The 66796-nt window shown below is 51.7% G+C and overlaps 6 protein-coding genes and 2 non-coding genes across 9 annotated transcripts in view; 3 read left to right on the top strand and 5 right to left on the bottom strand.

Moving 5' to 3' along the window:
* Positions 1 to 4714: 4714 nt before the first annotated feature.
* Positions 4715 to 6508, bottom strand: LOC113978214 (C-C motif chemokine 4 homolog). Of its 2 annotated transcripts, none has more exons than XM_027704976.1 (3): positions 6315 to 6508; positions 5661 to 5775; positions 4715 to 5106 (listed from the first exon to the last, which is right to left on the bottom strand). In XM_027704976.1, the coding sequence occupies exons 1-3, from the start codon at positions 6382 to 6384 to the stop codon at positions 5019 to 5021; spliced, it is 273 nt and encodes a 90-aa protein (XP_027560777.1). In that variant the 5' UTR covers positions 6385 to 6508; the 3' UTR covers positions 4715 to 5018. The 2 variants fall into 2 exon arrangements, with proteins under 2 accessions (XP_027560777.1, XP_027560778.1); XM_027704977.1 differs by having other exon boundaries at positions 4715 to 5093; positions 5663 to 5775.
* Positions 6509 to 15950: 9442 nt separating this feature from the next.
* LOC113978221 (C-C motif chemokine 4-like) lies at positions 15951 to 18385 on the top strand. The gene is made up of 3 exons (XM_027704985.1): positions 15951 to 16140; positions 16975 to 17086; positions 17997 to 18385. The coding sequence occupies exons 1-3, from the start codon at positions 16068 to 16070 to the stop codon at positions 18082 to 18084; spliced, it is 273 nt and encodes a 90-aa protein (XP_027560786.1). The 5' UTR covers positions 15951 to 16067; the 3' UTR covers positions 18085 to 18385.
* A 5169-nt stretch (positions 18386 to 23554) lies between these two features.
* On the bottom strand, positions 23555 to 27185 carry LOC113978211 (C-C motif chemokine 5-like). Its single transcript, XM_027704971.1, has 4 exons — positions 27171 to 27185; positions 25234 to 25490; positions 24648 to 24759; positions 23555 to 24179 (listed from the first exon to the last, which is right to left on the bottom strand). The coding sequence occupies exons 2-4, from the start codon at positions 25304 to 25306 to the stop codon at positions 24092 to 24094; spliced, it is 273 nt and encodes a 90-aa protein (XP_027560772.1). The 5' UTR covers positions 25307 to 25490; positions 27171 to 27185; the 3' UTR covers positions 23555 to 24091.
* Positions 27186 to 29149: 1964 nt separating this feature from the next.
* Positions 29150 to 29221, top strand: TRNAE-CUC. The gene has a single exon. It is a non-coding gene; the product is annotated as a tRNA-Glu (tRNA).
* A 1929-nt stretch (positions 29222 to 31150) lies between these two features.
* On the bottom strand, positions 31151 to 31232 carry TRNAS-UGA. Its single transcript has one exon. It is a non-coding gene; the product is annotated as a tRNA-Ser (tRNA).
* A 6863-nt stretch (positions 31233 to 38095) lies between these two features.
* Positions 38096 to 50038, top strand: LOC113978209 (myeloperoxidase-like). The gene is made up of 13 exons (XM_027704967.1): positions 38096 to 38183; positions 39139 to 39232; positions 40073 to 40248; positions 40859 to 40982; positions 41404 to 41533; positions 42442 to 42642; positions 43975 to 44290; positions 44877 to 45037; positions 45426 to 45678; positions 46915 to 47085; positions 47864 to 48101; positions 48527 to 48744; positions 49966 to 50038. The coding sequence occupies exons 1-13, from the start codon at positions 38120 to 38122 to the stop codon at positions 50004 to 50006; spliced, it is 2187 nt and encodes a 728-aa protein (XP_027560768.1). The 5' UTR covers positions 38096 to 38119; the 3' UTR covers positions 50007 to 50038.
* Positions 50039 to 52819: 2781 nt separating this feature from the next.
* Positions 52820 to 59080, bottom strand: LOC113978223 (1-acyl-sn-glycerol-3-phosphate acyltransferase alpha-like). The gene is made up of 6 exons (XM_027704986.1): positions 58896 to 59080; positions 57467 to 57600; positions 56483 to 56658; positions 56139 to 56234; positions 55502 to 55574; positions 52820 to 52977 (listed from the first exon to the last, which is right to left on the bottom strand). Exons 1-6 carry the CDS (start codon positions 59078 to 59080, stop codon positions 52829 to 52831), a joined length of 813 nt encoding a protein of 270 aa, XP_027560787.1. The 3' UTR covers positions 52820 to 52828.
* A 3533-nt stretch (positions 59081 to 62613) lies between these two features.
* The window catches only part of LOC113978217 (eosinophil peroxidase-like), a 20133-nt gene continuing 15950 nt past the window's right edge, over positions 62614 to 66796 (bottom strand). The window contains exons 12-14 of the mRNA XM_027704980.1: positions 66357 to 66594; positions 64604 to 64818; positions 62614 to 63427 (exon numbers count right to left, since the gene is read on the bottom strand). Coding sequence (XP_027560781.1) covers positions 63399 to 63427; positions 64604 to 64818; positions 66357 to 66594 — 482 coding nt within the window. The 3' untranslated portion in view covers positions 62614 to 63398. The remainder of the gene's footprint in view (positions 63428 to 64603; positions 64819 to 66356; positions 66595 to 66796) is intronic.

Raw genomic sequence — 66796 nt, 5'->3', positions numbered from 1 at the left:
ATTTCTCTGGGATGTCCTGGATGGTGCTTTAGGAGTCTCCTGGTGACAAATGGTGCTGGACTGGGATAGCAGTTTGAGTTCTGTTGTGTTTCGGGGAGTTCCACCCTCCTGCCTTCAGCTACAGGGTCTGTCTTTTGGAAACCACAGGGCAGAGAGATGAGCCCAGTCCCAACTTTGCCACATCCCAGGAAGGAGGAGGGTGATGGGTCTCAGCGGGATCTGCAGTGCCTTGACACCACGGCCATCTGACATGGAGATAATGATTTTGTGTCAGCTCCATGGAGAGGGAGTTTATGGAATCTGAGGAGGTAAGAAAGGACATGAACTTTGAGGTCTTACAGAGGGCTGGAAGCAGAGGCAGTTGGAAGGGGGGAGTAGTGAGGACAGCCAGGAAAACCTGTTGTGCAGGGAAGAAACCAGGCCAAATGTCACTGGGCCAGGGGTGGGATGAGGTGGCGGGATGGAAAGTGTCCAGAGAGCAGATGAGTGGCACTTGCTGCAGCACTGGGGGGGGTGAAGTGTTTCTAAAAGAGCAGGAGGAAGTGCAACAGTTCGGAGATCTTGCAGAGAGAGGGAAAAAATGAATGAGAAGGAAGAATGTGAACTCACCCTGATGCAGCATCCAAAGTGTTTCTAGAAATCATGAATCTGCCTTGCCAGGAAAGACAGTGGAGGTCAAAGGCATCAGAGAGCTCTGAGCAGGCTCCCAAGTTTTCCAGCTGGTGGACTCTCTGCATCACCTGCAACTAAGGAACTGCTCAGGGCAGATACCAGTGTGATGCCCAGACTGGTTGGCAATGGGCAGCTGGAGAGAAGCCAGGAGCACTGGGATCTGGTTTTGGGAGCTCCCTGCTGTCTAAAAGTGATCTGCAAGCAGGATTTCTGGTTAAGTCATGGCAAGTGGAGCTTGTCCCTGTTCTCCTCAGTGGAACTGCATTGATTGCCTGGCTCTGGCCTCCACACAGACCCTGCAAGGCCCAAGTCCTGCTCAGCCTCAGCCAAGGGGGGGATGGCTGCACAGCACAGGATAGAGCCACAGGATCATGGAATCATTTAGCTTGGAAAGGACCTCTAGGGCCATAGAGTCCATTATCCCAGCACTGCCAAGGGCTGCTCTGCTCAAGGTGTCTGCCTTGGCTGAAGGAAGAAACCCCTCAGGATACCACATCTGGCAGAGTGACCATGGGTTGGGTGTTGCTATTTTTTGAGCAATCAGTATCTTAATGTCACATTTTTAGGCTCAGTTTTGTCACCCAGACGGACTGACAGCGTCCCCTGTTATGACTCAGCACAATTTACAGCTCTGCAGCTTTAGAAATGTGCTTTCTCAACAAGTTACATTTTCCTTTCTCTTCCAGTAGAAAATGTTTTGTCGCCTCAGGGGGATGTGAGTCATTGTCTGCTTCTTTCTAAGCACTCAGCAGAAAAGGCCTTTTTGGTCTTCGTGGCCACTTCAGCCTTCTCCTGGCTGTCACAGGGAAGGTGACAGCCAGGCACCATTTCTGCCATGATACTTCCATGTCTTCCTCGGCCCTGGAAGTCTGGGATATCTCCCTGCTTTAGGAAAACACTGCTTTTGTATGCAGCCTGCCAACTCATCCCTTTTTACATCACATTTTTGGATTCTGGCCCCTCAGAAATGACACACTCCCTGACTGTGGTGTCTCTGGGAAGAGCTGCTCTGGGTGTGGGATGAGCCTCCCCTCCCTGTGGCAAACCAGGACCTGGTCCCTGGGATAAGGCACAGAGCTGACACTCCTGAGTGCACAGGGATTTTGCCTTCAGGGTGTCTCATTCCTCTCTAAAAAAGTGGAGAGGGAAAAGCCATCAGACCACGAACCTTGGCTGCCATCAATCCACATCTCCATCAGCACAGCCCAGCTCCTCCTCCTGTGGGATGCCAGACTCCAACCTCCAACTCCTCCGGCTTTTGTTGTGCCTCAAAATGCCTGTGGACACACCAGATGTAAACAACTCATATAGAGATGTGCACGGATGTTACAATAATGATGTGATTCTTACCGCAGTAAGGACTTGATTTCAGTAAATTAATGACTTAAATTCAGTAAATACCACACTCTGGTTTCAGGATGAGTCCCTCTCTTAGTAGTTTACAAATTCTGAAACCCTTGACAGCATTGTTCTTGTTTTGATCTGAATCCAGAGGAAACCCCCTCGAAAGCCACCCTCCTCTGGGGTCCCAGCCCCTCTTTCTCTTCATCTGCTGCCTCAGCCTTAGTGCCCTCTGCTTTCCTGTGTTCCCCTGCCTGAGCTCCTCACAGGGCTGTTTCTGGGGGGGATGAGCACCACAAATAGCCATGAGCTTCCCAGGGAAAAATTTCCTCCCTGTGAGGGTGGGGAGGCCCAGGCCCAGGTTGCCCAGAGAAGCTGTGGCTGCCCCATCCATGAAGTGTCCAAGGCCAGGTTGGACGGGGCTTGGAGCAGCGTGGGACAGTGGGAGGTGTCCCTGCCCAAGGGGTGTAATGACATGATCTTCAAGCTTCTTTACGATTCTTTCTCTATGATTCTACAACCCAAGGGCTGCACAGTGTGAGGGTTTCCTTGCATTCCTCAGCTTTAGCAGCAAAATCAGCCCCAAAAAGCTGCATCGACAGCAAATACAGCCCCTGCTCCGGGCAGGGGGATCCCTGGGTGTGGATTTGAGCTGATGGTGACATGGGTAGTGCAGCTCCTGCCTGCTCTGGGCCACCATCCTCACTGCTCCTCCTCTGCAGAGCGTGGGGGCTCTGGAGATGCCCAGGGATGCTCTCCCCACACACACACTCCTCCTGCCTTCGCCTCTCTCGTGCAGGCTCCATTCACACCTCAGTGCCCGGGGGGGGTGAATTTACAGCACTTCGGGTCCCTCCCCGGCACTCTGCAGCTCCTCTGAGCTGTCACACGTGGGTGGGTGTGAGATCAAGGCAGACATGAGCAATTCAGGGCTCCCTCAGGCTCCCAGAATAGTGGTGAGGAGTGAGCTGAGGTACCCGCAGCGTGGCTGCTGTGGGAGGCTGGAGTGTGACCCGGGTGGTTGAGGACATTGCACAGGGGGTTGTTCTCCGCCCAGGCTGGATGATGCTCCCTGGGTGACCCCACACCCTATGTCCTTCAACAAGAAACCCCAAGCCTGTGGGACTGCCCCCACAGGGGCAGATGGGGCTTGTATTCAAGAGGGACAGTGGAGGCTCAAGTGATTTTGGGATGATCCCACTGCAGGTCTTCCCCCTCCTGTCCCCTGCTCCTGCTGTCCCCTGGAGTGAGGCAGCTCTGGGCACTTGGCTTTGTGCCAGTCTCAGCCCTCAGGGTGACGTCTCTGGGCTCCAGCACTCTGCTGGCTGGTACCCAACGGCCCAGGTGTTTTCACCTCCAGCATGGCCAGGATGATCCCTGCTCCTGGAGCTGGTCCTGGGGTGTGCAGGGCCTGGGGAGTCCAGGTTTGGACCAAAGCCACCACCCCCACATGCAGCTCTTTGTCCCCAGGGTGATGTCCACCCCCCCAGCCAGGGGCTCCCTCCCCTCAGGAGGAAGGGGGCTCTGCTCCTGCTCTCCACCTCCCTCCCCTCCTCCCTGGGTGCTATTTTGAGTGGATGCAGTGCGTGCTGTGGTGGGATGACTGATGGCATTCACGCTGCCCCGTGGGCTGGGGAGCCAGGGGCTGCAATTCCTGAAGTGACAAGATGTGCTCCTTCCTCCCCCAGACACACCCACGTCCACCTGATCCCTCCCAGCCCCACCCGAGGCTCCTCTGACTGCTCATCTCCCACCCAGCCTCTGTGTCTGCTCCTCTTCACCCCTGCCCGGGAGCCCCCCTCCAGCTCTGCCCCCCTGTGTCACCCTGGTGGTCAGTTTGTCCTCCCAGGTTCAGTCTGGAAACGCTGTGGGGTGAGCTGAACCTTTTCTCCCTTGGGAGAAACCCAAATCCTCCTTGTTCATCCAACAGAGCCTGTCCAGAGCTGACCAGAGCAACCCAAATACCAGCAGTGGGGTGGGAAATGCCATCAGGGATGTGGGAAATGCCATCAGGGATGTGGGAAATGCCAGCAGGGATGTGGGCTCCATCTCCTTCAGCTCTGGGGGGACCAGTGGAGATGTCTCCTTGCAGGGGCAGGTCCTGCCCTGGGCTGGGGTCCAGCAGGGTGATCTCTGGAGAGGAATCCCCAGGGATGGGCAGGTTTTGGGGACACAGAGAAAAAACACCTTTTCTCCTGAGAGGGAATATCTGCCAAGCCCCATGTCCCAGGTAAATGAGAGCTAAATGAAATAGTTCTAAAAATCTCGCAGGGAAAGGTATTTTTTCCACCCTTAGCTCTGGGAGTAGCTGATCCATTTTAGCTGCAGCTCTCAGAAAGCTTTCCCTAAACCAGCCAATGTGTTAAATTTCAGGCCCTAAAGGTAATATTTAATTGATTATAATGGGGCCAGGGATGGAATTTAACGAGCTGCCAGTTGTCATAACGAGTGGTGATTAAATGCTTTTTAAAAGTGTGAGCCGAGCTACCTGACTGTAATCTGAGCCTTTCTCACACCTCCTCCTTCATGGTTTTTCTTGTCTTATTTTGCAAAACAGGACGTTCAGACAGGGAAAGCTTGTGGGAGTTTTGACAGTGTGGAAAAGGAAATAAAGAACATGTTGCCACTATGATAATGTCAGCTATTGTCATCCCAAAGGGTTGTAATAGAGGCAAAGACAGAGAGTTCTTACAAAAATATTTATTTATTGAAATCTGGATTGAATATTATGCCAAAAGTACAATTAATTAAATACAGAACATACAACCTAAGTCTGCATTAAAAAAATATATCTATTAAATAAAATTCTTGTTTAGCTTGGAGTTATTGCACCTGATCCCTCCCCTATAAAAAAATTAAATAGGAAAACATTAGGTTGGATTCTGGAACGTTTTCAGTTTCTCAGGTAGCTCTAAAGGGCATTGAAGCATTTCTGATGCATCCACAGCTGGGTCGTGCTCCCCCATCCCGGGAGCTGGGACACGGAGCAGGATCTGTGCAGGATCTCAGTTCAGCTCCAGGTCATTCATGTACTGCTGGACCCACTCCTGCTCAGGGTTGGCACAGACTTCCCGGCCTTTCTTGGTGATAAACCTGTGGGATGCAGAGAGGTCAGTTTTTGGTGGGAGAATGAATGGGGAATCACAGGATCATGGAATGGGTTGGGTTGGAAGGGACCTTAAAGCTCATCTCATTCCACTCCCTGCCATGGGCAGGGACACCTTCCACTAGCCCAGGTTGCTCCAACCTGTCCTCGGACACTTGCAGGAATGGGGCAGCCACAGCTTCTCTGGGCAACCTGTGCCAGGGCCTCCCACCCTCACAGGGAAGAGTTTCTTCCTAATGTCTTATCTAATTTACTCCCTTTTGGTTTCCATCCCAGCAGGGGATTCCAGGGATGGAACAAGAGCCCTGCCCAATTCCAGCCTCTCCCAAGGATGGGATGAGAATACTGTGCCCATCCACACCAGTTAAGTCTTCAAAGTGGTAGAGCAGGACCAGGGTGAGACTTCTGTGCTCTAAACCCACAGAGCATCACCTTGTACTTCTTGTCTCCCCCAGCCTCCATTCCCTGTCTTTGGAAAAGGGGTGTTTCCCTCCCTGGATCCTCATCCCAAATTCCCCACTGCCCTGAGGAGGGGACTTACACAACGCCTGGCTGGGGGCACTGGCTGTTGGTCTCATAATAATCCACCACAAAGCTCCGGGGCAGCTGCCGGGAGAAGTAGGAGAAGCAGCAGGAGGTCGGGGGGTCGGAGCCAACTGTGGAGGGCAAAGACAATCATCAGCAGGGGCAAGGGATGGGGAGCAGGGCCAGGGAGCTGGGATCCCACATCCCTGGCTCTGGGGAGTGGGGAGGACGTGGAAGAATAAGGGAAAAGAAGAGGTCTTTTTAATTCTTCCTTCAGTTTTTTCCCTGTTGGCTTCACCCCGAGCTGGCACTGACAGAACCCGTGTCACCAGGCAACATCTCCCAGCCCAGACCTGGCCACCCCCAGCCCTCCTCAGGGTGCCCTGCACAGCATCACTGACCTCTGCAGCACTGTGTGGGGGTGTGGTTGTGATTTTAACCCTTTTTTACCCAAAAAGGGTAAAACAGGGTTTAGGTTTTACCCTAATGGTCTTTGAACTGTGCCTTTCCCGTGGCAGGAGAGCCCCCACGACCCTGGAGCACCTGCCTGAGGATGGTCTGACAACATGGGGAGGGACCCGGGGTGGAAGTGCTGGCAGAAGGGACTCTGTCCCAGCAGGGATATCTCTCCTGTCCCCATTGAGGGAGGATGGGGAGCCCCCGGACTTACATGGTGCAGCAGAGCTCTGGTAGCAGAAGGCGGCGACGAGGATGGCGAGGGCAACCACGGAGACCTTCATGTCAGCAGAGAAGTGGTGGCTGGAGCTCAGCAGGCAAGGGGAGCTTGAAAGCCTCTTTTCTGGCTGATGCTGAGACGGTCACCAGCCCCTCAATTTATGGGATGAGAGGTCCATGTGGAGCCTTACGTAGGCATGATGGAATTTCCCCCAGAGGAGAGTCCACTCGTGGTGCAGTCCCGTGATGGAACAGAGCAGCCCCAGCCCCGGAAGAGTGAAGCTCCCCCCTTGATTCAGTGCCTCCCCAGTGACACAGGATATGAAACAGTGACTGTGGCTATTTCTGCTTCTTTCATGCCTGTCCCTTAGCAAGAAGTTCCTCTGTGGAGGTTCCTGCATTTGTCAAGTCCCCTGTTGCCCAACCTGCCTGAGTAGCCCAAAGGACAGAGCTGTGCAGAAGGGCATCAATGGGATGAGGCTGGTTAGGGAAAAAGGGGCTGTGGGACTGGGAAAGGTCCTTTGCCATGGACTGCTTCCCTCACACACTGCCCTAGGAGCAGGAGATGGGAGCTGTCACCAGTGCCCTGTACATGTTCCACAGAGCTGGAGGTGACTCTGGGCATGTCCTGCAGCCGTGACAGCACTGCAGGCACCAGCACAGGTAGTGGTGGGCATGAGACAGGAGTCCTAGAGTTGAAGCACTCAAATTTCCTCCTCAATTTAAGGGAAGGGAGAGAGAGCTGAGATGGGGTGTTATCTCCTGGAAGTGCCTGTTTGCACTCCAGGTCCTATAAAGAGACCCTGAATGACCAATTTGTATTAGCCAGTTAAATTTCAAGGGCTACTGGTAGGTGAGGCCTTTCATTATTAGCCTTGGGGTTGCAGAGAGCCAAAAGGTGTTTGGAGACTTTGTGGCCCTGAGGATGAGGCAGAAAGAGCTCCAGGAGCAGGGTGAGGAAGGAGACACTGCTTATGAACATCAGGAGATCAGGAGCAGAGTAACTGGGATGAGGCCATGAGCAGAAACTGGGATTTTGGGAAGAAAAGAGTATCCTGTCTCAGCAGAAAATTGTCATGACCACAGACAAGGGGAAGTAGCACATTGTATGGGAGAGGGTAAGAGCTCACAGCTCTCCCAGGGCTGGGCAAGGCCTGAGACAGGGATGGTTCATGGGGAAGAAGCCACCAGCCTGCACAGAGTGCCATGGAGGTCTAACAAATTCCCCTCTGTCCCTGAGGAGGAGAGGGAAGGCCTGGTAGGGAGGTGATGAACGCTTTGGGAAGAGCTGGGGGCTCTCCAGCTGTGACGAGACATTCCTAGAAGGATATATGTTCTCCAGAGGGAAGCAGGTGTTCCTGAGATGTGCCTCCTTTTTGTTTTCAAGACATCATGGAGTGGTGATGTCTTGGGGGATGCTTCCAGTGGAAGGATTATAACGTCAAGTGGAGCAACCCAACCTCACCAGCAGCACCTCTGCACCCTCCCCACAGTGCTGGGCACTGAGTCATCCTCTTTCTATTAAAGGCTCCAGCCCCTGCCCCAGGAACCTTCTGGAAATAACCCAGTGTTTTCCAAATATCCTCCAACTCTGTGTGGTGGGCACAGCCCTCCAACAGCCATGGCTGGTTGGCTCCGTGAGGGATAACTGCTGTGCTCCAGGCAGGATAATTCTCTGCTCCAGGCAGGATAACTGCTGTGCTCCAGGCAGGATAATTCTCTACTCCATGAGGGATAACTGCTGTGCTCCATGAGGAATAGCTGCTCTGCTCCAGGCAGGATAACTGCTCTGCTCCATGAGGAATAACTGCTCTGCTCCAGGCAGGATAACTGCTGTGCTCCATGCAGCCAGAGAGGGGTCTGGAGTTCAAGGCCACCTTGGACTTTCACAGGAGAAGTCCCAGGGATGTCCCACCCTCAGGGAGGTTCCTGGTGGGAGCCATGGTGATGCCCCTCACCCAGGCAGATTAATCCCATGGAGCAAATGGGGCTCTTGCCAAGTTGGGCATCACCTTCCTGGACACACCACGGCCCCCTCTCCATCCTTCCCTCTGCACAGGCACCTCACAGGTTCACTCATCCGTCCAGATCCCATTCCCTCACTCCACTTGTCATGTTGCCTGTTCCCAGCTATCCCAGGAGGATGAGGAGGGCTCCTGGCCAGGCAGGAGGTGGGAACTCGGCGTTCCAACTGTTCCAGCTGGACTAGGAGCCGTCTGTGAATGAGCTCCAGCTCCCTTGGATCCCGGCTGGCTGCCCAGGGAATGCAGTTGTGGAAGTACGTAAGAGCTCTGAGCTGTTCCCCGTGACTGTGCCTTCAAGCATTCGTGGGTCATGTCTCCAGATCCACCACCTCCAGCCATCTGCTCCTGCCCAAAACTCCATTTATGGGGAGGAAATAAAGACGAGACTCATCCGATAAAAGATGAGTCTCGTGAAAACAGAGGAATTAGCTGGAAATCTGCAGCGATTATTCAAATGTTTTCAGTGACAGATTTCCCCTCTCAGGCAGCTGGACACCTCCCTGCCTTCATCCCTTTGCTATCAAGAAGATGCCAAACAATTTTAGACTCTCGGGGATCATTTTTTAGTTAATAAAACCAAAAAACTCCTTAATTCAGCTGAGTCAGTTTAGTTTAGACAATTTGTTTTACAGGGGACTGGGAAGGGCTGAAACTTTTCTACTGCTGAAAGCAAAAAATAACCCCAAGAGCCAAGTTGTTTGGTTTTCTAGGAATCTAATTTTTCCTTAGAAATCTGAGTAAAGCCCTCACTCTATCAGCTGGATAGAGGTGGGAGGTTACAGTCATGTCAGTGATGCCCTGGGATGTCGCAACACAATCCTAAAAAAATGTTTCCTTACCCATTCCCCACATTCCAGTCATGATGAAATGACAGAGTCACTTCTTCCAGCTCTTCCCCTCTTTTAGGAAGAGAGGTTGGGTGTGTTTCGGATGAAGAACCATCCTACCCTTGAGACATGAAGATGGCCATGGAGGAGTGGGCAAAGTGGGCTGGAGCATCTCCAGGGGGATTAAGTTCATTGCAGGGCAAAACTGTGGTGTGAGAGGGAAGTTTTCCCATCTTGGTTCCAGTGGTTTCAGGATTCCTGACTCAGCAGGCACTGCTTGGAGTCAGTGGGATTTGAAGGAGTCTGGCTGATGCTGCTCTGATTTACACAAAGAGGTTTTCTCCAAGTCCCTTCAAAAAAATCCCAGGAGAAAGTGCTAAGGAAAGCAAATGCCCAAAATAGACTCAGTGACAGCAGAAATGGGGAAATTCTCCATCTTGAATGAAAGGGGAACCTGGAAAAAACTGGTGAGACTGGCTGATGTAAGGTGCTATTTCTAGCAGGGTTTAATGAGGAGGAATTGGGATTAGCTCATAAAAGGAAGTAATTAAAAAGGTCCTGAGTTCAGAAACTGCCTCTAGGACAAGATCCATCATTTCCTGCAGCTGCCTCCCTGCAGCACCAGTGACTTTCTACCAGCATCCAGGAGTTTCACCCCCACCATTCTTGACATAGGTGGAGAAATGTTGGGATTTTTCAGATGATGTCACATCCCAGAAAGGGCTCCAGTGGGACCCTGTGCCTGTGGGAGTGACTGGGGACTGTCTGTCTCCAGTGTGGAGGGGCAGGGGGAGAGCAGAGCCACCTTGGTCAGTGGTATGAGCAGTGCTGGTCACCTCTGGCTGCATTCCAGAGGAAACCCTGAAGTCATATCAGGGCAGGAAGTTGCTCACAGCTGATAAGAAATCTGTATCTTGTCAGAGGTTCCATCCTCCCCCAGAAAGACTTTTCTCAGTCTGGAAAAAACACACCCCAGGGAACACAGTTCTTTCTGGTGGCTGATGCCTCAGACTTCTCCTGGCCCTTTCTTGGAAGCAAAGCACATTGAAGAGGATGAAGTGTACAGTATTTCAAAGCAAATTAAAGTGAAATTAAAAAAGCCTCCTTGCTCCAAATCCTTGGCATGAAAGGACAAAACAAAGAAAACTTGAATTTTAGGAATTTTTGAGCTTTAGGGACTGGCTGTGGGGTTGTGCTTCTGGCTCACCCTGACTGCTGCTTCCAGGGGCTGGGATATGCCTGACCCTCACCCCTCAGCATCCCTCAAACGCCAAATGTCTGGGAGCACCAGGCAAAGTCTCTCTCCAGGGGCTGCATCCTCTGCCCACCTCGTTGGTGAGTCCCCCAGCAGGAGCAAGGAGGACCAGGCTGAAAATTCAGAGCTCTGCTGAGATGGCAACTAAAAAAGAGTAAATTTAGATAAGACTTTAAGAAGAAATCCTTCCCTGTGAGGGTGGGGAAGCCCTGGCACAGGTTGCCCAGAGAAGCTGTGGCTGCCCCATCCCTGGAAGTGTCCAAGGCCAGGTTGGACGGGGCTTGGAGCAACCTGGGCTAGTGGAAGGTGTCCCTGCCCATGGCAGGGGTGGAACTGGGTGGGCTTTAAGGTCCTTTCCAACCCAACCCATTCTGTGATTCTTTGAAAACCAAACCCAGTTTTTAAATGACCCCACTGGGACTTGTCTGCTCATCATAGCAGAGGAAAAAGGAAAATAAACAAGACACAAGTTGATTGTTTTCGTTTTCCTTGGTGCTCCTGGAGTGCAGCTCTCCGGGGGTTTGGTGTGATGGGTGCAGGCAGCCTGGGGAGCACAGGGTGGTCACTGCACCCCAGGGGTGCTTCAGGGGTGGCTGAGAACAACCTTCCCCTCCTCACTGAGGGGGCTCAGAGCAGAGACAGCCTTTAAGCTTGTGCCAGGGCCATTGCCAGGCTGGAGGACTTCCCTAATTATTGGATCACGGAATCATTAAGGCTGGAAAAGCCCTCTGAGATCATCGAGTCCAACCATTCCCCCGGCACTGCCAAGCCCACCACTGACCCATGTCCCCAAGTGCCACATCCACACAACTGTTAAACCCCTCCAGGGATGGGGTCGATGGCCCTCAGCCCCTCTTCAGCCCCTCAAGTGCCCAGGGCTGGTTTGGCCCCTCTCTGCAGGCAGGGCTGTGTCACTGGGGGGGGGGGTTGGAGCCCCACAGGAGGTGTGAGGTCCCAAGGCAGGGGTGACTTTCCAGCTGCCAGTAAACCCCGTGGGCACACACAGATGTTTACTGGCCTCTCGATTTGTGCAGAGCTGTAAAACCACTTCCCATGAGTGGGGCTGGTTGGAGGTTGGGGCTGGTTGGAGGTTGGGGAGCTCTGCAGCATCTCTCTGAAGTACAGGGCCTGGCCCTGTGCTGTGGAGGGTTTGGCCACCCCAGATGGGTTTGTGGCCTTCAAAGGGGCCATTGTCTGGCTGCCCTGGTCAGCACGGGCTGTGCCTGGCACCCACATCCCCTGGGGGAGAGGGGAGGGCTCAGGGAGCTCTGGCAGCACTTGCCAGTGGGCCACAGCCCCTCAGCCCCTCCTGCGCCCCTCCACAGCCCCTGAGCCCCTCCTGCACCCCTCCAGAGCCCCACAGCCCTTCCTGCACCCCTCCAGAGCCCCACAGCTTCTCCTGCATCCCCCCACAGCTTCCCTATCCCTCCACAACCCCAGAGCCTCTCCTGCATCCCTCTATGGCCCCACAGCTTCCTCATGTGGGCTCCTAAATCCCTCCACAGCCCCACAGCCCCTCCTGCCTCCCTCCACAGCCCCTCAGCCTCCCCATGTGGGCTCCTGCATCCCCTGGGGACCGTGCAGGGAGGTGGTGTTGGGGTTGGTTTATGAGTGGCAGTGGAGGGACTTGGCTTGGTCAGGGATCACTTCTCCCCAGGCTGTGAGCAGAGGGACAGTGCTGTGACCCTCAGAGCACCTCATCTCTGCCCTGGGTGAAACCACCAGCATGTCCCAAATGGAGCACCCCACAACCCAGAGTGTCCACCTGTGGCCTTATGGGCACCTCCACCCCCCAGAGCTCCCATCTGCTCGTGGACTTATGGGCAAGAGGAGCAAATGGCTGTGGGAAGTGTCAGGGGTGAATTCATATTCTTTCTGTGCTCCAAGACCCTTCAGTGCCAGGGCTGGGAGGGTGAACTGTATCCCAGGGGAAGGCAGACAAAGGCCCCCTCAACCTGGGGATAGCCCTCACCATCACCCACCCAAGTGCCCTGCATCCCCCTGCCCTGGGGGTATGGGCTTTGTGGCTCTTGGCGAGGGCAGGATTTCAGGGGGACCTGAAGGAGTCCCAAAAGCCTCTGGGTTAATCCTTGTCACCATTTATACCCCAGAGGGTGACAGCACAGCACCCCCACAACGTCCTTCCCTACAGTCTCCCTCTCTGAATAATTTCAGCTTTTCACTTCTCCCCTGCCTGCACCAAAACAAACCTCGCAGCCCAGCCTGGGTGGGGCTGAAGTGGTAAAAGAATGGCTTGTTTCCAGGAATAATAAAGGAAGCTTGAGAGGGGTCAGCTCAGAAAGCTTGAGCTGCAATAGCAGAGAGCTCTGGGATTTGCCAGAGAAGTGAAAACCAGCGCACGGAAGCAGCAAACTGAAACCAAAAAGTGGCTTTGGAGGTCAGCGAGGGCAAAGTGCTCAGGGCCATCCCGGGCTGGATCAAAGCTGGAGCCCTGGGGCTGGGGGAGGAGGAGCCCCCCCCTTCCAGGAGGCTTCTCAGCGCTCAGGGGGAAACAACATCGCAGTGACAAAGGGCAGCTCTGTGGGCACAAACTGCTCCGTGCCACCACACAGCCAAGGGGTGCAGCTGCAGCAGCTCTTTGCAGCCTCCTCCTCCTCCTCCTGCTCCAGCTCCACCACATTCAGCAGCCAGGGATGGTTTTTTCCCTCTCACTGACCATCCCAGTGCTTCCAGGTGGAGGACAGAGCTGCAGGTCACATCACCCCTGCCTGCCCTGGTGCTCTAAGTGCACCATCAGCCCCGTGGTTTGTGCCTCGCAGGGGAGCAGAAGGTGTGAAGTTCCCATGATCAAAGCTGTCCCTGGCTGGTGGCAGCCACAGCTGTGTCTCTGTGCAGCCACAGCCTGTGTCACCTTGTCACCGGTCGCTGCAGTGCTGGTGTTTGTCACTTCCCCGAGCACACACTGACACGAGAGTTGCGAGCACAGAGGAACAGAAAACTCCCACTCTTGGTTTCTGCATGATTTATTTCCATGGCAAAAAGCCATAATTTGGTTTCGTTCTGTAATTCAGCCAAAAGCTGGAGCTGCTTCTTGTTCTGCCCAGAGCTGCTCAGACTTACCCAGGAATGAAGAGCTGGTCCTGCCAGGGCTTGTTGTGAATCTGGAAAAATCCAACACCTTCCCTGATATCCATGTCAGGACTTACTTGTCAGCCCTTGTCCCCACTAGAAGCACACACTTGGCCACTCTGCTGAGGTCTCTGCCCAGTTGAGGTTGAGCCTGCAGCCTTCCACAGGGATGTAAGACCATGAGAGGAAGGAGGAATGCAAAAGAGGTCCCCCCTGTGGGATAAGTGTGGGAAGGAACAGATCATCACCAGTCTCAGAGGCCTTGAACCTTCTCCTTTCAGTCCCTGCTGGGGACGAGCCAGTTGGTGAAGGTTGGTGTCTCCACTGATCCCATGTGCAGCCCCAGGGTAGCTGAGCATGGAGTTTGGGCTTCTCGGGGTGAAAATCCAGGCTCAGGAGCCCAACCACAGGCCTGAGAATCCCCCCTGCAGTGGAGGGTCTTTGACTGCACCCCCAGAATGTGGCAGAACAGCAGGAAGCCCAGCTCACCCCCTCCCTGCTCCCCAGGCAGGAGCTGCCCCGAGTTGAGACTTGAAAGTCTCTCCCATGACAGGGGGGTTCTCCAGCACTTGCTTCTCACCTCTTTAGCCAGAAATCCATCTTCAACTCAAGGCATCCTTTGCACAGAGAGGTTCAGGCTGGCAAAGTGTCTCAGGTTTGGCAAATCCCTTCTTCCAGTGAACTCCCTGCTCCCAGGTGAGATCCTGCCCTTTGGGATGCCTGTGACTGTCGAGAGCAAACTGGTGAAGTTTGGGTTAGATAAACAGCAGTGAGAGAGGCTGGGAATGGACTGGAGGGTTGTGACCTGTGGCACAAAGTCCAGCTGGAGACCAGGCAGCAGCAGGGAACCCCAGGGATCGATACTGGGTATTCTTTTATATCCTTATGACCTGAATGATGGGACAAAGTGCACCCTAAGCCAGCTGTCAGGGGACACAACACTGGGAGGAGGGGCTGGCACACTGCAGGGACAGGCTGCCTTCACAGAATCATGGAATGTTTTGGGTTCAAGGAGATCTTAAAGCCCATCCCGTTTCACCCCCTGTCATGGCAGGGATACCTCCCACTATCCCAGGTTGCTCCAAGCCCCGTCCAACCTGGCCTTGGACACTTCCAGGGATGGGGCAGCCACAGCTTCTCTGAGCAACCTGTTCTAGGGCCTCACCACCCTCACAGGGAACAATTCCTTCCTAATATTTAACCTAAATCTTTCCTTTTTTAGTTTAAAGCCATTCCCCCTTGTCCTGTCCCTGTTGGCTCATGTGAAATCCACAGAAACCTCGTCAAGCTGGAGAAATGGGCTGACAAAAACCTCATGAAGTTCAACAGGAGAAGTGCAGAGTCCTGTCCCTGGGGAGGAACACCCTTAGGCACCCCCAGGATATGCCAGTGCCAACCAGCCGGAAAGCAAAAGGCCCCAGGGCTCTTGGTGGACCCCAGGCCTGGACATCAGCAGCAAAATGCCCTTGGCACCCGAAGTCAACAGGTTCCTGGGATGCCTGAGGAGGACCATTGCCAGCAGATCAAGGGAGGTGACCCTTCCTCTCTGCTCAGCACTGCTGAGGCCTCTCCTGGAGTGCTGGGTCCAGTTCTGGGCTCCCCAGTACGTGGATGTACTGGAAAGAGTCCAACAAAAGGCCATGGAGATGATGAAGGGGCAGGAACATCTCTGCAAGGAGAAAATGCTGACAGAGCTGGGACAGTTCAGCCTGGAGAAGAGAAGGCTTAGGGAGATCTTACCAATGTGTGGGGGGGGTAAAGTAGATGGACCCCAACACTTCTCAGTGGCCACTGACAGGACAAGAGGGAGCAAGAAATTCCATTTAAACACCAGATAAAATTTTGTTGAACACCAAAACAGGCTGCCCAGAGAGGCTGTGGAGTCTCACAGCCCACCTGGACATGGTCCTGGACAGCCACTGAGCAGGGACTGGGCCAGGTCCAGTGAATTCCAGGGTGAATTCCAGGGGTGTCTCCAGCCTCAGCTCCCCTCTGGCCCGTGTTAATCCAAGCACTGTTGGTCTGGGGGGGGGGCAGGCGGAGCGTTTTGGGAAGCACAGATCCCTCAGTCCAGCCACCACTGAGCTCCACAGGCAGCCTCTGATAAGCACCCGCCGCATAACGGCACGAGAGCTGCCTCCCGGTTTGGTTCTTTTCCAGAGTTGCATAATCTTATGCAAACATTGAGCCTTTCCCTATAGAGCCTCGCAGGGAAAACCCCTTCCTGCAGTCCAGAGAACCCGTTCTCCTCTTTGTGGCCGGGCCACCTGGCACAGTTAGTTTCCTTTTGATTTGAATAACTCCAGAACGAGCGCTGAGTCAGAGCTCACATACTTGGCTCCACTATATCCCATTATTCCTGGCTTTCTTTTCATTCCCTCTAATTCCCTTCAGCTATTTCACTTTCATGTCATCCTTTATCATCATCCTGGACTTTCCATTTCGAGTTCTCCAAGCTCCCTTTAAAAGGGAGCAGATTCCAGCTGCTTCAGACGGAGCTGCATCTTCCCGAGTTTCGGGTCCTGCTCTGACATTCCTCACCCGACGGAAAGATGAAGGTCTTTGCAGCTGTTCTGGCTCTTTTCCTCCTTGCAGCCTCCTTCTCCCAAACTTTCTCTGGTCCAGGTGAGTCCTGCTTTTTCATTTGTGAAGGAAGAACAGATCTGAGCCTTTGCTGTTATTTCTCCTTTGGGCTTCCCTGGCAGATAACTGGGAATTTATCAGCATTGGTGCCACTCTCTGCTCTGCTCAGAGATCAGCTGCTTGTAGGAACCCTGGGATTAAAAAATCCATCCATCCATCCATCCATCCATCCATCCATCCATCCATCCACCCACCAGCACTCTGAGAAATCCCAGAAGGATTTGGGTTGGAAGGGACCTTAAAGATCGTCTTTTTCCACCCCCTACCGTGGGCAGGGCCACCTACCACTATCCCAGCTTGCTCCAAGCTCCATCCAACCTGGCCTTGGACACTCCCAGGGATGGGGCAGCCACAGCTTCTCTGGACAGCCTGTGCCAGGGCCTCACCACCCTCCCAGGGAATAATGTTTTCCTTGAATCCAACCTAAACTGACCGCATTTAGTTTAAAACTACCCCCCCTTGTCCTCCAGCAACTAAAAAGTTTGTCCCTATCTTTCTTACAGACCCATCCTCCATTTATCCATCCATCCATTTATCCATCATCCATCCATCTGTCCATCAACCCTGGGTTCAGAGTACTTATTCCTGGTTAGAATTGAGGGATTTCAGCCTCTGCCCTGGGACTGGGGGAGGTGGGGAAGCAAAGCTCTGAGCAGTGGCAGGGTGGGAATCTCCCGTGGTACCTGATACCACTCCTGGCATTGGCCCAGGTGATCCCCAACATCCATTAACTTGAATTATTCTCTAATTCCCCTCTCCCTTCCCCACCAGCACGGTTCCCAGTGCTCACATTGTTTGTCTCTTTGCCTCTTCCAGTTGGACCTGACCTCCCCATCTGCTGTTTCAAGTTCACCCGTCACGAGCTGCCCCGGGACCGAATCCTGCGTCACTACAGCACCAGCACCACCTGCCCCCGGCCAGGCATTGTGTGAGTGACCCCGGGCTGGCACAGGGCAGGGACAGGGCAGGGACAGCCACCCCGGGGGTGACCAGCCCTGCAGGGTGGCTGTGGGCACGGTGGGGGTCTGCAGGAACAGAGCAGGGAGAGGTGAACCCCAGGGGAAAGGGGCTGGCACAGGGACTGCCGGGGATGCTCCTTAAAATCTGGGTTATGTGGATTTTAGTATAACTCTTTTAGCACTTTAGCTAAGTGCCTGTGCATTAGGCTCCTGAAATGGTGTTTCGTATTTCTTGTCAAGGATCCCGATGGACGAAGGTTGTAGCAAGGCAGAGAACATTTCATCTGTATAAAATGTTCTTAGAACAGGACACGGCAGGCACATCGCTTGACTGAAGAGAGTCAAAACTATCCAAGAGTGCCCAAAATCCCTGAAAATGGTCAAGGCAGGACAGAGAGAACTGATGAAGACTTTCATGGGTGTCTTGGGATCACCAGCTCAAATCTGGGAGGTGTGCCCGTGGAGCATGGACAGTTTTTGGGCTGAGTGTATCCCCATGAGGGATATTAGTTAGATATTCTAATTAGATGATGCGATAAGTTTGTAAAACCTGTGTGTGTGGGTGTGCATAGGCCATCTTTGTGCACCTAAAATGTCTCATTAAAGAGGTTTTTTTTTAAACCTTTCTATACTATCATTGTTCAGAAAAGGATTTCTGCAATTTTAGGCAACAGGGACACCCAGGGATGTTCCCACAGGAGTCGAGGAGGCAGCGAGGGAAAAGGGGTGGGAGGGGGGGAGAATCACAGCCAGCCACTGCTTTCATCATCAGCTTGGGGCAGGGGGGAAAACCTCTTGCAATGCCCCGAATCTGGGATCCAGGCTGTCCTGGGAAGCAGGTGGGACCTGAGGCCTGATGTGTCCCATCCTGTTCCACAGGTTCATCACAAGGAGAGGCCGCCAGGTCTGTGCCAATCCCGGTGACAGCTGGGTCCAGAGGTACCTGCAGAGCGTGGAGCAGAACTGAGCCAGGCAAGATGGCAAGTGGAGCTGCTGTCCTGCACAAATCACCTCATCCTGAGCCCCGACCATGGAGCAGGGACAATGGGAGCTGCAGGAGCCCACAGCATCTGCAGGTGTCTCCAAGGGACTGCTGGAAGGACTCCCCAGGACACCTCGTGTTGTTGGGGTTGCTGCTGCTCACCCTGAGCTTCCACAAACTGGGCTGTGACCTCATCCCTCTGCCCTGACCCTCCACTGGTGGCCTGGCAAGGCCCAGGGGGCTGCACCTTTGTTATGTTATTTGAAATTATATTATTATTTGTTGTATTGAAGTTATAGTAAATTATTTATGAAATTATCATATGGGGTAGACAGTGCTTTTTTTTTAATGAGAGGATGACAGGGAGGATATTTATAGGATGGTGACCCAATATTGGATGATGAGTGGCCCTGGTTTGCACACGTGAACTCAAGATTCTGGAGAATAAAGAATTTGGACAAAACCTCTGCTTTTTTCCTTTTCTGTGCCTCTCTGTGGTGTTACAGCACAGACAGAATGCCTCCCTGAGCCTCTCTGCAGCCTCTCTGTGACATGTGAAGATGGGAAATGGTTTGAGGCAAACCCATAAAGTTTCCATCCTGCAGACCCGTGAATATCCTCTGAGATCACATGCACCCCCCCTTCCCACATCCTCTCCAGAATTAGATGTGTTTGAACCCACATGTGGGACTTTTACATACATGACTCTGCTCTCCACACACTCCAGGCACGTCCCATACCCTCTCCTGCTGCTCCCAGCCCCACACACCCCACCTCAGACTGGTCCCTGGGTGTGCAATGGGGTGGTGGTGGGACATGATGCTGCAAGGGGTAAAACCCTGCCAGTTTTTTTGGGGGGGAAGCAGGGGGAGAAGCTCATATGAGGGAAGCAGAGGGGATGGAGGTGCTGGCAGGTGTCAGGGGGGCTCATGATCTCCTTGTGCCAGGCAATTCCCTGCCCTGCCTGCCAGTGCTGCCAGTTAAGCAGCAGATTCCCAGCACAGGCACCCACCCATGCACTGACAGAGGCCTCCAGTGTCTCCTCAGTGTTCCTCTGACACATCACCCCATCTCTGCCCATCGCCCTGGCAGTGGTGCTGAGCCTGGCACTGCTGCCTGGAGAGGGGCAGGGAACCCCAGCCTTCATTCTGACCACCCCACTGGGGGTTGTTCCTCACTTTCCCACCTGTAAAACAAAGGGAAGGGGTCAGCTGTGCTGCAGGGGTGAAACAACCAGCAGAAAACCCGCTGGAGTTGTTTTCAGGATGCAGCTTTCCATGGGAATGCAAATGGGAAGGAGCAGGTCCCAAGGAGGGAAGCACAGTGCTGGGCACAGCTTGTCCCTTGGGATCATTCAGTGCTCCTCAGCTCCTGCACTCTGAGAAACCCCAGAAGGATTTGGGTTGGAGGGGACCTTAAAGATCATCTTTTTCCACTCCTACACCTTCCACTATCCCAGCTTGCTCCAAGCCCCGTCCAACCTGGCCTTGGACACTTGCAGGGATGGGGCAGCCACGGCTTCTTTGGCAACCTGTGCCAGTGTCTCCCCACCCTCCCAGGGAACAATTTCTTCCTTGTATCCAACCTAAACTGACCTCCTTCAGTTTAAAACCATTCCCCCTTGTCCTCCAGCAACTAAAAAGTTTGTCCCCATCTTTCTTACAATCCCCCTTCAAATGCCCCCACGGCACAGTCCAGAGCTGTCCTTGGCCTGGCCTTCATCCTGTTTTTCTTCCTACAGCAAAAAAATGCTTTTTCTCAGTGTTTATTTTTTTTCCCCCTGCAGCTATAGATCAGATTTGGCAACTCTGAGGTTGGGAAAGCACCTCCACATTGTCTTGTGATTTCTCTTCAGTCCTGTGATTTCCAGGCTGGGAAGCTGCTACAGGCACGAGGGCTCATGGACACGCAAGGAGCAGCATCCCAGGGAAGGGCAGCCCAGCCCAGCACGGGGTTGTGTCCCAGGAGAGGTGAAAATCCACAGGGAGGTGTATCCTGAGTGGGGCTTCCCAGTGAAACATGGGAGCAGAGTGGTCCCTGCATGGGGGGTGGATGGACAGGAGCAGGCAAAGAGCCCGGGATGGGGGTGCTGGGGGTCTCCTCTACCCCTGAGACCTCCCTGACCCCGAGTTTGGTGCTGCAGGAGCCCCAAATAGTCCTGCTAATGGGACTCTGTGTGCTGAGAGGGGATGGAGGATGAATGACTGGGAGAAAGAGAATTCAGGGGGTGTCTGGGGTTTATCCCAGGCCCAGGCAGGAGAGGCTGGAGGACTCTGTGGTGCAGAGCTGGCTCCTCTCCAGACAGTCCCTGGCCCTGTGCCCAGGCACTTGTGGGAATTTCCCTCTCCAGCCTTTCTGGTTTCGGTTTCCAAGCGGTGAACTCAGAGGGCTTTTCCTTCAGTGCCTGCGGTGGCAGAGGCACCAGAAGGTCTGGAGACCCTCATGGTGCCATGGGCAAAGCACTGGGTGTCCTGGTTCTCTCTGGTCTGTTTGAAAGCAGGAACCCCGTGGCTCTCCCCTCTCTCCCAGCTTCACTTGGAGAAGCCCTGGGAAGAGAGAGGAGCCATGGAGACCCTCAGACCCAACATCTGCATTGTCTCCCTGCTGCTCCCTGCTCCGAAATCCATCAGGAACATCCTGACACGGCCTCCCCCTGCTGCTCTTGGGCAGCTGATGGTTTGGACTTGACCTCAGCCTCTCTGATTTCTGTCTTTCTAACCTTCACTGGTCACAGTCCAGCAGCTCCGTGTCCCTCAAGAACCCTTTCTCCTAAACCCACCCATTTATGTGTCCCAACGCTGGTGCTTCCCTGTGGAAAGTGGGGGCTGGATGGAGCAGTGCTGAGCACAAACATGGGCTGTGTGGCTGCCAAGCTCCTGAAGGGAACTTGTCTCTCTACTTCAGTCTTGTTTCTCTCCTTGTTGCTGCCCTCCCTTCCCAATCCTGCTCTGCTCCTGGTGAATCCACCTGGAATCACAGAATAATTTAGATTGGGAAAGACCTCTAGGATAGTTGAGTCCAACCGTTCCCCCAGCTCTGCCAAGGCCACCACTGACCCATGTCCCCAAGTGCCACATCCACAAGTCTGTTAAACCCCTCCAGGGATGGGGACTCCACCACTGCCCTGGGCAGGTGTGCCAGGGCCTGACACCCCTTTTTGTGCAGAACCTCTGTCCTTGGGTTGTTTTTTTCTTTCCTGGAGGAAGAAAGGCTCGTGATGGACCTGCAATGCCTGAGGAACAGGCTGATTCACATCCCCTTGGCAGAAGTTTTGCAGGAAGCACGTGGAGGACTGTTTGTACCCCCCCAGCAGGTGCAGCAGCTCTGTGGGGATGGGCTCCTGCATGGGCAGGAACCCTTTGGCTCTGCCCCATAAATCCTTCTCTGTCTTAGCTCCAAGAGCGGGACTGGCTGGGGTGTTATCTGGGGTTGGCCATGGCTCAGTCCTGATTTCCAGTGGTGAGGAGATGGCTGAGAAGGACCTTCCCACACTGATGATGGGGTGAGCCCTGTGGAGGGAGGATGAGAGGGTGTTCCCAGTGTCCTGTGGAGTGCAGGACCCCAGCACAGGTGAGGAAGAGCTCCCAGCTGAGCTCAGTGTGCAGCAGAGCAGCGCCCAGACAGTGCCTGCCCAGGGGCCACCAACCACAGGCTCCACAGTGGCCACTGGGGTCTGTGGTCTGTGGCCCTTCTCCTTCCTGCTGGAGCCACCAGCAAGTTGAGGCAGAGCCTGGTCTGACCAGGGACCTTCTCTGGTGTCCCAGCACCTCCCCTGGGCTGGCTGTCCCCACCCCAGACAGAGATCACACAAAGGACACTCCCCAGCCCTGGTGCATTCCTTCCCCACCACGAGTTTTCCACCACCAGGAGAACCACCAGGTCTGCCCTGCCCCTGGCTCTGTCTGGGTGAAGGCATCTGTGAATTTTTTGGGGACATGCTGCCATGGCCACCCCTGCCTGGTCCCCCAGTGCTCTGGGAGCTCAGGGCTAGCCCAGGTTCTTCCAAAGGGATTATTTTGGTGTTGTGGGCTGATTTCCTCTTGTTTGTCACATTTCCATGAGCAGCAAAGTGGGACCTGTGGCCCTCATGGGGGGTGCTGACCCCCTCAGCCCCTCTGACCCAGCCTGACCCTGCAAAGGTGGCCTCATGCCTTAATTTCCCCCCTATAATTGAGGGGTAACTGTGCTTAAAAGCTCTCTGTGAAGTGCTCAAACAGCCACGGTGTGAAAACAAACCAACACCAGCACTGGTTGATTATTTTCCTGCTCAGGGAGATGTGGCTGATCCCTTCCCTGCTTCCCTCCACAGCACTGCCAGGCTGTGTCCCAGGGTCCCCTCTGCCACTGAGCTGCTTTGCAGGGATGTAAAATAGAAGTTTGACCCTCTCCCCTCCCTCTGAGCTCCCACCCTGCCCACCCTGCAGGCCTTGGGTCCTGCCAGAAATAGAGACTTTGAGGTTCTTAAAAAGGAACTGCATCAGGAAATGCTGCTTAATTAACAGCAGAGCTGGTGATGAGCAAGGAGAGATCAGGAGACAACCTGAACATCTGCAGACCATCGTGGCACCAACAGGGCTTGGGGTTGTTTTATGGACATTTTATCTCCTGCTGGTTTGCTTGGCCCTAATTGAGAGGGGTCATTTATTGCTGGCAACGAGGAGGGCCTGAGGAAGTGCTCCGGGGTTTGATGGAGTGGAAAAGGGTGGAAAATGTCCTGGGAGGTGAAGACTTGACCTGCACAAGCTGCCAGGTGGGACACTCTTGGCCAAGGGGTGATACAAAAGCTTCTGGGCTTTTGTTTCAGCTGATGGAGATAACCCTGAACAGTCCCCGTGGCCCTGCAGAGCCCCAACACAGGGAGGGGGGACCGGCAGTTTCGTTCTCTACCCACAAAGTTATCAGCCAGTTTTAAATGGCAACCACAGGCTGATAAAGTGCCTTTGTTGGTTTTACTTGGTGCAAAACGTCTCTTGTGCTTTTTTAAACCGAATTCAGGCTTCCTACCCCAAGAAGCTGCAGAACAAAAGGGAATTGGTGCCTGTCTTGAAATGAAACCCTAATGGAGCATCATCCCCAGAGCTGAGCCTGGCTCAGGCTGCATTCCCAGAGGAGCCTGTGCTGGGGGTGTGGTCCTGGCTGGAAAGCAGTGGGAAAGCCCCACCAGCTCCCAGCCTTGGCTACAATATGGTGGAAAGGAAAGGGGAAGGGCTGGGGGAAAGTTCTGTCTCCACATCAGAGCAGGGGCTGGGAAGGGACAGTGCTGGGAGGTGCTGGCATGGTGCTGCTCCAAGAGCAGGAGGCCAGGCAGAAGGGAAGGCTTTTAGGGCTGAGGAGGCTGAGGCACTTCCAGCTGGGAAGTTGGGGTTCTTCCCCTGCCTCTCCCCAGATAGTTGTAGTGGGGTCCTACTGGCCCCGTTTTCCAAGCAGGAGGGGAACAACCAGAGCTGACACAGAGAGAAAACAACTTTATTCTTTGGCATTGGCAAGAGACAGAGGTTTGAGAACAAGGCTGAATAATGTGGTTCCACAGCAAGCATCCTGTAAGTAACCAGGGTACCACTTCCTCCCCCGGGGAGACTGATCTTACCCACAGCAATGTCATGAGCCATGACAAAACTCACCCGACTTTAGAACCCTGCCTGGGTTTAGCTGACAGCACTCAGACCTAATTCCAACAGACCACTACCCACAAAGAGCTCTGGGGGTGAAATTCCCCTCCCATTCTAGCAGTGGAGGCACAAGGGGGGCTCAGTTTAGCCACAGGTCACCCAGCAGGGGACACCAAGGTGGGTCTGCAAGGGCAGGAGGTCCCCAGCAGCACAGCTGTCCCACGGGTGGCTGAATCATCGTGGATAAATGACCCCTTTGCAAGGCAAAAAGAACTTCAGGGGTTCCAAGGTGGCTCAGCAGGTGCTGGTGCTCAGCAGCAGAGTTTCTAGGTGTGTGCCAAGCTCTGCCAGGTGGACTGGCAGGAATTCTGAGCTCCCAGGGCTCAGTGTAGCTCCAGGCTGTCCACATATTCCTTCACCCACCTGGCACCAGGGTTGGCACAGACCTCCCGGTCCTTCTGGGTGATGAACCTGCCAAGGCAGAAAAGGGACCATGAGGGACCTGGGTCACCTCTTTGGATCATCTCCCACAAAGCCCCAAGCATCAGGGAGCTGCTAAAACCCAGGGGGCAGGCGGGGATCAAGGTCCTTTGGGAGAACCCCCCATTCTTGGATGTTCCAATGCAGAGATGAGCCTGGATGCAGCGTGGAATGTTCTGTGTATGGGGCTCATCACCACTGCAAAGTCTTGCTGGCTCCTGACCTCCTTCCCACACCTTATTGCCAGCACCAGGACGGTCCAGGGAGACCAAGGGACAACTTATTTCTCATCTGAGGAGGGTGAGGGCTCACACACTGCACAGGGGACCTGGGTGGCTGCTCCATTCCCTTCCTCCGGGTGTGGGATCTCACCCCACCCTGCTCCTGGTCCCATTGGATGGGAAGCCCAAAGGCTGGCAGAAGCTTCCCTGAGAGCCCAGAGCAGGAGCTGGTACTCACACAACTGCTGGCTGAGGGCACTTGCTGCTGGTGTAGAAATATTCCTTCACATGATTCCGGGGCAGCTTCCGTGGGGTGTAGCCAAAGCAGCAGATAGTGGTGTCAGACCCCACTGGAAGAGATTAGGAAATCCAGCCTGAGACAACCACTCAATAAATGCACATTCCCCAGCTGAGAGCATGGGCAAGCCCCTTAATCACCTGGGCAGCCACTTCTCCTCCTGTTTCCCCAGAAAATCAGCAAGAAATTGCTGTAAACACCAAAGCTTCATTAATGCCATTGCTGGGACAGGTTCTTGAATGTCTTATACTTAATTCCCATGATAAAAATCCCTTTGGTTACCCTGGGATCAATTTTAAAGTCCAGAAAAAAATCAGGGGAGACGAAACCTGAAAACTTTGATACCAGTAAAATTCATCCCTAAGGTAAAAGGATGCTAGACAGGAAAACCAGTGCCACTAAAGCAGGGGAAGATATCTACACAGGTTTCCAACCTTTGCAGCTGATTTTTTTCCAGTTCTGCTCCAAAATTACAGGCAGTCAGAGCAAAATCCACCCCAAGAGAGCAGAGGGATGCTGTACTCACATGGAGCAGGAGACACCTGAGATAGGAGGGCAGCGATGAGGATGATGGAGAGGCAAAGGGTGGAGACCTTCATCCTGGCCAGAGATGAGCTGCAGGGGCAGAGGCAGGACCAGAGCAGGTTCCTCCTGTGCCTGGTGTGAGGTTCTGGCTCAGTTCTTGCTTTTATAGGGCCAGTGGCCAGCCCTGTCAGTCAGATATCAAATCAAACACTCGGAATTTCCAAGAGCTGATGTCATGGCACCTTTGCCTCCAAAATGCTGCAAAAAAAAAAAGGAAGCAGCTGGTCTAGAAAGTACCAGAATAGCCTTGGTGTGAGGGGAGGTAAGTCTGAGAAAATCAGCACCCACTGACCAAGACAGGATATGAAATCACCCTCAAGCATCAAGTTCACACTTTGATCATCCAACCGGAGAGCTGAGCTTATCAAACTGATCTCAGCATCCTCCCTGGAGCACCTGGAGGACCTCGGCTCAGTCAGGCACCCAGGCAGGGAGGACAAGGGTGCTGAGACCTTCAAAATGGCCTGTGGACAGTGCAGGTCCAGCCAGGGGGGCCCTGCTCCAGTGATGAGTGGGAGGTGTCCAAGGTGGATGCAGGGGGACAACGTGGGCAGCATGGGCAGCAGGAACACTCAGTTGTGCTGCCTGTGCAGGCAGCAAGGGGGGCTGGCACCCTGGAGACTGGCTGTAGGTCTGAGCTGGCAGTCTTGGCACCATAAAGCACAAACCCCTCAATGCTGAGCTTCCAGCGTGGATCTCAAGGCACCCAACCCCCTCTTAACACCCCCACTGAGGGAAGTGCCTGGGAATCCCAACTCCAAGGGCTGACTCTACAAATTGCATCTTCTCCAAGTGCCAGTGTGGGTTTGGTACAGGGTGGGGTGCAGAGGGCAGAGCAGCAGTTTCCCCTGCCCAGGGAGTGGAGAGGGACCAACTCTTGTGCCAGAGACCTCAGTCCCTTGTGCCCAGTCATGGGGCTCGTGGTGTGTCTGCCCAGAGGCCCCTGGCACTTCCTTGGCCATGACAAGATGGGTTCCCCTGGATGCCCCAGGGAGCATTTCCCCTTTTGCCACCTCTCTCTTCTCGGCAACAGGCCCCCAGTTTGCCAGCTCACTGTGGTTCCTTGGGGTGTTTTCCTGCCCAGTGCCAGCCCAGCTGCTGCTCACGAGTCACCATGAGCTCGTGTTCCCGGGATTTCCTCACTGCCCTGAGGCCCCAGTGCTGTACCAGGGACTGCAGGGCTGCTCTGCTCCCACCCTCCTCCCCAACACACCTCGTGGGTCTGTGTGGGGCACTCAGAGACCTCCCAGTCTCTGGGTGTGTTGGATCTGCCTCCCCACAGTGTCCCCTTCCCCGTGGTGTCCCCGTGGGGTGCTGCTAGAGGGTCTCCAGGGCTGTGCCAGGGACCCTCTGGCAGGAACAAATGCCCATGGCTTTCCTAACTCATCCTCCTGGGGCTGGGGCTGGGGCTGGTGGTTTCTTGGGGACACTGAAGGCTCTGGCCCTCATGAGCAGGAGCTGGAGATGAACCTGCCCAACACCACAAAGTTGTCAGAGGCACGTGGTGGTGGCACTTGGGAGCAGCACAGCAACAGGCTGCAGGTGCTCAGGCTTTGCAAGGGACTGGAGTTCAGCTGGAATTTGCCAAGGGATTCTCCCACTGTTGGAGATGGGGAGAGGGGTTATTTAGTGCTACTCCCATGTTGCACATACTCCAGAACTGCAATTATCTTGTTGGCCTGGCTAATTTATTGATGCCTCAGACCCATGTAGGGGTGCAAAGCAAGGCCACGGGTCTCCCCCTCATCTCCTCACCACAGCAGCAATTGCATTTGGAGCTGAGCCTTGTCCCTGCTGCCCCAAGGCTCATCCTGGGGCTGGGACTTCCCTTTCCAAGGAGCAGTGCCTGTAGAAAGTGAGTTTTTATATGATCCCCACCTGCCTCAGCACGTGGCCCCGCACACTCCTGGGCTCCAACACGCAGCTCCCGGGCTGTGTCACCTCCTGGTTGCATTTGGTGGGTGACAGTGGCTCCCCTCCCATCCCAGATGGAGACTGTCCTGCCGTGGGACACGGGAATTAACCTGTTTGCTGCGCCCAGATCTGCTGGCAGACGGAGGAACTGCCTGTGACATAACATCTGACAGGGCCCCATCGAGATCTAAGAAACCACAGAGAGACACAAGCGCTCACCCGACCGCAGCTCAGCTCTGTCACGGCTCCGAAAGGCAACCGAAACCGTGACATCTGATTGTGGCTCTGAAAGCTGCACCTCAGCCCAGCCCAGCTCCGTCCTGCCGTTCCCGACAGTCCCGAGGGATGGCACAATCCCTGCGCCCCTCGCTCGGGGGGGTGGGTTTGCCCTGTGCAGGGGTTTTTTGGAGGCGCATTCTTCAAGCCCTGACCCTCGCGGCAGAGATGCCCGAGCCTTGGAAAGATGCCAGACCATCCACCGTGGCTCTGTCCTTGCTCCAGGCCGGCTCTCGTGGGAGGGTGACCTTCCTCCCCACTCTCCTCCTCCTCCTTCTCTGTGCTTCCCCAAAGCTACCACGGCTTCCCTTTGCCCAAAGGTGTTGGCAAAGGTGGCAGCTGGGATCCACCAGGCACTGCAGGGAAACCTGGGAAGAGACCAGGACACCACAGGGAGCGGGATGCCAGAGGTCCCACTGGCACCCCAGAGCAGGTCATGGAAGGGCTGCGAGAGGGGACCATGGTGGGGTTTGGCCTCAGATGGAGAGAGGAGCTACACTGGCCGTTTTTTGGGAGCGTCACGGGACAGGGCAAGGCGCAGGGGAGGTTTCCCCACTCTGTGAAAACCGGAGGGATTTTTCTCTCTGTCCGTTTACTTCCCCTCCCAGCCACGCAACGAGCATCCGAGGAGCACCGGGCCCTCTGCCGTCCTGCTTGGGAAGCGTTCCTGGAGCCTTTCCACTTCATCCACCTGCTGAGGAGCCCTGCCCCAGGGACATCCCCACTGGAGACCCCCCGTGCTTCCCTCTGGGGGTCTCCTCCCTGCACACAGCCCGAGGGGCAGGGACAGGTGACACTTGTACTGTCCCCTTGAGCCCTGGGCTCTCCCTTGGGCTCCTTGTCCTGGGCAGAGATCTGGGGCTCTGCAGTACCCTGTCTGCTGCCCATGCTGGTACCAAATCCCTGGGGAGTCGAGGGGCCATTTCCAGCCCCTTCCACCTTCCTGTTCATCGGGAAACCTCTTTATTTTCCTTCTGTGGGTTAAAGGAAGGCTCCCTCCAAGGACTCTCTGGAAATCAGGATCACCTACGGATCACCTGCCCCTCACAGCTCCTGGTTATGTACCAAAAGATGGTCCCAACCTGTTGCTTTCTCCTGGAAAAACAAGCTGCCAACAATGTTACCTCAAAACCAGCAGGAATGGGGACTCCAGACACACTCCCAGCCCAGTGCCAGGGCTCAGACCTGTTTCCCTCACCCAGGGAAGGCTCTGCTGACAGTCATTCTGCACCTACACATTGTTCTCCTCCCAAGGCGACTTTGGGGAAGCGCTGGGACTGCACTGGGAGTCAGGATTGTTGTGAACATGGTGCTGTATCACCTGTGCCCGGTGCGTGTGTGTCACATGAGCCTGGCAATGTAGAGCAGCCCCAAGGGAGTCCATGATCCAGCAGCAGCAGGACTGAACCTCCCTGGTGAACCCTCAGAGGATGCTACAACTTTTCTTGAACCATTTGCCATCATTGCCTTCCCCAAACCTGCCTTGGTGGTGATCAGTCCCAGCATAACCACCTCCTGCTTCCCAGGCCTGCAGAGGTGGGACCAAGTGTCCCTGTCCCTTCAGGGCTTGCTTGGTGCTACCAGCAGGTCGTCCTGTTGGTGGCCACTCATCCCTGGTGGTGGCCACTCATCCTTGTTGGTGGTAGTTTGTCCCTGGCCACCACCCGTCCCTGGTGGTCTAGTGGTCAGGATTTGGCACTCTCACTGCCACGGCCTGGGTTCGATTCCCAGCCAGGGAAGGGGCTCCTGCGGGTCCCAGTCTTTTCTTGGATGTCTGCACAGCCCTGGAGCAGCTCCTGGGGTTCAGTTCAGTGTGGCGTTCAGGAGCTCCCCCACCCAGGTCATGGGGCTGGGTCAGGGTGGGATGAATTTTGGGGGTTGGCAGCAGCCTCCTGTCCTCCCAGTGCCATCAGGCTGCACCTCCAAGTGGAAAAATAGCCCGGAGAAGGTCAACCATGAGCCTGTGGTGGGTTGTACAGAGCAGGGTGACACTGCCATAGGGAGCAGGGTGACATGGATGTACAGAGCAGGGTGACACTGCCGTAGGGAGCAAGGTGACATGGATATGGAGAGCACGGTGACACTGCCATAAGGAGCAGGGTGACACTGCCGTAGGGAGCAGGGTGACATGGATGTGGGAGTAGGATGACATGGATGTACAGAGCAGGGTGACACTGCTGTAGGGAGCAGGGTAACACTGCCATAGGGAGCAGGGTGACATGGATGTACAGAGCAGGATGACACTGCCATAGGAGCAGGCTGACATTGCCATAGGGAGCAGAGTGACATGGATGCAGGGAGCAGTAAAGAGTTGCATGGGTTCTACATATTCTGGCTTACGTGGGAACGCCCTGACACCTCCTCTGGGGAGGAGTTTTACACTGTCTGACATGACACTGTAGAAATGAGTCTGGGGGTGCTTTTGGGGTCATTAAAGGTTTATGGAGTCCCTTCTAATGCCATGATGCTGTTTGGCCCTGTTTGGCCCTCTTTTGGTTCCTGTTTTGTTGTGCCGGTCTGGTGTCATCATCATGGGAAGGGAGGGAGTTAGCATGACAAAAAAAATTACCTCATCTCCACAGGATCTGCTTCTTATTGGCCTTCCCCCTTATCTCTCTCAAACACTGTGTTTAAGACATTAGTGTCTGGCCATCAGGGACACGATAAATCACAGGGCTGGAACAGTTTGTTTAAACAAAGTTTAGTCTGTCACAGCTGGGTGACACAGCTGTGGGAAGCCGGGAAGCCGTGGGAAGAGGGTGACAGAGCTGCAGGGAGCAGGTGACACTGTTGTAAGGAGCAGGTGACACTGTAGGGAGCAGGATATGGGCTGTGGGAAAAAGGGTGACACAGCTGTAGGGAGCAGGGTCCCATGGCTGTAGGGATCAGGGTGAGGGTCTATAGGGAACAGGGTGAGACATGTAGGGAACAGGGTATGAGCTGTGGGAAGAAGGGTGATACAACTGTAGGGAGCAACTGTAGGGAGCAACTGTAGGGAGCAGGTGACACATCTATAGGGAACAGGGTGACACATCTATAGGGAACAATGTGAGACATATGTAGGGAGCAGGGTGACACATCTGTAGGGAGCAGGTGATATATCTATAGGAGCAAGTGACACATCTGTAGGGAGAAGGGTGACACAACTGTAGGGAGAAGGGTGACACATCTGTAGGGAGCAGGGTATGGCCTGTGGGAGGAAGGGTGACACAGCTGTAGGGAGCAGGATCCCATGGCTGTAGGGAGCAGGTGAGACAAGGCTGTAAGGAGATGGTCTATAGGGAACAGGGTGAGACATATATAGGGAGTAGGGTATGGGCTGTGGGAGGAATGGTGACACAGCTGTCATGGCAGGGTGACACAGTTGTAGTGAACGGGGTGACACAGGTGCAAGGAGCAGGGTGACACATCTATGGGGAGAAGGGTGACACACAAGTGTAGGCAGGAGGGTGACAGGGCTTTGTGGGGTGGACATGCCATTGCAGGATTTCTTCCTTTAATAAGAAGAGCTGCAGAGCTGCTCCCCCCAACACTACCTGGTGTCCTGACATCACCTAAAAGTAGAGGGTCCCTGGGAGCTCAGGGCCAGGGCCAGGGTGGGAATGCAGTGTCCCTCGAGGAGGGGTGACAGCTCTGTGTCTTTCTGTCCCTCCTGGCAGTAAAACTCCTGCTGTGAGCAGGACTTGAACCTGCGCAGGGAAACCCTATTGGATTTCAAGTCCAACGCCTTCACCACTCGGCCATCACAGCAGCTGGCACAGCATGTCCCTGCAGGAGCCCCTGGCTGTCACCCGGCCCCAGGGGACACCACAGGACCTGCTCCCACCCTGGATGTGGGCTCTGCCATCCAGCACCCCCAGCACAGGTGCTGCTGTCCCTACACAGAGCCAAGGGTGACACGTTGTCCCAGCAGTGCTGGCAACGGGAACGGGGCACCGGCCACAGCACCAGTGGTGACAACACTGGGTGGACATGGTGGGAGGTCTATGTCCCATCTCCTTGTATCCAACAGGAAACTTGTCCCTGGATGACCATCCCCAGTCTCCTGAGAACATCCCAGCCTCCTCCATGCTCTCTGTCCCAGAATAACTACATTTGCCTCTGTCACAGCAGGTTCTGTCCTGCAGCTGGCAGAAGATGTTCCAGACTTGTGTGGTTCTCACCAGGTTGCTGCCTTTTGGCTTTTGGAACAGAGGAATGGGCAGAGCAGGGAAGAGGTGGGTGTTGAGAAGGAATCCTTGCTGAGCAAGGCCTCCTCTTTGGAGCATAAATATCCTATTTGGAGGACAGTCCTAGAAGCACTGTCCTTGGTTTGATGGCAGCTGGCTCTGGGAACTCATCCAAAGCCCTCTTTGAACTCCCAGAGTTGTGTCCAAGAACTGGGCAAGTGCTTTGATATGTCACTGACACCCCATGTTCCTCCTGTAAGGATTTACCATCAGGGACCTGCACGTTTCCAGACCCCAAAATGACATCTCTGGGCGGGTCCACAATGTCTATGGAAAGGATGGGATGGGTCCAGACCCCAATGGAAGGACCTGGAGAGAACCAGAGTAGGAGTAGAGGTACCTGGAGAGTGGTACCCTAGTGGAGGGACTTGGAGGGGACCAGAGCTTTAAAGAGTGATTTGAGGAGGTTAAGGAGGGTGAAAGGTGTGGTCTGGAGAACTCCAACAGAAGGGTCTGGAGGATACTGGAGGACTCTGTATCCCCCAACTGGTTTTGCAGTCTGGCTGGACTCCCGCTTTCATTACACTGGTCAGAATTTACTTCTCTAATCCTGTGTCATTGGCAGAGAACCTACAATTCCTGTGATATTTACAGACAAAACAATCCTGCCTGGTAGAAAGAACGGGATGTGTTTGTAGAAAAGTCGGAGTTCAACAGAGAGCTGACAGCTCTTCTCTTGTAATAAATGACACTTTGGGGTGTTATGCAATATAGAAAACCACAAGGTGTGTCAGGAGACAGAGCTTCTTCCTCAACAAAAGGTTCAGACTCTCGTTTTCACTCTTTGTTCTTCTAAGTTTCAGAGAACAGGGACAGCCCCGCCCGAGCAGCGGCTTCGCTGGACCCAGCACACAGTGTTACAACCGGGGACAAGAGGAACCAGCTTCCAGCTGTGCCAGGGAGGTTTAGGTTGGATATTGGGAAAAATTTCTGGTCAGGCACTAGAACAGGTTGCCCAGGGCAGTGGTGGAGTCCCCATCCTTGGAAGTATTTAGAATGGGGACATCATTAATGGTGGCCTTGGCAGTGCTGGGGGAATGGTTGGACCTGATGGCCTTAAAGTGTTTTTCCAGCGTAAATGGTTCTGTGATTCCATGATCCACTGCTGCATCCCCTCACTTGATGCCATGGTAAAGACACTTTGCCCTCCCCATAAACCAGCATGTGCCTGGTTGCCATATGATGGCATAGGATGATCCAGAGGATCCACATGAGGATCAACACTTATGCCTTGGGAATACCAGTGAACCCCTTCAAGCTCTGTCCATACAGACATTCCTTCACAGGGTTAAGCATTAAAACACTGAACCTAACCACAGAATTTGTGATCATTTCTACATCTGTTCACACATCCAGCCTCTCTAGAGGTTAAGCTGTGGTCCAGGGAAAAGTGTCCATGGCAGTGACTGATTCCCACATCTCCCAGCTGTGTGGCACAATGAAAACTGCAGTGAGACCTAAAGCTTCTTCCATTCTTTCTTTTCCTAAATAAATCTCTGGAGCATTTGAAGCCAAGTGTTCTCCCAGTGGCTTTCCAGGGGCCTGACAACTGCTTCTGCCACATCTCAGGTTTCCAGAAAAGATGGGAACTGATTCCACAGCAGGAAGATTATATGGAAAATGGAGAAACCATCATGCTGTGTGGCGTAGGAGGCAGCTGAGGTCTCCCTCTAGTCCTACCAGCCCCACCTCCAGAGAAGTCATGTCCCACCTTCCAGTCTGGGTCACAGTCTGGAAGGGAATGGAAGAGGGGTTTGCTAGAGGATGGGGCAGGAAGAAGTTTGGTTCATGAAGAGGAGCTGAAGGTTTTATTCAGGGAGAGGGGAGGGAGTTTGATCCATGGGAAGGGGAATAAGGGTCCAGTCCCCAGGGAAGAATTCTCCATAGGGAAGAAGTTTCTAGCTGCTGCTCAGGACAGGAGTTCATTTGGGCCCTGCAAGATGAGCTCTTTCCATGGATGGACGTGCAGTGGCTTGTCCTGGTGGGTGTGGTGGGTTCTACCACTGTACTGGAAAGTCACAGATGGTTTTCCACAGCTTTCCTGCCCTGGACACTTTGCCTGCTGCTTGATGTAGGTCTGGAAAGAGACTCCAAGCAGCCTGACCTCACTGGTGTATTCCCAGGTGTATTCCCAGGCTGTTGGGCTCACCTGTTTCTGTGAGAGACTTTCCTGGAGCACCTTGCAGTGGCTATGAAGTGTCTCCATGGCAGATGGAGGGATGCACCAAGGAGGCTTCATAGCTTTGGGAGTTGAGTCTTTAAAGGAGGGCTTCAAAGAGAGGTGATAATATCACTCCTGGGCATCATGCAGCTGGAGACCCCTCAAGTGACCACCTCAGTGATGCTGTGGTGCCACCTTCTGAGCATCCCTTGCTGTTGCTGTCACTCCCTTTATCCAGAAAGAGTTAAAATTACTTTTTAGTGCTACGGCTTTTCTATTTTGAAGCTGGGCAACCTGGTTTTATTTAATGTCATCCCTCAGCTGCTGGGAAGTTTTCCTCCTCTACTCACCCTACACACACTTTCTCTGCTGTAACTTATCACTTCTTACTTTTTTTTCTGTTTTGTCCTGCTCACTCCATCCATTTAAAAGCTCGTCTTCATCTACTGGAGCAGAAGATGCACTGGATACTGTTCTGTGAATTTATAGCAGTTCTTCCATGGCCCTTTTCCCTGGACAAGGCCAGGTTTGGCTTGTACAGGCTGTTGGCTTTCAGTATGTAAACAAATTCACAGTTTGAAATATAGGAAAAATATACTGTTGGCAGGAGAAGAGGGAACTTTGTATGTTTGAAGTTCTACCTAAATGAAGTCCTTAACTACTGTTAAACTTGAAACATTGTGGTTCACACCTGTGTTTAAACGTGTCTCTCTCATCCAAGCCAGGTTGGATGGGGCTTGGAGCAACCTGGGCTAGTGGAAGATGTCCCTGCCCATGGCAGGGGGTGGAATGAGATGGGCTTTAAGGTCCCTTCCAACCCAAACCATCCTATGATCCTGTAATCCTATGATTTCTATGGAAACAAGTGCTGGAAGAGTTTGCAGGAGTATCAGGGTTGTGTTGAATGGGGAAGGGGAGGATGTTGCTTTTTGCTGTTAGGATGGGAAATGGGAATGCAATAATGAGCTACTTATTTATTTATTTATTTATTTTGGTGTTGCTGAAGTTTAATGATCTTGTTGCTACAGCCAAAGCTCAGTCACACATTTAGCAAACATCACCAGGAGTTTACACAGCTCCAGGTGGCTGTTTACACTGGGTGAAGATCTGCAGCCTGAACAGCACCAAGTAACTTTAGTAACACCAAGAGCCTGAGAGAGAAGAAATCTGCATCTTCTCAAGATAGAGAGGAGATCTGATGGAGGGATCTGCTGCTCGGTGGGATAATTAATGGATAATTAATGCTCTGACTCCCTGAATGTCTTCTACTCTTTGCTGAATGAACATTGGCCTTGGTGAGCAGGATACTGTGGTTTCTCTGGAAGCTCCAAAGATTGCATCAAAGTACCATGAATCCCAGTTGGAGGTGACATGGGACAGCTTTCCTATGGATGTGTGAAAGCCCTGGGAGCTGCACTTACACCCCAGGAATGATAAGGACATGTAATGTTAGCACATTTGCCTGGCAGGCGGGAGCAGCACGAGGGGCCACCTGCACACGATGACACGAGCCCTCAAGGTGCCCCTCTTTGAGGGCAACAGGGGTCACCAGCCTGTCACTGAGGTGGTGAGGAAAATTCCCTGTCTGCCCATCCAGGAGCCCCTCTAGCAGTCACACTCACACCACCTGAACTGGGACCGAAGCCCCTTCCCAAGGGGCAGCTCCAGTGACCCCACCTGACTCCCCACACACCCCACACCACTCCCCAGTCACACTTGGTTTCCTCACCAGCTCCGCCCCAGGTTTCCCACGGCAGAGTCTCAGAGATCCGGATGCTTAAAATAATTTGATCCCAGTGCAACAACAGAACAACAGCTTCCAGCTGGTGCCTCTGGGAAGGGACCCTGACCGAAGGACACCCTGGGCTTTTATACCCTCACAGTCTGAGTGTTGTTGGCTCCTGCTGTGCCTCTGAGTGCCCCTCACCCCGTCCCTGTGGCCTCCCACTGGGGAGGGCCCTTGGCCCCAGCTCAGGGACTGCCCAAGTGGTTCCTGGATGGTCAGGCAGGGAAGTGTCCTCAGCAGAGGCACCAATCCCATTGCCCTGACACACATCACAGATACAAAAGAAGTAGTAAAACCACCCGGCAGGTACCTGGACTTCTGCCTGTGCGTGTTTTGTGGGCAGAAAGCTGGATGGACAAGGTGGAGCGCCTGGCAAGGTGATCAGAGACCCTCCGGTGCCAGGGGCCACCTTCTGCTTTGGCTTTGAAATTCTCTTTAGGGGGAGAAATACTGATTTTGAATGTTCACCTTCTGAAAACCCGGCCACCATGTGTCTTCTTTTTTTGTTTTATTCAGGTTTAAAGTGGTGTCTTTTCAGTGGCAGTTTCCTTTCTCATATAATCTTTTTATTTATTTATTTATTTTGGGTTAATAAGAGCTGTGAAAATATTTAAACAGTAGGAAGGATTGGCTCCCTAATCCTGGGGGATTTAAAAGGCTGACTGCCAGTAAGAATTCAGCATTGTCTTTTGTTATCAGGCTCCCTGATGAACGAAGGATTACAAGATTTCTACTGCCTTCCCGTTAGTCCACTGAAGTACTGCCCTTTTTCTTCCTGTATGTCATTGAATCACTGGTTTGGAAGGGACCTTAAAGATCATCTTGTTCCACTCCCTGCCATGAGCAGGGACACCTTCCACTAGCCCAGGTTGCTCCAAGCTGGCCTTGGACACTTCCAGGGATGGGGCAGCCACAGCTTCTCTGGGCAACCTGTGCCAGGGCCTCCCCACCCTCACAGCCAGGAATTCCTTCCTAACCACCCTGTCATAATTCACATTGAAGTGCTCAGCACTTTGTTCCTTTCTGGGCATTGGCATAGTTATAACTTTGGGATTGTCCATATTTCTATTCACAGGATTTTCCTGGAGACCTCTCGGTCCTGCTGCTGCCTCGTTCTTTGTCCAGTCTTTGTCACCCTCACCAATCAGCAGTTCTAATCAGCCAACCAACAGGGAAAAAGAAGTCAAATTCCACCATTGTCTTTTACCATCATAAAGTTAAGCTCATCTCTTTCACTTACAGGTAAGAAATGAGTGTCTTTATCCTTCTTTTACTGATTTTTCAAAAAGGAAGTCAACGTTTACTCAGAGGGAACGGAGAAGTGGGCACTTTTCAGCTTATTCCGGGAAAGCAAACGGGCAGATATTTCCTCTTGGCTCACTGTGGTCCCAGTTTCTCCCTTTTTGGCCACGCCCAGGTCAGACCCAGCTCATTTCTGCCCTGGTGCAGGTGTATAAAGGCCTGGCTTGTTTCCCAACCCTGCCAGTGCTGCAGAGATGGCAGGTAGGATCAATACCTTTTCATTTTATATCTGTATCTGATATTTCTGGTGTGGATATTGGTGCATTCCAGGGCTCCATCTCCCAAGGAGATGGGAGGCAGAGTAGAGCATTAGGAGCTGCTGGTCCTTCATAATTGCTTCTTCCCTGATATTTATTTAATTTATTGGGAGAAGTGAGCAAAGACAGCTTTCCTGCCTCGTGCAGCAGCACCCTGCAATATCAAATTGCAAGGAATAAGCAGCTATCAATAATCCCCAGGAAGATGGTTGAAGAATTTCCACAAAAAAATATATAAGATAACCTTCCCCACTGCGAGAAAATCGTTAGTTCTTCTGAATTTTGTTTGTCTTCCCTGTTCCAAACAGCTAAAATGTTGACTGAGTTACTTAAACTAGATCTAATGGCAATGTTCTGGCTAAAAATCCCCTTTGAGGGAAGGCACTGGTGAGAGACACTGAGGAGGACAGATTTCTGGTGTTTATGGGGGAAAGGAATAGAGACAAATTTCAGGGAGCAGCAGGAAGGCTGAGAGGGGAGATTGGAGGCTGGAAGACTGGTGATAGATGTGGCAACTTTTGTTCATTAGCAAGACAGAGGGGACAGAGAGGGATGTGTGGGATCAACCTCCTTTCCACCAGCCACTTGTGGACATTCCCAAAGTCAGGCCAGCAGGACACTTCCCTCTTCTATCACACCTTCCCAACATTCTCCATCACTGAAGCTGGACTGTACTTGGCTGCCTCCTCCTTGGCAGCTCCTCAGCCCAGTTTCCTGAGGATCCCACATCCCAGGGATGTCCTTGTGTGCTGCCAACACCTCTGTAGGTCCTGCTGACGGAGCTGGATTTTATTCCTGAATCCTGAAAGAGATACTCAAACCAAACCTCTCCTGATGCTTCAGTGAAGCCCTGCCCATCCAGAGGATTTGTGTTGCATTTCTCTCCAGGCATAAACCCAAGAATGACTCTCTTAGGATCCATCATCACCCTCTGCTTGGTCGGGGCCATGGACTCCTCACTGAATGGTGAGTTTGTGTTTGTCCTTTGGCTGCTACTGCGCTGGGAAGGGTGTGAATGGAAACTCAGCCCGAGTTCCCAGTGAGATACAGCCCCAATAAAAAACTGCAGTATCCTGGAGATTGACCCACTGACACTGAAGTCAATACCTCAGAAATTTCCCAAAGAAAATTCCCGATTTAACCAACAGCTTTTCCAAGCATATTATCATCCTTTAGTGACAAGGGTCATGGCTCAGAGATCATATTTTTGGCTTCTTGTGTGCATGTATTATTTCCTGTGAGAAGGGAAGAATAGCTGGGGAAGGGGCTGGAGCAGCTGAGGGAGCTGGGGGGGCTCAGTCTGGGGAAAAGGAGGCTCAGGGGGGACCTTCTGGTTCTGCAACTCCCTGACAGGAGGGGGGAACCGGGGGGGGGTCAGGCTCTGCTCCCATGGAATGAGGGACAGGATGAGAGGAAATGACCTCAAGTTGTGCCAGGGAAGGTTTAGGTTGGATATGAGGGACGATTTCTTCATGGAAAGCATTGGAACAGTCTGCCCTGGGCAGTGGTGGAGTCACCATCCCTGGAAGTGCTCAAAAAGCCTGTAGATGTGACACTAGTGGTGGCCTTGGCAGTGCTGGGTTAAGAGTTGGACTCCATGGTCTCAGAGGTCTTTTCCAGCCTTACAGAGTCTAGGCTTCTAGTAGCTTCAGGAAAAAAAGGATGAAAAATAGCTCCCTAAAAGCCTCCAAAAGCCACCAGAAACAAAGACTGTGACCGTCAGGATCTCAGCAATGAGACAGACGAGCAGGAGAACCACAGATAAGGGTGTGCAGGTGTCACTGAACACCCCGTGGGAGCGGCGTGGGAGGTGGATCAGAGCATCACAACACCCAGCAAAGGTGTGGGAGCTGCTGCTCCTGGGGTACATTACACGGTACCCTCAAGTTCTGCTTTTTCTTCTCTTTTTTTTCCTGAGCAGAGGTCTCAGAGGTGCTGTCAGACTCGTCTCTTCTGAGCATCATGAGTGAGGCCAGGCAGCTGGTGGACACAGCATATTTACAGGCCCGAAGGAGGTGAGTCCCTTTTGCACGAGAGCCCCCATATTACAAGGAAATAGGATCAAATATATGTGTGTTTCTTCTCTTTTCCAAAGCATATTTCTTATGGAGAAGCCTTTGTTCCAGGGCTCTCCTTGGCATAGTAGGAGGGATCCTTTTGCCCAGTTTGGCTGCATTCTGGTGTTCTGTCTCAGTCTCAGGGCCACCCATCATCCCCCTCAGTTATTACTTCCTCATCTAGACCACCATGGGCACCTCTCACTAGTCCATAGTGGAATGGACATTCCAGACACGTGAGTCCTCTCCTGGCTGCTGGAGTTCTACCCCTCTCCAGAAGGACCACAACTGTGCAGATGGGCATCTTGTCACAAATAAGTGTCATAAAAAGTCAGACCCCAGGTATCTTCTGTGTATTGTCCCAAAGGGCTGCTTCCAGGCAGCAGGATGGTTTGGGAAGGACCATCTCTCCACCCACCCTATGGAAGTAGCAAGACAAAGCCATGGGACCAGGAAGAGATGGAACAGGAACGAGGTTGTCCCTCTGCTCACAGAACACACCTTGCGACACACTTAATGTGAAGGCTTATCCAGTCACAGTTCATTGGTCTGGATTTCCACTTGATATAACAAAATTTATTGTGACAAGGCAGTAATGCAGGCTCAGAGTTGGGCATCACAGTGGTTTGTTTGCCCAGATTGCCTGAGCTGACGTGCTGATGCACAGACAGTTTGTCCCATGTGGGCAGAGCCTGCCTGTGACCCAGCAGTGCTGTCACGACTAATTACACCCAGCCCAGCCTGACAAAGGAGGTCTGATTTCAGAGAAGGCACTTCATGGGACTCTTTTATGTTCAGCTTAATGAAAAAACTGGAGGAAAAGCTTGCCAATCCAATGGATTTCCTGAAGCACCTTAAGGACCCTGTGGGAAGAACCAGATCTGCAGTCCGGGCTGCTGATTACATGGAAACTACTTTGAAACTCCTCAAAAGGAAACTGCATCTCTCTGCGGAGCAGAGATTCAATGTCACAGGTAAGGTGGTTTAAACCAAAATGTTTTACAAACAGCTGGGGGCAGAAAATGTGCCACAGCAGGAGTGTCAGGGAGCAGCTCTGCCATGACCTGAATAACTGGGGATAAAAACCTTCCCCTCGACAGCCCCGGGGGGAATAGAGGCAGAGCAGAGCCCTGGGTGTTTTATTCATCATCTTTGGCATCATCTCCTATCTTTGATGATAAAAACAGGCTCACAATAAGTGTGATAAAGCTGGGACAAAACCCTCTGACTGCCAGGAGACTCTGACCACTGAGAGCCACCCATGTTTCACTTCTGGCCCTCACACCTGGGTTGTACCACTCTCCAAACTCATCGTTTTGCTCCCAGCCTAGGATAAACCCTTGCTGGTGATGGTGCTCCCCATATTCCCCTGGAAAGTTGTTCCATGCCTACCCAGTTTCCCTAGTCCAGAGGTGAAAGCTGATCCACAAAAGGGTTTAGGCTCCGAATTAACAATTCAAACCCAGATGTTGGATACCTACAGCTCTGACTCAGCTGATTCGAATGTTCATCTGCAACACCAAGAAGCTAAAACAACAAAAAAAGAGTGGGATCAGATGTTACTTTCCATGGTTCCTCTTGCAGACCTGCTAAGCAGAAAACAGAAGGAGATGATTTTCAGAGGCACTGGTTGTTACTCTCAGACTCGTCCCATTAAATGCCCAAAGCAGGATATTTATCGGACCATCACCGGGGAGTGCAACAACAGGTGGGATTTGTGTGTGGACAAGGAGGGTCTTAAATCTGTACTCTGACCCAGGGCAGGTGGCTTAAGATCATCTGTGAAAGGGCAAGAAGGGTGCCCGCTGCTGATGGCCCTGCTGTGAAGCTGATTTTGTGGGGGACAGAGATGCTACAGAGATTTAAATGCCAAGTAAAATTAATGTAGAAATAAATGCCAAATAAAATTAATATAACGGTATGAGGAATGGGGTTTTTTTTAATATCAAAAAGGTTCATTTTCCCCTGCAGTAATTAATATTGGTATAATTTGCTTCTTAGTGTTTTCCTGCTCTCACGTGTGTGACCAGAGTGATCAGACACGGAGTAAAGGGCTGTGAAACATTAGTCTGTACAAACCTTTTGTGTCTGAAATGATAACAGTGTTTGCTTTCCCGGTGATGCTGCAGAAGACATCCTCACCTGGGGTCCTCCAACCGAGGGTTTGCCCGCTGGCTCCCGGCAGTGTACGAGGACGGAGTGTCTGTTCCCAGAGGAGCAAGTGAAGGAAGGCAGTACAATGGATTCCCACTCCCCCTGGTGAGACCCTTACCCTAATCCAGCTCTCAGGATGGACACTGCCCTCACTGCACCCATCTGAAGGGAAACAGTGGCAACATCTGGAGTGGGAACTGTTGATTTTTGATCTCAGGAGCTGCTCTGAGGCTGGTTTTCTACAACTGAGCTATGGCTTGGGGTGATATTTTTTGTTGGAGACAGACGTGGGCAAAAAGGTTGGGAACAGTTCACCAAGTGCACATCCCAGGGATTGCTGCAGGCAGCACCTGCAGCTCAGGTACACCAGGACACTTGTACAAACCACAAGGGGTGTTCCTCAGCCATCTCCTTGACTTCCTGGATGTGTGCACGAGGAAGTTTCAGCCATAACAGACTTTCCACGAAACCAGGTTTGGCTGAAGGACTGCGGAGTTAAGACGGTTCCTACTTATAACACGTGCTTGGATAGAGCTGGGAATGACATGGATCTGTTCAATGCCATAATTAACTCTCATGAGCTTATTCTAAGATCACCTCGTGCATGATCTACAGCTACCAGAAAGGAGGTCGTGGAGAGGTGGGGGTTGGCCTCTTCTCCCAGGTAACAAGTGACAGGACAAGGGGAAATGACCTCAAGTTGCACCAGGGGAGGTTTAGGTTGGATATCAGGAAAAAATTCTTCACTGAAAGATTGGTTAAGCATTGGAACAGGATCCCCAGGGAGGTGGTGGAGTCACCATCTCTGGAAGTGTTCAAAAACCAGGCAGACATGGCACTTTGATAGGGTTTAGTGGGCATGGGGATACTTGGTCCAAGGTCGGACTTGATGGTCTTGGAGGTCTTTTCCAACCCAAGTGACTCTGATTCAGTGATTCTGTGGTCTCACAGTGTGTGTCTGAGGGGTGAATTCACCGTGGCAGAGACAGTCACACACATTTTCCCTCCTGCAGGTTCGGAAGGTGTCCAACGAAATCGCTCACACGGCAAACGAGAACGTCACTGCAGACCAGGAGCTCTCTCTGGTCTTCATGCACTGGGGCCAGTGGGTCAACCACGACATAGACTTGGCCCCTGCCAGCGGGGAAGGAGCCAGCCTGGAGCTCCTGTGCCACACCGACTGTGCCTTCAAACCCCCCTGTTTCCCCATTAAGGTACTGACCCTCCCTCCACCCCACGCTCTCCTGAGGCAACAGAAATAAAGGCACAGGACTTCCTGAGGCACCACTGTTAGACACCAGATCAGCAATTATTGGGTCAGAACCAGCTTGTGGGAGTGTGTGTTGAGGGGCTGTGTGGAGGGGGAAGGGATGGGTTCAACCTCAAGGAGGTGGGGTGGCTTCATGTCCCTCACGGCAGCCCCTGGAACCACATGGGGAAGCCCTGGAATAGCTGCCAGTCACAAACAGCCCCGGAAACTTGTAACACCCCACAGCTCCTGGAGCCCCTGACCCAGCTCAGATTGGCAGAGACAGTGAGGACACTGCCCCTCACCCTGCCCTGGAGCCACAGAGTGGCCATTGGTGCCCTGGGGGGTCTGGCCAGAGGCACCAGAGCAGATGAAACCAAAGGCACATGTTTGCCACATGTCCCTGCCACCTGGATGTGTGAGAGCTGGTCTGCCATGAGGTTCCAGTGGCAGCTTTATGATCTGCCTCTTCCTCTTTCTCCTTCTCTCTTCTTGCTCCCTCTACTTCTCTTTCCTTGCTCCTTCCTTGATGCTTTGGGTGGCTTGGAGCTGGAGGGGTTGGATTTTGACTTAAGTGTCGTGGAGGGACTGGATTCTGACTTTAATGTTGTGGATTAATAACATGTGCCGAGTCAGTATTGTGGTGGAACATTTTTTGCCCAACTTGTGTGGTGCCCCTTTGGACTTCTGCCAAGTTCCCCTGTCAATAAAAGACACCCCTTGGGAACAAGTCTGTGGCTTATTCTCTTAACCCTGTCTTGAGGTGTGAAAGAACCCTATATATATTTATATTTATATTTATATTTATATTTATATTTATATTTATATTTATATTTATATTTATATTTATATTTATATTCATATTTATATTTATATTTATATTTATATTTATAGTTATAGTTATAGTTATAGTTAGAGTTAGAGTTAGAGTTAGAGTTAGAGTTATATTTAAATTTATATTTACATTTTTATTTATATTATTGTTTATATTTATATTTACATATTGATATTTATATACTTGTATTTATATTTACATTAATATCTATATTTTATTTATTTATATTTGTATTATATTTATATTACATTTATATTTATTTATATTTATTTATATTTAGTTTATATTCATGTTTATGTTTATGTTTATGTTTATATTTTTATGTATAAAATTTACATATATTTATAATTTTTATATTTATATAAAAGTATACATATAAAAAGATATATATATATTTATATATATAAAAAATATATATTAAAGTAAGTCTCCTGGCTCAGCCACTTATGATTTTTTGTGTAGTTCCCCCCCGATGACCCACGGGTGGTGAGGCCCAACACCTGCATGCCCTTTGTCCAGTCGGCATCCGTGTGCAATCCCGGGGTGTTCTCCCGGGAGCAGCTCAACGCCGCCACCTCCTTCATCGATGCCAGCACCTTGTACAGCAGCGACGGCGCCCTGGCCAGGAGCCTGAGGAACCTCACCAGCCAGCTGGGCCTCATGGCCGTGAACCAGGATTTCACGGACGCGGGGCTGGAACTGCTGCCCTTTGAGAACGTGACAAAGAGCGTTTGTGTCCTCACCAACCCGGGCGCCAACATCCCCTGCTTTAAAGCAGGTAACAGTGCAGCTCTGGGGTGTGCCCTCAGTGTCTGAAGGGATCATCGTGGTCGGGTGGATGAGGTGCTTCAAGACTCGATTGTGTGAGGTGGAAGACAGGGGGCTGCCTCCCAAATTAAAAAGAGAAAAATCAAGCAATAATTGATTAATTAAAAGTAATATTGTTGTAATTTTCCAAACGTTACAAGAAAACCTCTTCCTTTTATAAAAGTCTTTTCAAAGGAGAATTTTTCCACAGAAATTTTCGATAGAATAACCACCAGTGCTTTAAACTTCTCAGGGACTTTTTTTTGTCCTACCTAGAATTCACCATCCATTAATTGGACGTCGGTTGTCAGCCTGAGAAAGTTGGGGCTGTTCAACCTGGAGAAGGGAAGGTTGTATGGAAACCTCTGCAGCCTTCCAAGATCTGAAGGGGCTACAAAGAAACTGGAGAGGGACTGTTTGCCAGAAACTAGAGGACAAGGAGTAATGGGTTCAAACAGAAAGAGGGGAAGTTAAGACTAGGTACACAGAAGAAATTCTTCCCTGTGGGGGTGGTGAGGGCCTGGCACGTGTTGCCCAGAGAATATTTGCATTTGTAGGGGACAAACGTGTGACTGAAAACCTGGGACTTTCTGCCATGCACACGATCTTTCTCCGAGAGCACAATCGCCTTGTCACGGAGCTGAGGGAATTAAATCCCCACTGGGATGGGGAAAAGCGGTACCAGGAGAGTCGAAAGATTGTGATTGCCATAAACCAGGTATGGTCACTGCAGGATGTTTAAACTTAGGAATGTGTTTTTCCCTCCAGGATTCTGCTTTGCGGAATCAGTGGAGTTTTTTGTGGGAGCTGGAAATTGTGAATAAGGATGGTCCATCTGAGACAGCATGGATACCCAGAGAGCTTTCTTATCCTTTATTTAATCAATTTACCAGCTATATATTATAGTTAATGTATCAATTATTTAGTAGATTTATTAATTCTGCATTTAAAAATAATTTTATTACATCATGCCACTGCTACATCTGTTTTTGTGAAGATCCTAATGAATTCTGCTCCAGAGAGTCCACATTCGTGCTCTGCGCTTGATTTTTATGGCATTTCTGCTACAGCTTCTGGCAACTTGCTCTGCTTTTGTGCTCTTTCAGATAATAACATACAGGGATTACCTCCCACTTCTGCTGGCTGAGGAGACCAGCAAGTGGATCCCTCAGTACCGTGGTTACGATGAGGAGGTGGATCCCACAGCCTCAAATGTTTTTTCCCTGGCTTTCCGATTCGGCCACACCTCGGTGCAGCCCTTTGTGTCCCGCTTAAATGAGAGTTTCCAGCCTTTGGGTTCCTTCTCCCATGTCCCTCTTCATCTGACCTTCTGTGCTACTTGGAGAATTATAATGGAAGGTAGGAATTGGGGGGGGGGGAAGGTGGGGACGGTCCTGGTCTGGTCCTGAGGCTCACGTGGAGGTCAGACAAAGAGTCACAGAATCATTAAGCCTGGAAAAGACCTCCAAGACCATCCAATCCAACCTTTGACCCATCCCCGCCTTGTCACCCAGCCCAGAGCACTGAGTGTCACATCCAGTCCTTCCTTGAATCGTTCCCAGCTCAGCGAGACCCGACAGAGTGAGTGTTGCACATCCATTGAGATGGTGCAGCTGCTCCTGTGCCAAATGTCAGCCACCAAAATTCAGGTCAATTAAAGCTATTATTATTATTATTATTATATTATATTATTATTACATCCCCCTCTAATTAGGAGGCATCTACAGAGGGTGATGCACCCCATTTAACTGAGCTAAGACACCTAAGACACCTAAGACATGGAGCTGTGGGGTCCTGCTATTACACAGCTGAGATCTCCCAACATGGGTTTTTCCAGGGAGGACAAATGTCTCTTCCAAAATAGATTAATTAATTAATCATGGAAAACTTACCAAAATACAGACATTCAGCCCATTTTCCTGTGTTTTAATCCCACTGTTTCCTTAATGGTTACGAAACAGACACAGGCAATCAGACATGAGTTGATTCTATCATTGCATTTAATGTTTTAATAAATATCTGTCAATTAATAGCAAATTATGAACAAAATCCGTTGCAAAACCTAAACCTTGACAGACCCCCATGTATCAGGACATGCTGGGGACTGGTGGGTTGAGGAGCAGAAGGAAAGGACTTGGAGATCCTGGAGGACAACAAGTGGATTTAGGGCTGTGGAAAGAAAGGCTGAGGAATGGGGAGGGATGAGGAATTTAGTTGCTGTGTGAGGCCTCATCTGCTGGCATATGCAGACATGCACAGATCCATACATGTGCCACTGTGAGGGGGGTGAGGCCCTGGCACAGGTTGCCCCATCCCTGGAAAGGTTCAAGGCCAGGCTGGATGGGGCTTGGAACAAGCTGGTCTAGTGGAAAGTGTCCCTGCTCATGGCAGGGGGTGGAACTCAACCATCTTGAAGGTCCCCTCCAACCCAAACCATTCTGTGGCTCTATGATTCCATAAACACACGTCGAGATGGAAATCTGGAGCTGGGAAAACCCCACCCAGCCCAAGTAAATTCTTCCAGCTGCACAAAAGGGACCACCCAAAGCTGCAACTTGGCACAAAAAGCCTTTCCTTGGTTCGCAATGGCTGCAGGAGGCGTCGACCCCCTGGTCCGGGGCATGGTGGTGGATCACGCGAAGAAGATGGAACAGAACCAGCTGATGGTGGAGGAGCTCCAGAACCACCTCTTTGAACAGCTGGAGGTCATGGGGCTGGATTTAGCAGCCATGAACATGCAACGGGGAAGAGACCACGGCCTGCCAGGTAAGGAAGCACAAATCCACCCCTCCTCTGAACAACACTATGTTTTCTTCTACTGTTTATAGCAGTTCTGTGAATGTATTGAGCTCTTCCCATGCCAGTGGAAAGAAAGAGTGCCTTGATTTGAGGGTGAAGGGTGGGTACACAGTCAAACTCAGGGAATAAAAGGTCTCTGCATTATAAAATTTTAAAGCAAAGACAAAAGGCTTGGAAATAAAATATGATAGTTTGGATAAAGTAATAAAGAGGGGGAGATACAGTGGTGTATTGCAAATTGGGGACACAGAAGGTACCAAGTGACCAAGTTCAGCTTTCACATGGCCTTAGACAGGCCACCAGTGCTTTGTTCTTTGCCCATCAGTGCTGATTTGGTGCCTCCTGACAGCCCTGGGCTCTGAGCAGAAGTGACTTCAGGTATGAGGTGCTGCAAAAGAACAGGTGCTCTTAGGTGAAGCACAACCGCTTCTTTCTAGGACTTTGACCGCAGAAATTTTGCCTCCCAGAGCTGCAAGGACTGGTGCACTCACCCTCAGCACTAGAGAGCTGTAACCAACAGGATGAACCTGTAGTCACAAGGACAACCCAAATTGTTAGTTTAGTGTGTAGATACAGAAAGGACCTTTGAAAACATTGTGACTTCCTAGCCAAGAGCAGCTTCCAGCTCCTTTAATGCCATGAGAAAAAGCAGACATTACTCGTGGGCCAAGGGGTCCTGAGCCAAGGCAGGTGGTGGGGCGATGGGGTGGTGGGTCCTGCTGAGCTGCTGCTCCTGCCCTTGCAGGTTACAACGCCTGGAGGGGCTTCTGTGGGCTCTCCCAACCCCAAACTGTGGAAGAATTCTCTGAGGTGCTTGGCAATCCCAAACTGGCCAAGAAGTTCCTGGATGTGTACGGGACAACGGACAACATCGACCTGTGGATCGGGGCAGTCGCAGAGCCCGTGGTTCCCCAGGGCAGGGTGGGACCCCTCCTGTCCTGCATCATTGGCACCCAGTTCAGGAACCTGGGGGATGGGGACAGGTGAGAGCCAATATTCCCTGGGGTATTTATCAGGGGGGAAAAAGCTGACATTAATCCAGCCCAGTGCTCCCAGCAAGGCTCACATCTTAGTTTTAGCCCAGTTGCCAAAGGACTCATTTTTGCAGCTCGTTCCTCCAGATCCATGAGGCTGAGGAGCAGCATCCCCAGACCACGGGGGATCTGCACTAATCTCTGCCTGAGGTGACATTTGCTCTCGGGGCACAAAGGGGAGGATAAATCACTGAATCCCAGCAGCCTGGAGATGCTGTGTGGAAGATCTGGCCACGCTGGAGACACCTCTTCCCAAAAGGCTGTGCCTTCTGCCTGGTGGATCAGGGTGGATCTGAGCAGAGACTCACCTTGGTCAGGTCCCGTCCTGGCAAGTAACCACAGACTATAAACTGCTTCTGAAAATATCCTTGCAGGTTCTGGTGGGAGAACCCAGGAGTTTTCACTCCACAACAGCTGCAAGCACTGACAAAAATCACACTGTCAAAGGTGTTCTGTGACAACACTCGTATCGGGAAGATACCCAGGGATGTGTTCAGGATCAACAGTTACCCTGAGGACTTCATCGACTGCCAGGAGATCGACGTGATCGACCTCTCACCCTGGAAAGATGAACCTGAAAGTGGCACAAAAGGTACCAGTGGTTTGAGGCCTGTCAAAAATAATAAATGCCCTACGATGTCTCCTCCATGCCTAAAAAATTAAAGGAATTTAGTTTCTGTGGTGACCCTGCCCCCAAAAAGATGACTGTCCATTCAGCTGCACTCAGACAGCACTGGAGGCAGAGGTGCTGTTGGCTGGGTCTCCATGTGATCCATCCCTTTCATCATCCTTTATTAACCTGCCTCTTCCTGTTCAAGTAGGTGGAAAATCCCTGAAAATCCAGTCTGTTTTGCCCCTTTTGAATGTGTCCTTCTCTAATAAATGCCAGGATAACCATAGTCTTACCTCACAGGAAGAGTGTCCATGAAAAAATCAACTGGAATTAGTCATCCTGATCCAAATTCTTACTCTGCTGCTCCAAGTCCCTGCCCTCCCCTTGCTTTCCCTAAAGTTTTAAAGCATTTTAAGGTACATCTAGAGTAGCTTTGACACTGTGTGGCCTCACACACCAGCAGTTTAACACACCCAGTCAGAGATGATGATGGGTCTTCATCTGAGAGATATGGACACTCACTGTGCCCTCCTACATTTACACCTCTGGCACAGGTCTCCCAGCTGAAAATGATGTGGAAGAACAGAGACTTGCAGAGTGGATTAGGTTTTTTTTCCTTCTGGAAACCCATTTATAGATGATGACAAACCCTGGGGATCCCTTGCTCTGTCCTTCTGCAAGGCACAGACCACGAAGCATCTACAGGCAGTTCCTGTGTTCAGTTTGAGAAAGTATTTGAGGGAAATGTTGTTTAAAACAGGTATTTGCACTTGATATAAAGGCTAAATTATGGTGACTAGGAACTGAATCCAACTTACCTTCTCTCCAAACAATATTGTCTCATTTCTTTTATTATCATAGTCTTATGATCACTAAAATGTGCTGAGCTGCTTTCTGTGGCTCTTTTATCAACAGTCCAGGAGGAAGTTGAAGTGTTTTCATAACCTGTTTTCATAACCCAGAGAGAGTGAAGTTCCAGGGTGTCAAAAGCAGCTACTAAAAGTTTAACCTTTTCAAGCACCAAGAAATTGCCCTCAAACCCCTCATCCTAAGGGCCCTCTGATATCACCTGTTGACAAGGCTGGAAGCACCTCGGCCTCAGAGCTGCAAGGATACAGGGATGACAAAAATGGGGGGGGGAAATAGTGTGCCCAGGAAGGGCTTTCTGCCTCTCAGCAGCTTTTCCTGCTTCATTGACAGGTTCTAGTCCTGCTGCTCAAACCAGTGTTGGAAACCCCTGATGGTGGCACTGAGCTGCTCCTGGGAAATTCCTGCCTGGCCATCAGGCTCCAGTGGCTGCTGTCGACTGACCCTCAGCATGTGGTTTCCCAGAGGGGAGCTCAAGGCTATGGCAACTGTTTTATTTCCTGTAACGTGATTTTAATACAATTTATTTCTAAAAACTTCCGGTAATGTAAGCCTCCAGATGGAAGGGCAAGGACGTGTTATTTTATGTTGCCCTAAAAAAAATTGATCCGAGGTTTTGTGACTCTCTAAAAACATAATTAAGACAAATTTTTTACTTTTCATCCTGAATGGGTGTCAAACCTGGAGGTTTGGCGTGCTTGCATTTCAAAATCAAATTCCTTTGCCTTTGTACCTGCTCAGAAATGATCAAGTTCATGTCATCTTTATCTAAACCTTCCTAATCTCGTTTTGCACAAGAGCAAAAGCTGTTTTGGCTGGTTTTGATCAGCAAGATCAAAAGTCTCTGAAGACACTGAAGTCTTGAAGCCTAGAGACAAATTTATTTAAATTCTACAGTGGACCTGTGTGGTTTGGGTGGTCTGGGCAGTAATAAAACCCATCCTGTGCATTCATCTCCATTTGGCATCAATGACAGGCTGGGGCAGAGTGGTTGGAAAGCTGGAAAAGGACCTGAGGTTGCTGCTCAGCAGAGGCTGAATGTGAGCCCAGGTGTGTCCAGGTGGGCAAAAAAGCCAAGGGCATCTGGCTTGGATCAGAACCAGTGTGGCCAGCAGGACCAGGGAAGTGATTGTCCCTCTGTACTTGGCACTGCTGAGACCACACCTCAAATCCTGTGTCCAGTTTTGAGCTCCTCATTACAAGAAAGACATGGAGGGGCTGGAGTGTGTGCAGAGAAGGGAACGGAGCTGGGGAAGGGGCTGGAGCAGCAGGAGCAGCTGAGGGAGCTGGGGAGGCTCAGCCTGGAGAAAAGGAGGCTCAGGGGGGACCTTCTGGCTCTGCAACTCCCTGACAGGAGGGGGGAGCCGGGGGGGGTCGGGCTCTGCTCCCAGGGAACAAGGTACAGGAGGAGAGGGAACGGCCTCAAGCTGTGCCAGGGGAGGGTCAGGTTGGACACCAGAAGGAATTTCTTCCTGGAAAGGGTGGTCAGGCACTGGAAGGGGCTGCCCAGGGAGGTGGTGGAGTGCCCATCCCTGGAGGTGTCCAAGGAAGGACTGGACGTGGCACTCAGTGCTCTGGGCTGGGGGACAGGATGGGCATTGGGCACAGGGTGGACTTGATGATCCTGGAGATCTTTTCCAACCTTAATAAACCTGTGATTCTGTGTTTGTCCAACTTGAGTGCAAAACATTCTTTGGCTGTGGTTCATAGCTCAACATTTCAGCATAAAGCAGCAAATCATAAGCTGGCTGGTGAGAATTAGGGTTAAAAATTCATCACCTGGCCAGGATGGTCACTCCAGGACACTGCAAGTCAATAAATATCAAAGATGTAAAAGTCGTATTAAGTTTCCATTTCTTCTTGACATGACTGGGAGGGAAGGAGGGGACTGGGAGCAAGAAGGCAGCAGCACAAGGCAGAGTTATGAGTGAAGCTTGTGAGTGTAGCAGGAGCCTCTGTGGTGAAGAATAATGAAGGAGATGCTTGGTAGAAGCCCAGGGCTGCAGCAGCAGCGTATGAGCTTTGCCATGGGATGTGCTGCCAAGTCATGTCCATCTCAATCCAGTGCCCCACTGCCCACCCACAGCCTGGGGCACCCACAGGAGATGCCTGGAGCTGCCAGGGCCCTGGGGGAAATGATGAAATTTGGGGACCATGAGCTCCATGAGTCCCCAGCGTGTGGGGAGTGGGGAAAGGCTGTGGTGGCCTTGGCAGAGGAAGCCAAGACATCACACAAGAATCCAGGGCAGAACCAGGCAGGATTCAGAAATCAAGAGCTGCAGCTCCCAGAGTGTGAGTTGAAAAATACATAGGTTGTGTTAAAAATCAGGAGATTATCACAGAATTATCACAGAATCATTCAGGTTGGGAAAGCCCTCTAAGATCATCAAGTCCATTGGTCCATCACTGCCAGGTCCACCACTAAACCATGTCCAAAAGCACAACATCTACATGTTTTTTGAACACTTCCAGGGATGGTGATTCCATCAGGGCATGGGAAGGATATTAGGCAACATATCCCTGCTGTTTGCCTCTGCTTTCTGGGTCCCCAGGCATGTTCCTCTCACACTTTCAAGATCTGGCCAACCACTGAAGGCAAAATCTTACTCTGCTTGAAAAGAAGGCTAAAAAACCCAAAAAGACCACCAAGCCCTGCAGACATGTAAGGGCTTTAATTCCCCTCTCCCAAAGCTGCCTTGGCTTCCTCCCAAATCCTCCCCACGGAAAAGGTGGGAGACAGTGCCTTCTCCTGAGTGTGCTTCCAGGGAAGTGGGACAGCCCTCCAACCTCAAGGCAGCCACTTCCTCAGGCAGGATGGCCACAGGCTTGGGATAAATGTCTCCACCTTGTTGGCTCTGAATAGGAAAAGGTGATGATAAGCAGGCAGCGATGATCCCAGGAAGGGTCCAGCTCTGCCTGCAGTCCAGCTGGAGAGATGTTCCCATGGTTATGAGGACAGGAATGTCCAGCTGCCCGTGGTGTGTCTGTCCATGCATGGGGCACAGTTCCCTGGAAGGAACGTGGCAAAACCCTCTCACCACCTCCACTTGGAAGCTTCTCCTCCTTAGTGGATGTTTAGCCCGTCTCTGGTACATCAGGGTTGCAATCCACGGCTGTCTCTGCTGCCAGACCTTCCTGTGGTTGCCATGGCCTCCCCCTCAGCTGTGGCACACACAGCTGGAGCTGGGAGAGGGGATCACTGATGGGAAGCTCCGTTCGTCATTCCCGATATCCCCTGGTAGGTGGTGAGCATGGAGTCACGGACCTGCTCCGTGAGCTTGGGGACGTCATCCGGGCCCAGGCCAAGGGTCTCCACTTCTGGCAGGACCTGGATGATGAGTTTTCCTGGAAGAGCGAGGCAGGAGGGTCAGAGAGAGGGGGAAGAGAATGTGTGAGTGGTGTAGAGAGAGCAAGAGAAGATGCAGCAGGAGGATTGGTGCCAGTCAAGGAACGGGAGAGAAAAGAAAGGAAATGCCCTCATTCACACACCAAGAGCAGTTGTGGGGACCCAGCTGTGGCCCAGGAGCACACAGCAAAAACCCACACCAGGCTTTTCCCACCCACAAGAATCACAAATATGGAAATAGGTGAATCTCTGCTCAAATCCAATGCCATGTTTCACGTAGAATGAATTTCCACAGTGGAAAGACCTCAGGGCCTGTCTAGATGGTGGCAGGGAGAAGGAGATGTGAGCACATCCAAACTGGCCACACTCTGATCTGTGTATAACAAATCCAGCAGAGTCCCTCCTTCCAGAAACAGGCTTTGGGATGAGGGAAATTGCACCCAGGACTCCTTGGTGTGTCAGACTCCTCTGGGGAAGCACCCAAGCAATGGACTGGTGCAAACTGGAAGAATATACTGAGGAGGTGTCATCATGTTCTTCTGCTCTGGCACCAGAGGCCCTTGTTCTGGCCAGCAGAGACAAGACAGTGCCTGCACAGACACCAGACACCCACCTGGGGACCTGGGGAGTGTCTGTGGTGTTTTATAATGTTCTGGCACGTCTTTACATGTGCAGTAGGAATGAGATCCAGCAGTGCTGGAAGCAGAGCCACGTGAAGGAGGCAAAAACAAGCATAGAGAGTTTCACAACAGAAAAGGGTACGTCAGGTTGGACAGGGATTGGAGCAACCTGCGTTAGTGGAAGGTGTCCCTGCCCATGGCAGGGGGTGGAACAATGTCATCTTCAAGTTCCTTCCAACCCAAACACTTCTGTGATTCTGTGTTCCTGTGCTCCCTGCCTGCACATCTCACACCCAAAGCCAGGCTGGATCCTTACTTGGCCCTACAGAAAGAGCTGAGTGACGACGGGGCTGTGCTGAAAATTCAGGTCTGTTGGGGCAGAAGAGACTTCCAGCAAACACCAAACGTGCTCCATGCATGGCAGTGTCAACACCAGGGATGGAGCGTGGCCTTCCAGAGGCTCATCAGCACACCCAGAGCCTCTGTGGACACAGTGAGCTGGCCTGGCCTGAGGACCAGCCTGCTCCATGTGCAGGAATCTTGACCACGTGTAGCACATCTTCAGGATCAGCCCCGGCAAAACTTGTGGGAGGGAAAAGTGGGAATGTGCAAGAAAAGCTGACTGGGGTTCTGTCTCCGGCAGTGAAGGTCCTACCTGTTTAACAGCCACTTGGGAAAGGACTCAGAGGTCAGTAAAACATGGGATTACAGGTCAGCTATCCATGAGATCAGAGGTCAGTAAAACATAGGATTAGAGGTCCAATAACCATGGGATTAGAGGTCAGTTATCCATGGGATTAGAGATCAGCTATCCATGGGATCGGAGGTCAGCTAACTATGAACTCCCAGGGTGAGGGAAGTTGTTATAAAGGCAAATGTTCATGCAACAGCAAAAAGTCTTTCCTAAAAAAGCTCAGGGAATTTGTGGAATCTCCATCCTTGGAGTTAACCCAGACTTGTCTGGACAAGGCACAAAGCAAACTCAGCTGTCTTTAAGTTGGCCTTGCTTTAAGCAAAAGGTTCAGCTGCTTTAGAGACCCCTCCCCACTGTGTTATTGTCTGACTTTCCAGAGCAGGGCTCTGAGCAGGGATGTGGTGGGGAGGAATGCCTGCTCTTGGTCCTATCAACCCCCAGGTGGGGGAACATTTCCAGTCCCAAAAGGTTTTTGTGTGTGAGGAACAGAGAGAGGACGGGCCCAGCAGGTGAAAGGCGAGTGGAACCAGCCAGTGCAGTGTTTAACATTCTCCCTTCCAGCTGTCTGCCTGCGAGGGAATGACTACACCCAAGCACAACAGTGGGAGGGATGAGGATTCCAGATGCAAATCCTCCCCTTAGGAAACAGCAGGGCTGGCCTGGGGAAGGGTGGGAAGTGGCAGAAGCCCAATTTGGGACGGGCAGCAGCAAAGGGAGTGGAGGAACAGGATGTAATGCTTTCCTCTCTTGGAATTTGTAACATTTTTTTCTGCATTTTCCTTCTGAAACTCAAGACTTGTGTCATTTTTTCCCCCCATAACATTCTGTCAGTGAGCAGCAGAAATTCTTGTTGCCATAAATGGATGAAACGTGGTAAATGGGGGGCACATTCTCAGGGTGACTTCTGCTGAGAGCTCCATGATTGTTTTTGTTTCCCAACTCCCCAAGAACCTGAGGGCAGAGTGGTGGGACCAGGGGCAGGACCTGCCCCGGGACTCTGCTGCTTCTCCAGGTTCCCTCACATTTTCCAAGAAATCCAAGGGGAGAGGCAAAAGTGATGCCTGAAATCTCCCTTTTCCCACCAAGAAGACACAAAGTGCTGTTGTTTGGCTGCTGTCTCCACATCACACATCTGCCCACCCACCCCATGTCTCCAAGGACTGTGCTCTGCCAACACCCAGCCCCTTCTGTGCCCCAGGTCATCCTCACCTGGGGTGAATCTCTTCTCCTTCTGGTTGTAGAAGCTGTTGTAGGATGAGAACACTACAGGAATGATGGGGACCTGGAAGGGAGACAATCTACAGTGAATATACACATTTATAGTGAATATTCATATTTACAGTGAATATTCACATTTACAGTGAATTTTCACCTTTCCCCATCCCTCCTCCAAAATGCAGCTGCTGTTTTCAGGTCAATTCTGCACCTTGCTGATAATCATCACCATCAGCTTCACAGTAGATACTCAGAGGGTTATTGGGATATTTAGATCATTTAATTGCATCACCCCATGTCCTCACCATTGGCTTTTACATTTCCATCTCCTTATTTAAGCCAACAATTGTGGATTGGCAAATTAGGATGTGCAGAGGCCAGCTCAGCAGAAACTTCCCTGGGCAGGTCCAGGGCTCTTGTCAAGCCTCTCCCCACTTTTTTTTCCCCAACCTGTCAGGGAGGTTTTCCACTTTTCCCAGAAACAGCCCCATCCTGTGCCGCCCACAAACTCCTCGTGGGCTCCTGGGTGTGTGCTGGATCCACGGGGAAACCAGGGACCAGGAGCCTGCTTTGCTGGTGGACCATGGCAAAGCAAAGCCCACCCCAAGGGTCAGGAGGCAGGTGGTCTCACCTGGGCTTTCACAGCCAGCTGGAAGGCCCCACGTTTGAAGGGCAGCATGGAGCCTCCGTGGTTGCGAGTTCCCTCGGGGAAGATCAAGACGCGCAACTGCACGAGGAGGGAGAGGACGTTGAGATGGAGGCACCTCCAGGTACTGCTCTGAGCCACCACGATCCCCTGGGACTGCTCTGTGTGCTCCTGACCTCCCCTCCACGGACACACAGCGCACTGAACCCACCAGGGATGCTCTCACTCTGCTCTGCTCAGCGCCCAGCCCGGACACAGCAACCCCTTTCCACCCGTGCCAAGGCTCGTGTTTTCCAGAGGCTCCTCCCCAGACTCCTCCCCAGACTCACGTTGTCCTTGTGCAGGGATCGTGCCACCTCTGTCAGGGTGTTGATGGAGCCCTCCCTGTCCTTGCGGTCGATGAAGATGGTCCCCACCAGCCAGCACGCCAGGCCGAAGGTGCCCATGTACAGGATCTCCTTCTTGGCTATGGGCACACAGCGGTGTGGCAGGATCTCCATCAGCACTGCAAGGGGACAACGAGGGCAGGACAAGTCGTCATCTGCACTCAGGGTTGCCCTAGATACTGGGTTACAGCCCTCTGCCCTGGGAGACGCCATCCCTGCACCTTCATTGACCCTTAGAATCCCTGGGAATGGGATCTTGGGGGTCTCCAGACCAACCACACGGTTAGAGGAGGACTATTGCTGGCACTGAAGGAGAGCAGCTATGACACAGCTGTGGTCAGCTGAAAATCTTGTCCTCATTCCTTGGGTGAAGCTGATGTAGCTTGAAAGTATCTCTAATACTCTGGAGATAAAACCTGCCTCTAACACCCTGGAGATCAATACCTACCTCCAATATCCTGGAGATCAGACCTACCTCTAATACTCTGGAGATCAAACCTGCCTCAATACAATGGAAATCAACCCTGCCTCTAATACCCTGGAGATCAGCCCTGGTTCCAATACTCTGCAGATTGAACCTTCCTCTAATACTCTGCAGATCAAACCTGCCTTTAATACCCTGGAGATCAAACCTGCCTCTAATACTTTGGAGGTCTAACCTGCCTCTAGTACTTTGGAGATCAAGCCTGCCTTTAATACTCTGGAGATCAAATCTACCTCTGATACTTTGGAGATCAGACCTGCCTTTAAGACCCTGGAGATCAAACCTGCCTCTAACACCCCGGAGATCAGCCCTGGTTTGGGGCTGGCTGGTAAAGGACTGTGTGACAGCCACTCCTGCCCCTCTGCCTGTGGCACTTGGGAGCTGGTACAACCCACCCCTCCAAACACCTGGGGCCAGGAGCAGGAGGCAGGATCAGCACATACCCAGAATGTCAAGGGAGGTCTGGTGGTTCAGCACCAGCACGAAAGGTTTCTTAGTCCTGAGGTGCTCCTTGCCCTTCACCACTATCTGGATACCAAAGATGTGTTTGAGTGGCAGGGCCAATGTGCGAAAAAACCTGGAAAAGAGGAGTGGACGTGAGCTAAAGAGATGCTGAAATTTGGATAACACACTGCTCATCCAATCCATCCATGTCAGGCAGTGCTCTTGTTTCTCCACAGACCCAGATTTGACCCAGAACTTGGAGAAGAGCAATTAGTGTGCTTCTGCAGCTTATCATTTCATTAGACAACATAGATCCAGCTATCAGGTTTCCTTCCAGCCATGCAAGACCAATGGTCCAGCAACCACAGCTACAGAAATTCCATGGATCAACCAAATATCCCAATTCACAGCACACCTTCGTACTCTGTTTCCCTGCCCAGCTTGCTGGATCAAACACAGGCTGCAATAAGCTGTGCCTAACTCTGCTATTGCCCAGGCTGTGCAAAAAGAGAGGTTTGCCTCTAGGGGACATTAGGCTGCAATTCTGGGAGCCACATTTTAAGAAGTATTGGTAAAATGAAATGAAAAAATAATAAAAGTTGGGCACCAAAGTAAAGAAGTGAAGAAAACTTTTCAAAGCAAGAGGCTGATGCTCAGTGAGGAGATCTGGATTCCCACTGGAACACAGGACAATGGAGCAGTAAATCCTGCCTCTGCAGCACTTCAGAAGGGTACAAGAAATACAGTGACATGCAGCAGAGTCAAATTCTCGTGCCCACTCAGCACACAACCCAAGTTCCTGGTGCCCACCCTGCTGATGACACCTGTACCTCCACCAGGCAGCCCCCAGGGGAGTCTGCAGCTCGTTGTGGAGCCTGGAGAGAGGGGATGGGCAGCAAGGGGATGGGCTGAGGGACTGCTAGACCTGGGGATGCTGCTGCCATTGCAGGTGCCACCACTGCACTGTGGCAGTGTCTGCTCATGCCCACTCAGGCGGGCACTGGCTCACAAGAGAGTTAAGGAAGAGAAGAGGACCTGCAGTGGCTTTCACAACACAGCTTGGGAAGGGAATGCTTGGCCATGGGGAGGGAAATACAGCTCCAAAGACCAGATAAAAGAGTTTTAATAAAGACAGCAACTTACTTTACCTGTGCATTTCATGCAGGTTGTTGGCATTACCTACTTTGGCAAATCAATGTCACCTTTTACATCCTTTCCTTCCGTAATTTGTTCTTTGTTCTCTCAACCCAAAATGAATATTGAAACTCACACCCCTCCACCGAATTACAGGGTCTGTCATCTCCCCACACCGCCACACAACTAATTCCTCCCCCCCACACCCCAGCTCCCAGGACCCTCCAAATCAAAGCACTGAAGAGAGTGGACTCTATCAATGCCCCGAGCAGAAAGAAGCCATGGACCACTTACGTCGCGTTCTCCACGTTCCGTCCACGAGGAATACTGAGGATAACAACCCCAATGCTCACGGTGAAGAACCACAACTTATAGAAGGTCATCTTGCAGAAGAACCTGAATGTAGGTTTCACCTGGTAAAGGACTAGAAACACGACGAACAGGCAAGTGAATGGGTAGCGAAGGAGGAAAAGCTCCATCCTTCCAGCCTGGAGCGTGCTCGCCGAGCAGGGAACGAGTCACCAGCTCCCGGTGTTGTGGAGCAGAGTTGAGACTCCCTGGATCAGCTACATGTGGGTGGTGCACAGCTGGAAGCAGGTTTGGGAGCGATGCTGCAGCAGGGCTGTGCTCCCTGCTCAGAGCTCAGCTCGCTGTGGGAAGCCGGTTTAGCAAGGACGTGCCGGCAGCTCCGGGTAGGAGTTGGGTGGCAGGAGGGGCAAACGCAACAGCAAAGCTGCCTGGGGGCAGGGGCTGGGTGAATCTGGGCTGGAATGTGCCTGGAGAGCCAGCCCCCCTTCTGGGGGGCTCTGGGAATAGGAACCTTGAGGACTTTTAAGAAAATCTCTAATGGGAGGGAGCGGGATGTGTCGGACAGCAGAGACCCTGCCCAGAGGCACCGTGGGTTTAGGTGGGATATTGGGAAGAAATTCATCCCTGTGAGGGTGGGGAGGCCCTGGCACTGGTTGCCCAGAGAAGCTGTGGCTGCCCCTGGATTCCTGAAAGTGTCCAAAGCCAGGCTGGATGGGGCTTGGAGCAACCTGGGCTAGTGGAAGGTGTCCCTGCCCATGGCAGGGGGTGGAATGGGGTGAGCTTTAGTGTCTCATCCAACCCAAACCATTCCATGATTTTGTGATTCTATGACCCCAGGCTGTCTCACCTGAGCTTCACCAAGTGTGCTGGCTGCAAGATGTCCAGGAAATCAGAAACTACTATTATGGAGGAGACACAAAGGGAAAACCAGTGATGCAAGCACCACACATCCAGGGATCGGAGGGACCAAGCTGAGCAACTGGACATTCTGCATGTAGAGTGGGAAAAGTGGGAAAAAATAGTGCCACAAATCTGGACCAGAAGATAAACGAAGCAAGAGCAGCTCCTCCAGAGGTTTTCGTGGCCAGAGGTGGGCAGATGTTCAGGTAGCATCTGCATAAGGAGGGAGTGAAGCAGGAAAATGGAAGTTTAACCTGGGACTGCTCCAATTGCATTTCATCTCCTAAAACCACTGCCTGAAAAGGATCTTTGCAATGGATGGAATGACTGGGCTGAAAAACAAACCTTGTGTGATTCATCATCTGCATGACAGGCCTTGCTCTAGCACTTCAGAGGAGCAACAATATTAAATAACTGATATTTAATGACATTGAATTACAGCCAGGACTGAAAGCTGCAAATTCTAAAAAGGAAATGCTCCGAGGACCCATGAAACCACGTTGACCATCACCTGCAACCAAAGAACAAGGTTAAACCCCCCAGGACAATAAACTGGTCAAGACTGAGTGATATTTCATTAAGAAACCTGATAATAAAAAAAGGCATTGCCTGTGCCCTCTGCTCCTGTGGCTAATCTAGGGACCATTCTTCTCCTGTCTTTCATGGACAAACTGGAGAGAAGTGACTGCAGCCTCACTGCTCAGCTCTCCTAGGGCTTCCCTGCATCCACAGCAATTTTCAAAGACTTTCACAGAATCACAGAATCATTTTGATTGGAAAAGACCTCCAGGGTCATTGAGTCCAACCTGTGACTGATCCCCACCTTGTCAACCAGACCAGAGCACTGAGTGCCACCTCCTGTTGTTCCTTGGACACCTCCAGGGATGGGGACTCCACCACCTCCCTGGGCAGCCCATTCCAGTACCTGACAACCTTTTCCATGAAGAAATTTTCCCAATATCCAACCTAAACCTCCCCTGGTGTAGCTTGAGGCCATTTCTTCTCGTCCTGTCCCTTGTTCCCTGGGAGCAGAGCCTGTCCCCACCCCCGGCTCTCCCCTCCTGTCAGGGAGTTGGAGGGAGTAAAGATCTGTGATCTGGGGCTTCCAAGAGCTGGTGAGTGTCTCTGACGGGAAAAGCCAAGGACACAAAGCAATAATAAAAACTGTACCATTCCCAATTCACCACGGAGAGATCGTGAGCTCAGATCTGACACAATATTTAGACTCCAAGGCCACAGACACCAAAATCCTCAGCTGTAATTTTGCTCTGTCGCAAACATCTCCAGCACCTGGATCTGCCCCACTTCCATTTCAAAAGCAGGCAGCTCTTGCCTAACCTGCAAGGTGTTTTCTGAAACTCCAGCTCTAACACAGTTCCCAGTTTCCAGACTAAGTGTATCTGTGCCCAGTTAACTCCCTTTTGCCCCTGGGTCTTTGCACCTTTTCCACAATCTGGCTCAAGTGAAGCTGAGATAGGGAGAGGAGGAACTTGCTCATATCCTGAGCTTTCATCACTCAGCTTTAATGACTCCCTACTCTCCAACTCTGCTCAGCCACACATTGGCCACAAGAGAGAGGAGGAGGCAGGGAAAGGGATCTAATCTGATGGGAAAAGGCAAAGAAAATTGTCTTGTTCACCATGAGCAAATGAAGGCTCAAAACAAAATGTAATTGTCCCTGGGAGAAGGTGCTGAGCGGGATGGACTCGGGATGGACATCCAGCTCTGAGCTGCAACAGCTGCAGGTGGGAAAGAAAGGGAATGAGAGGCCCTGACAGAGCCAGGAGGGAGAACTGAACTTCTGAAACCTTCAGCAGAGGCTGAGCAGGGCAAACAATCCCACCCCAGCTCCTGCAGGATGAATCCCCCACCTCAGCATCTCCACCAGCCCGAGCACGGACATGCCGGGGATCCCGTGGCACAGCCCCTCTCCTGCTGTACCAGCCTTTCGTGTCTTCAATCAGGCAGTTTGATCAAGTTGATAAACCAGATCAAAGTGCCCAGATTTCACCTTTCTGCTTGGCTAAAACTGGGAAAATTGGCTCCCCGTGCTTCGTGGACACAGAGGGATCGTGGGGGGGTTTGAGCCACTTCCTCCCCCACAGGGGAATTGCTGATGGCAGCAGGTAATGAGACTTTCTCACTCCCTGAGGGGCTGAGCAGACACAGGGGAGTGTTATTTGACACCTGAGAGGGGAAAACCAAAGCTGGAGAGCCCAGGACACCCCCCATGCAGTCGGGCAACCCACACCCATCACTGTTGACTCCTCTGTAGCTCCGGCACCAGGAGCTCACCCAGGAGACAGAGGGGACTTCTGCCCACTCCAGGGCATGGCTGGGGCCTTTTGCTTTCCAAACGTGCCCTGGTTGGTGTTTCCCAGCCTACACCACCCTCAGCCCCTCCACCCTGACCGGCAGCAGTTGGTCTCCATCCCTCTTCTTCCTCTCCAAGGTTCTCACAGAGACTCTTCCCATTTTGGGAATGATAAGGAGGAATTGTTGTCAAGTATTTGTTGGAGCTACATCCTGCCCCGGCCCTTCCATAGTTCCATGTCACACAGCAGGTGGGGTCAGAGATTTCTGCAAGAAATTCTTTCTTTCATTGGCAAAACACAGGTTCTGGAGCTGTCTTTTCCCAACATTCCCATAGAAATCCTACCACCATCCTCCACTCACCTGTGGCTACTACACCTCTTACAAAGTGCAAGGAACATTTTGGCCTCAGCCCTAAATTGCAGTTTATTGAGCAATAATAGGAATATAACAGGCTACAGAGGGAGGAGAAAGTGGGTTTTATCCCTTTCAGGAAAAGATATTGAGAGGACAAAGCTGGAGTGAAACCAGAGCAGCTTTTACTTTCTTGTATGTTTAGATTGTTCTTATCTTTGCAGGACACATCCCACCTGCTCCACAGCCCAGGGATAAGTCACTCTGGCTCGTGCCAAGCTGCAGGAATAACTTGTCACAGATTTCTGTCTTAATGCCTTGGCCATTCTGGACTAAGGGCACAAAAATTATGAGAAAACAGCTCTCTCCACGTGGACAATTCCTTAATTCCATACTGGAGCAAAAGCTGACACGAGGCATTTTAGACAAGCCTGGTTTGGGGTGAAGGACAGCTGCTTCTGCTTCCCTCAGGGGCACCCTGACATTAGGAGATTTTCTCTGGAAACTGAAAGATGTCTTATTTTAAACAAAAAAAAAATATTGGAGAGCAAGAATCAGCTGCTATTCCAATGCCCTGAATATTTCTGGTGGGGGTTGCAAAATTTGAAAGGAGGGTCCAAACCGTGTGCTGGTAAAACAGTGTGTGGTTCTATGGACCAAACCAGCAGCTGGTGTGATTTGGAATCAGCCTCTGGATAACTCATTTCACTTGGCTTTGTGATATTGAGTGATTTCCCAGATCTGAGAAATCTCCTCATGGAGCTTTTTCTTGCTGGGCTCCATCCCACTGGAAAGGCTTCGTGCAAACTAAGCTGAGTAAATGACAGCAGCAGTGCAGGCAGTAAAAGCACAAAACAAGTAAAAAGTAATAATAAATCCCAGCATCTTCCAAAGTCCAGACTCCTGGGGAATCCTCAGTGTTCAGCATTTAAAGTCACCAGAATCTTCTTCTAGAGGAAATAAAAACCAATGTGTTAACAGAGAAGGACCTGCCATAGCTGTGGATTCATTTCCAGCTGGAAAAGAGAGATTGATAACTGGAATTATGAGAGCGTGACAGGGCCTGACTGTCAGCAAAGGAAGGATGATGTTTTGTTAGGAAAAGGCATGGCACTGGAGCAGTCTACCTTTCCCAGGGGAGAGCCACTATTCCCTACATCTACTTCCCAGGGACTTCAGAGAATTTGGAAGGAAAGCATTAAAGACCAAAATTTTACAAATCCTGAAGGCAGAGGGAAATAATGGAAATACAGGCAAAAACTATACAAGCAGAAATCAAATTCCAAGATCCCTTCCATAGAGTGGGAATCTCTGTTCCAATGAAGAGCTGCTTTTGGCCTGACCAGGATGTGCTGACAGACAGCTTGGAGCTGTGCTACAGAGAGGCCAAGCAGCTGGACAGACAGACAGACCAACCTTCCCAGTTCGGACATTGTTTTCCATGCAGAAAAACATGGGAATCAACAGCAAAGACCTAAACTGGAAGGTATTCTAACCAGAAAAAATCCCACAATCCCAGGATGGGTCAGGCTGGAAGGGACCCCAGTGGGTCACTGGTGCCACCTCCCTGCTCAGGCAGGGCCAGCCCAGAGCACAGGGCACAGGATTGTGTCCACAGGGCTCTGGAATATCCCCAGGGAGGAGACTCCAGCCCCTCCCTGGGCAGCCTGTTCAGAGCTGGGTCACTGCCCAGGGAAGAAGTTCTTCCTCCTGTCCAGCTGGAGCTTCCTGGGCATCAGTTCCTGCCCGTTCCTCCTGTGCCATTGCTGGGCCCCCCGAGCAGAGCCTTGTCCATCCTCTGCCCCCTCCCTGCAGCCCCTGACACACAGTGGGAGGTCCCCTCTCAGTGTCTGCTCTGGAGGCTGAACAACCCCAGCTCCCTCAGCCTTTCCTCCTGAGGAGGAATCCCAGAACAGGGCACTTGGCTTGGTCTTGCACTGCCAGGGCTGGAAAATCTGCACTTTGGAGGAGCCACTCCCAGTGCACCTGATAAAATGGAGAGTCCAAACGTGTCCTAGGGGTGTACCTGGCACACAGGCCCAGAGCCCCATCGGGCAGCCCTGGTTGAAGCCCCTGGCTCTGGCTCTCTCCCGTGCCTGCAGGCAGGAGCTCTGGGGAGCTCTTACCTTGCTCCTCGGTGCACGGTGACCTCCATGGTCTGAGGTCCAGCTTTGGGATCCGACTGCAGCTCACAAAGTGCTCGGGGTACCTGTTAGCCCTGAAGATGTGCCTTGAAACTTTAGTGATGCCGGTGTTGTCACAAATTATTCGTGACAGGGAGATTTTGGCCAGTGCACGGCGTTGCTGATGAGTGAAAACCCCAGGCTTCTGCCACCAAAACCTGCAGGAGAAAGAAGCACACACAACAGATTTTTGCCTTCTGGCTTCTCCACGTTCAGGACTCCCACATTAACACCAATAACACAGTTCTGTTGCCAAGAACAAATTCAAATTTCTGTTATTTAAATCAAGAGCCCTGACTCACCAGCTGGATAATTTAATTTGCCTTTTTTTTTTTTCTCATGGACTTATAATAAAGCTGCAATTGAATTAATTGCCCTGTGTTCCCTCAGATGAGGCACAGGCTCCTCTTTCAAATAGGAAAGGCTGCACAGACTGTGGTTACAGCCACATGATTGCTGTGCTGGAACCAGCCCTGTAATTACCCAATTTTTAAAAAAAAAACATTTGTTTCCTGCCATAAGAAGAGGATTTCTAGATGTGCAATGGACTGTTTGCCTCTAAGCTCCCAATATTAGGGTTTGAGCTCATCCTAAGTCTTTCTAGGCAGAACTGTTTCCCAGAAACAGGGGTTGTGATGCCATTTTCAGGCAACATTGGTGGCAGGTACAGGGATCTTGGTTCAGAAATGCAGCTTAAAATGGGGCACTGCTGCACCTGGTGCCCCTGAGCAACCTCAAGTAGGAAGAGGAATTCAGGGATGTTCAAAGCTTAATGCTGCTGAAGGGATTTTGGTTGACAAGGAAACCCCAACCCACATCTTGGTGCAAGCAAAGACCAAACCCTGCTACATGTTAGATCATGGGGTTTCAGCTCAGAACTGGAAAGAAGAAACAGTGAGAAATCACCTCCAAGACCCCTGAAAAGTACAGAAGACACTGAGATGGACAAAAATGTGTATTGCAAGCTCAGAATTTGGGAGGTGAGCAGGTGTTTGAGTTTTGCAGGCACAGCAGGGAGGGGACAGGGATGCTGCCAGTGCTGGGGAAGCAGCTTGGGCTGAGCTGAGACCCAACCAAGAGAGAACATTTCACCTCTTTTACTCCCTAAAAAGCCTGGAAGTGTGTCAGTCCTTCAGCACCATCCCTTGGTCTGCAGGTGAATTTTCAAAGCTCCCCAAAGCAGGAACCACCACCTCAGCAGACGCTGAGCAGTTGCTTCCAGTGCAATATGTTTGGACCTGACAGATCTTGCTCCATTTGGATGAAGTCAATCCATCCAGATCCTGGTTTTCCCACCTTTAGAGCTGTACCTGTTTTTTCTTGCTAAGGTTTTTGTTATGTTCCCCTTCCTGCTGGAGGGAGCTGCTGGTTGAAGACACAGTAACACCTTGAGAGCACCGATCTGAGGGAGGAAAAGGGCTCCAGCATTCCCACATGGAGAAGGGCAACCCAGTTTGCACAAGTTGTGACTGGTAGTGAACAGGCTGAGAGTGAAAACACTTGGCTGGGAAGGGAACTTAGCCCAGGATCTCAACCATTAGACAGGGAATATCATCAGAAAGGGAAAGAAATGTTTGGAGTAGTAGTGAAAAGAAGAGCAATAAACAGCTGGACGTCTACAAATCTGCCTAAGGAAATCTCCATAAACTCCATCCTCTCTGTCCTTTGGGGTTGGGATTACCAGCTCCCCTCTTACCTGTCCCCATCACGGATGTTCCTGAACTGGGTGCCAATGAGACAAGCCATGAGAGGCCCAACTCTGCCTCCCTTCACAAAGGGCTCTGCGAGGGCCCCAATCCAGATGTCAATATTATTGGGGGTCCCATAGAGCTGTAGGAACCTCTTGGCCAGATCCCGATTCCTCAGCACTCGACCAAGGGACTTCACTCCAGAAGGCTGTGAGAGCTCACAGAATCTTCTCCAGGAGTTGTAACCTGCGAGTGGTTGGGTATCAGAGACAGATCAGTAACGTGTTACCACCTCCCGGAAAGACCTTATCCTCTCTTTCCCAAAGCTGGGACACAGGTAGGGCCCCAAAATGTTTAAAACATTTTTTTTATGTTTCTGTTAATGCCACTGACTTCCTACTCCTCCAGAGCCAGTTCCTCCTGCCTGGCCTTTCAACTCTGTTTTGGG

Source organism: Neopelma chrysocephalum, unplaced genomic scaffold (assembly GCF_003984885.1).
Source record: "Neopelma chrysocephalum unplaced genomic scaffold, ASM398488v2 Primary Assembly neopelma1_299, whole genome shotgun sequence".
Lineage (NCBI taxonomy): Eukaryota > Metazoa > Chordata > Aves > Passeriformes > Pipridae > Neopelma > Neopelma chrysocephalum.
The sequence above is the reverse complement of the archived record's forward strand: the minus strand, read 5'-3'. Positions and strand labels throughout refer to the sequence as shown.

What these genes read in the sequence shown, in the direction of transcription:
- LOC113978221 (XM_027704985.1), top strand. Translation starts at nt 16,068, where the DNA reads ATGAAGGTCTTTGCAGCTGTTCTGGCTCTTTTCCTCCTTGCAGCCTCC. An exon ending in CCAAACTTTCTCTGGTCCAG is followed by an intron (nt 16,141 to 16,974) that starts GTGAGTCCTGCT and finishes TGCCTCTTCCAG; the next exon opens with TTGGACCTGACCTCCCCATC. An exon ending in TGCCCCCGGCCAGGCATTGT is followed by an intron (nt 17,087 to 17,996) that starts GTGAGTGACCCC and finishes CCTGTTCCACAG; the next exon opens with GTTCATCACAAGGAGAGGCC.
- LOC113978214 (XM_027704976.1), bottom strand. Translation starts at nt 6,384, where the DNA reads ATGAAGGTCTCCGTGGTTGCCCTCGCCATCCTCGTCGCCGCCTTCTGC. An exon ending in CCAGAGCTCTGCTGCACCAT is followed by an intron (nt 5,776 to 6,314) that starts GTAAGTCCGGGG and finishes TGCCCTCCACAG; the next exon opens with TTGGCTCCGACCCCCCGACC. An exon ending in TGCCCCCAGCCAGGCGTTGT is followed by an intron (nt 5,107 to 5,660) that starts GTAAGTCCCCTC and finishes TGCATCCCACAG; the next exon opens with GTTTATCACCAAGAAAGGCC.
- LOC113978223 (XM_027704986.1), bottom strand. Translation starts at nt 59,080, where the DNA reads ATGGAGCTTTTCCTCCTTCGCTACCCATTCACTTGCCTGTTCGTCGTG. An exon ending in GACCTCCCTTGACATTCTGG is followed by an intron (nt 56,659 to 57,466) that starts GTATGTGCTGAT and finishes GTCCCCTTGCAG; the next exon opens with TGCTGATGGAGATCCTGCCA. An exon ending in GGAGAAGAGATTCACCCCAG is followed by an intron (nt 52,978 to 55,501) that starts GTGAGGATGACC and finishes TCGCTCTTCCAG; the next exon opens with GAAAACTCATCATCCAGGTC.
- LOC113978211 (XM_027704971.1), bottom strand. Translation starts at nt 25,306, where the DNA reads ATGAAGGTCTCCACCCTTTGCCTCTCCATCATCCTCATCGCTGCCCTC. An exon ending in TCAGGTGTCTCCTGCTCCAT is followed by an intron (nt 24,760 to 25,233) that starts GTGAGTACAGCA and finishes AATCTCTTCCAG; the next exon opens with TGGGGTCTGACACCACTATC. An exon ending in TGCCCTCAGCCAGCAGTTGT is followed by an intron (nt 24,180 to 24,647) that starts GTGAGTACCAGC and finishes CTGCCTTGGCAG; the next exon opens with GTTCATCACCCAGAAGGACC.
- LOC113978209 (XM_027704967.1), top strand. Translation starts at nt 38,120, where the DNA reads ATGACTCTCTTAGGATCCATCATCACCCTCTGCTTGGTCGGGGCCATG. An exon ending in GCAGAGATTCAATGTCACAG is followed by an intron (nt 40,249 to 40,858) that starts GTAAGGTGGTTT and finishes TTCCTCTTGCAG; the next exon opens with ACCTGCTAAGCAGAAAACAG. An exon ending in TTGTGATTGCCATAAACCAG is followed by an intron (nt 45,038 to 45,425) that starts GTATGGTCACTG and finishes GTGCTCTTTCAG; the next exon opens with ATAATAACATACAGGGATTA.